This window comes from Lathyrus oleraceus, chromosome 2, assembly GCF_024323335.1.
Source record: "Lathyrus oleraceus cultivar Zhongwan6 chromosome 2, CAAS_Psat_ZW6_1.0, whole genome shotgun sequence".
NCBI classification, from domain to species: domain Eukaryota; kingdom Viridiplantae; phylum Streptophyta; class Magnoliopsida; order Fabales; family Fabaceae; genus Lathyrus; species Lathyrus oleraceus.
In genome coordinates this window covers 230,150,244-230,222,332 of record NC_066580.1, presented here as the reverse complement: position 1 = coordinate 230,222,332, position 72,089 = coordinate 230,150,244, and the positions used below count along the sequence as shown (strand labels likewise).

The 72,089-nt window shown below is 35.0% G+C and overlaps 1 protein-coding gene across 1 annotated transcript; it reads right to left on the bottom strand.

Moving 5' to 3' along the window:
• Positions 1 to 33,325: 33,325 nt before the first annotated feature.
• On the bottom strand, positions 33,326 to 61,973 carry LOC127118979 (agamous-like MADS-box protein MADS2). The gene is made up of 8 exons (XM_051049200.1): positions 61,579 to 61,973; positions 46,208 to 46,289; positions 42,109 to 42,170; positions 41,893 to 41,992; positions 34,825 to 34,866; positions 34,697 to 34,738; positions 33,729 to 33,859; positions 33,326 to 33,646 (listed from the first exon to the last, which is right to left on the bottom strand). Exons 1-8 carry the CDS (start codon positions 61,761 to 61,763, stop codon positions 33,556 to 33,558), a joined length of 735 nt encoding a protein of 244 aa, XP_050905157.1. The 5' UTR covers positions 61,764 to 61,973; the 3' UTR covers positions 33,326 to 33,555.
• Positions 61,974 to 72,089: the final 10,116 nt, after the last annotated feature.

Here is a 72,089-nt window from a genome sequence, read left to right as displayed (position 1 = left end):
GAAAGTTTCTCCCACAACTTCCGCTTCTTTACATGTACCCATTCCTCGGGCCCCTCCAAATTTTCCACAAGGTTCTACCATTAGCCCCTTGACTGAGTCAAAGTCCCCTATTATTCCTTCTTCCTCTCTCCCTCGAGTTAAACAATTTAATGCATATCTTATGTTGACTTGTGCCAAGACAGGTCACTCTAAGTCTAAGGCTATTCTTTCCTATGTTGAACCTACTTGAGTCATAAGCTCTCTCCAATCCACACTCGCTCGAGGCAATGAGACTTGACTATGAAGCTTTGCTAAAGAATCATACATGGATGCTGACCACTCTTCCGCCAATTCGAAAACATATGGGATGTAGATGGGTTTTCAAGGTTAAATTAAATTCTGATGGTTCACTGAACAAGTACAAAGCTCAATTGGTTACTAAGGGGTTTCATAAATAGTTTGGTTGTGGTTTCAATGAGACATTTTCTCCAATTGTTAAACTTGTAACAATTCGAGTTATTCTCACTTTAGCTCTTACTCATAAATGGGAGCTTTAACAAATTGATATCAAGAATACCTTTTTAAATGGATCATTGAATGAAGATATTTACATGGTTCAACCTCCCGATTTTGAACAACATGATCCTTCTCTAGTTTGTAAATTGCAAAAGGTGCTTTATGGGCTCAAACAAGCACCTTGTACCTGGTATGAGAAGCTAACTCATGGCCTAGTTCAACTTGGTTTCAATCATAACAAATTTGATCACTTTCTTTTCCTATATTTTCATCAAGGTGTTACTATGCCTTAGTATACATGGATGACATTATGATCATAATCTTTTCCTCCTTGCTCATTCACAAGCTCATCTACTCCATGCATGCTATGTTTTCTCTCAAAACATTAGGATCCCCTCAGTATTTCTTGGGCATTGAAATCAAGTGTTTAGCTTTAGGAATTCTTATACTCACTAAGTCTAAATATATTTGCGATTTTCTTGCTAAAGTCAATATGAGAAATACTAATGGGGTCCCCAATCCCATGCTTAGCACGTGCAAACTCAGCCAACACGGATCTTCTCCTCTTCCTGGTACATTCTTGTATTAGTGCACTTCAATATGTCACTCTTACCCTCCCTGATATTTCTTTCAGTATCAACAAATCCTATCAACACATGGCTTCCCCTCATGAGTCTCATTGGCTAGCTGTTAAACGCATCTAGCGCTACCTTAGTGACACTCTTGATCATGAATTTATCATTTCTATGGCTCCATCCTCGTGCAAGCTTTCACTTTTTTCGTATAATGATTCTGATTCGGTAAGTGATTTCGATGATAGGTGTTCCACATCTGGCTCGTGTATCTATCTTGGTATGAATCTTGTTTCATGGAGCTCGAAGAAGCAACATTTGATGCTCTTCACATACTATGTTTGAGTTGCTTTGCCTTGAGTCACTTCTGCAAGAACTTCATGTGCCATTTCAGTCTCCTACCATGCTTTATGATAATTCTTAGTGTGGTTTTTTTGTCACATAATTCGATTCCTCATGCTCGAACAAAACACATTGAGTTGGACATTCACTTTGTTTGTGGACCTGTTATTTCTAAGTTCTTGAAGATCCAACATGTTCCAAGCTCCCTCAAACTTGCAGGTCCACTTCCCAAGCCTTTGGGAGTCGTTGCCTTTCAAGAGCTTTGTATCAAGCCCAAAGTCGTCGCTCTCACCGTCCATGAGCTTGTGGGGGAGTATTAGGAGGCTAGCATAGGCAAGTAGTTACATAGATTTACATATGCATTGTTGTATATCAATATGAGTGGATCACCATGCACATACATGAATAAGTGTAACTAACTCTTGCACCACCTACCATGCATTATTTACTGTATACATGGTGGCTATGGTTTTGTAAATATTGAATGAATAATATGAAAAATACATTATATCACTGTCAATCCACTTGTATTTAAATAAAGGCACTTTGAATAAAACATAATAAATCTTCAAAATCTCCTTAATGACCCCAAATTACGCTCTAGATGCCATTATAGGATTCTTATAATTTGAACTATAGAAGTACACGGGTTCGACTTTAACCATAACCCCACTATTTTGCATTTTACTATCATTATATTTTGATTTTGTATAAAGGAAAACTTACTAATGTCTTATGCAATTCAAGTTAATACATTAAATTTAGGCATGTATGACATCCATTTAATTGTTTCGGATGCACTACTGTCATTAGAAATCCTTTCATTAAACAAATTTATTAAATTCTTGTTATGATCTCTAAACAACCACTTCTCACTCATTCGAGGATATTTTTTCTTGGTAAGTCTTTTGTTAGCAGATAAGTAATATTGTTGAACTTCATGAACATTATCCAATATATACAAATGTGTTTGAAGAATTATATCTGAAGTAATTGTAAGTTTAAGGAGTGCCTTAGAGGGGGGGGGGTGAACGAGGCACTTAGACGATTTTCCGGATTTTTTACGGTTTTTTGATTTTTACTTTCTTGAGATGCTTATGTGATGAAAAGTGGTAAAGTGCGAAAAGTAAAGAACACCACGATGTATAGTGGTTCCCCTCACAGATCGAGAGTACTCCACTCCCCTTTCAACACGAAAGAGAATTCACTATAATGTTAAATTCCTAGACAAGACACCTTAAGGCCTTTCTATCTAATTCGAACACACCAAGAACAATCCTCTTGGATTTACAATGTTTAAAGTCCAATCGAGACTCAAATTCTCACAAAAGGACCTCTTGCATCCACACACCGGATAGCAAGGATAAAACCTTACAAACTTATTTTTAACAATCCTAAAAATAAGTTGTAATCAAGAGATACAATTCTGAATTTTTGTAGAAGATGAAATAGTTGAAAATTTGAAGTATATCAATTTATCAATTGATCTTCTCCTTTGTAACACTTAATTCTCATAATAATTATACAAGTGTTCTTTGTATGGAATGAAACTATGATGATTAAAAAGAAGGTTTATGCAAGGTTTCACTCTTAAGAAAATTTGGAAGAACACTTAAAAAATGTTTGAAAGAATATGAGTAATTGATTTGAAATTTTTGCAAGGAGGTGAATTTGAAATTTGAATAAATGATGTATATATGTTGTCTAAACACCTCCTCAAATGGATGTAATTATTCAAAGGATGCCATGGTTCATGGTAAAGAAAATAGAAAAGTTTCCCTAAAGAGATGCACTGATTTTTGCCTCTGGTTCAGTGGCAATCAATTACCTTAACATGGGTAATCGGTTACTTGCCTTCAACGTGCAAAAATATTTGAATTTTTCACAGAGTAATCGATTACCTTAAAATGGATAATCGATTACTTCATTCCAGATTTGAAAAATAACTTAAAAAATGAAGTGTTATGATTTCTTTGATGCATAAAATTACTTCCAATGATTATGGCATGAATGAGACATGTTTTGAACACTTGTATAATCATCTAGAGGTCAAGTGTTATACTTATTCATTTGAAATACGAATCTTCATGAGTTTCATCAAGACTTGATCATTTAGTTGAAAACTTCCTTCATGAGCTTGAATCTTGATCAATCCTTTTTGTTAATCAATCTTAGACTTGTAGAGAAGTTTGTCGTCATCAAAACATTTGAGAATTCATGTTTTCACAATCTCCCCATTTTTGATGATGACAACCCAAAAATAATGAAAGTTCGATCCAAGCATGTTTCTCTAGCAAATTCTCCCCCTTAATTTATGATTTAAGGAGTCTTTTGAAATCTGCATTTTGTTAGAGAGAAATAGAAAACAAAGAAATAACACAATAACAATCTCTTCTCCCCCTTTGTCATTAACAAAAAGGGTGAAATAAGTAACAATATGCAAACAACATACACCAAGCACTACATAACACAAGAATAAAACAAAAGATAATACAAATATAATATAAACCAAACTTAGTACGGAATGGAAAGAGAGAGATATAGAGTACCAATGCTGAAGTGATTGACTTAAGCAAAAAAATCAAGAAAAAAAACACTTAAGTCCAAAAGTACTCTTTTTGACAAAAACTCACGAGTGTTAAATTTTTTTAAAAAAAACTGGAAGAAACAGTGGTAATCGATTACTCTAAAAAGGGTAATCGGTTACATAGATGAAAAACGCGTGAGGAAGGCAAAAACAGGCAGGGTAATCGATTACCCAATTTGGAGTAACCGCTTACTCTAAGAAAAAAGTGAAAAAACAGTAGCTTTGCACAACCCAAAATATGAAGGATTTTCAAAAAAATTTAAGTTTGACAAGGTAATATACAGACTAATGCAATTTTGAGTGAATTTTTTTTTATCAAAAAACTAAATTTACCTAATATAAAATCAACAAAAGGCAAAAAATTTCATATACACATTTTAAAGAGAAATTTCACAAATAAAAAAAAATTAAAAACTTGTGTACCTTGGCCTCATTATAATGTATAGTGAATAACTATGGAAGATTTATATATCACCTGTATCCAAAATGCCAAGTTCTCTTCGAATCTTATAAAATGGTTCTTTTGCGAGTGGTTTTACGAAAATGTCCGCTAGTTGATTATGAGTATCGACAAAGGTAACTTCGACATCACCTTTAAGCATATGATCACGAAGGAAATAGTGTCGAATATCTATGTGTTTGGTACTTGAGTGCATGACAAGATTCTTTGTAATATTAATCGCACTTGTGTTGTCACATCGGAGTGGTATGCATCCAAGATCGATTCCATAGTCACTTAATTGTTACTTTAGCCAAAGATTCTGTGCACAAAAACTACCCGCTGCTATGTATTCTGGTTCAGCCGTACTAAGAGCAACACACATTTGTTTCTTACATGACCATGAGACTAATGCATTACCAAGGATGTGACATGTTCCACAAGTACTTTTTCTATCTGTTTTACAACCTTCATAATCCGCGTCAGAATAACCAATTAACTTACAAACACTACCTTTAGGATACCATAAGCCAACGTTGGTTGTTCCTTTGAGATACTTCATGATTCTTTTGACCGCCGTGAGATGTGACTCCTTTGGATTTGCTTGGAAGCGAGCACATAAACACACGCTAAACATTATGTCAAGACGGCTTGCCGTCAAATATAATAAAGAACCAATCATACCTCGATACTTCGTAATATCAATTGACACACCCGATTCATCTTGATCAACATAGGTTTCGGAGCCCATTGGTGTTGACATTGCTTTACAACCATCCATTTCAAATCTCTTTAACAACATTTTTCAATACTTTGATTGGTTGATAAAGATTCCGTCTTTTATTTGCTTGATTTTCAATCCAAGGAAGTAGTTCATCTTTCCCATCATAGACATTTCAAATTCACCTTGCATTATCAATGCAAATTCTTCACATAGTTCTTTGTTGGTTAAACCGAAGATTATATCGTCTACGTAGACTTGAACAAGTAAGGTGTTCCCTTTTATCTTCTTGATAAATAAATTCTTGTCTACTTTGCCTTTTTCAAAACCTTTTTCACATAGAAAATTACTTAGACGATCATACCATGCCCTTGGTGCTTGTTTTAATCCATAGAGCGCTTTCTTCAATTTGTATACATGTGAAGGATGCTTGAAGTCTTCAAAGCCCGGGGGTTGTTTGACATAGACTTCTTCGTTGATGTAGCCATTCAACAAGGCGCTTTTGACGTCCATTTGAAATAACTGAAAATTCATTGAACATGTGTAAGCAAGTAATAAACGAATAGCTTCTAACCTTGCAACCGGAGCAAAAGTTTCGTCAAAGTTGATTCCTTCTTCTTGATTATACCCTTGAGCGACCAATCTTGCTTTGTTTCGAACAATTATTCTATTCTCATCAAGTTTGTTCTTAAACACCCATCTTGTTCCAATGATGTGCTTACCACTTGGTCTAGAAACAAGTTCCCAAACTTGATTTCTCTCAAATTGGTTTAATTCTTATTGCATAGAAACAATCCATTGATCATCTCCTAGAGCTTCATCAATTTTAGAGGGTTCTATTTGCGAAACGAACGCCATGTTTAAGCATGCATCCCTGAGATTCAATCTTGTACCAACACCTTGACTAATGTCACCAATTACTTTGTCAATAGGATGATCTTTATGAGTCCTCCATTCCTTAGGTAGATCATTTTCATTTGACTCTTGTTGAATCGGTTCTTCTTGATTCTTGTTTGAAGTATCTTCTTTAGGAATTTCTACAAAATCATCATCATCATCACAAACAACAATTTTCTCTTTTGAGGGGTTAGATTCGTCAAACTTAACATGCATGGATTCTTCTATATTTAAAGTTCATTTATTATAAATTCTATATGCTTTACTTGTAAGAGAATAACCAAGAAAAATACCTTCATCCGATTTTTCGTCGAACTTACCAAGGTTGTCTTTGTCATTGTTAAGGACAAAGCACTTGCATCCAAAGATATGAAAGAAAGCAATGTTGGGTTTCCTTCCTTTGAAGAGTTCATATGGAGTCTTCTTTAGGATAGGTCTTATGTTAACTTTATTACTTACAAAACATGTCGTGCTAACCGCATCCGCCCAAAAATACTTAGGAAGATTTGAGTCGCTAAGAATTGTTCTTGCAAGTTCCACCAATGACCTATTCTTTCTTTCAACTACTCCATTTTGTTGAGGAGTCCTTGGAGCCGAGTAGTTGTGAAATATTCCTTATTCCTCATAAAAGTCTTCAAAAGAAGTATTCTGGAATTCTCCACCATGATCGCTTCTTATGGAGGCAATTGTTAATGATTTCTCATTTTGAATTTGCTTTGCATACTTCTTGAACGCTTTGAATGCATCACTTTTTTGCACTAAAAAGAATGTCCAAGTATATCTAGAATAATCATCAACAATAACTAAAGCATATAAGTTACCTCCGAAGCTTCTTGTTCTTGATGGACCAAATAAGTCCCTATGTAACAATTGTAGTGGCCTAGAAGTGGACACCACATTCTTGGATGTGAAAGTTGATTTGGTTTGCTTCCCCTTTTGACAAACATCGCAAAGTCTATCTTTGATGAATTTTATCTTTGGCAATCCAATGACAAGGTCATGTTTTACTAACTTATTCAAGTGCTCCATGTGAATGTGAGCAAATCTCTTATGCCATAACCATGAGTCATTGTTATTTGCCACAAGACACTTAACCTTCAAAGAAACATCACCAAGGGAAATCATGGAAATATTATTAATTCGCTTACCTATAAGCATTACCTCTTGTGTGACTTCGTCTTCAATTAAACATTCATCTTTTGTGAACCTTATTTTGAATCCTTTGTCACAAAGTTGGCTTATGCTTAAGAGGTTATGCTTTAGTCCTTCGACATATAGCACATCTTCGATGGATATGAAATTTGGTGCACCTACTTTGCCTATGCCAAGAATTCTTCCTTTGTTGTTATCTCCATAAGTAACATAACCCTTGGCCTTAAGCATTAGATCTGAAAATTTGTGCACATCACCAGTAATATGCTTGGAGCACCCACTATCCAAATACCAAAGATTTGATGTGGCCTTCAAGCATACCTATAAAACAAAATTAAGTTTTGTTAGGTACCCAAATTGCTTTGGGTCCTTCATAATTAGTATCTTTCTTAACCCATACATAATGCCCCTTTGCTACACTAAAGTTTCTAACATATCAAGCATTAGGTGTATGGCCAATAATACCACAATAAAAACAAGTTGGTTCAAAATTGCTTTTATATCTAGGAACATAAGACTTTTTCTTTGTAAACCTTTTCTTTTTAGGACGTTGATGCACAACTTTTGGTGTGTTGACTCTTTCTTTTTGAGATTGATCCTTAGGCCTAAAAAAGATAGTTTTATTTGAACTTGGTTTAGAAAATTTGGAGTAACCAAGTCCAGTTTTGTCATTTGAGTACCTTTGTTGGCTAAGAACCCCTTCCAAACCAATTTGTCCTTTTTCATACCTTTCAAGGACTCTTTTAAGTTGGACAATTTGGAAATAGAGACTCACACTTTAGACATACAAAATTCTTTTTTTCACTAATCATCTTTTGTTTTTCATTTTTCAAAATCTTTTTCAAAAATTTCAATCTTTTCTTCCAAGGAAGAAATTTGTTTCTTTTGAGATGATATAGTTTTATAAAGAATTTTGTATTCATTTAACAATTCATTAATTGCACCTTGTGCATCATCATCAAAAAGAGAAAAATCATTACTAACCTCTTCTTCATCATCGGAATGATGAGAAGCCATTAGCACCAAGTTTGCACATTCCTCGCTATCCGATCCGGATGAAGAACTAATTTCATTGTCCTCCTATGCAACATATGCCTTTTTGTTCTTGAAATCCTTCTTGCTCTTGAATCCGCCTTTCTTTGAAAGTTTAGGACATTCCTGATTCATGTGGCATTGCTTTCCACATTCGTAGCATGTTATATCTTGCGTAGATGCGGTGGTCTCCTTTTTCCTGAACTGTCTATTCTTTTTAGCGTTAAAGGATTTATCATTTTTGTTAAAGAACTTACCAAGCCTTTTAACAAGGAGCATGAAATTCTCATCTTCCTCCAATGCGTCATCATCTTTATCTTCTTTTGAGTCTACCTTCAAGGCAATTCCTTTAGATTTCTTTTCTTGACTTTCATGTTTCTCAAGCCTACCAAGTTCTAACTCATGTTCTTGAACTTTGCCAAAGAGTGATGCGGGTATCATTGTTGAAAGACTTTTATTTTCGGAGATAGCCGTCACCTTCGGTTGCCATTCTCGAGTCAATGATCTTAGTACTTTAAGATTGAGGTCGTCATTTGTAAATGTTTTTCCGAGAGCAATCAAGTGGTTAGTCAAGTGAACAAATCTCTTTTGTAGCGCCACGATGGATTCTCCGGGCAGCATTCTAAACATCTCATATTCTTGACTTAATGTATTCAACCTTGATCTCTTTACTTCGGTGGTGCCTTCATGTGTCTCCCCTAAGGTGTCCCATATTTTTTTCGTCGAGTTGCATTGAGATATGCGGAAGAACTCGTCCATGCTTAAAGCACTTTGAAGAATATTTATTGCTTTCTTTTCATTTAAGATTTTTTTCTTATCATCTTCATCATATGAACTCTTTATCTTTGGAGTACCAATGTCATTGACCATACTCATAGGATTATGCAGACCATCTTCAACGGCTTCCCATATGCCTTCTCCTTGGACTTCTAGATATGCCTTCATGCGGACCTTCCAAAAATCAAAATATTCTTCAGAGAAAAGTGGTGGTTTGTTACTACTTCCACCGTCTTTGAAAATCAGATTCGTGCTTCCGGAAGCCATGCGGATCTTTTAGGAACAGGTTACCTATAACCTGCTCTGATAGCAATTGTAAGTTTAAGGAGTGCCTTAGAGCGGGGTGAATGAGGAACTTAGACGATTTTCTGGATTTTTTACGGTTTATTGATTTTACTTTCTTGAGATGCTTATGTGATGAAAATCGGTATAGTTCGGAAAGTAAAGAACACCACGATGTATAGTGGTTCCCCTCACAGATCGAGAGTACTCCGCTCCCCTTTCAACACGAAAAAGAATTCACTATAATGTTAGATTTCTAGGCAAGACACCTTAAGGCCTTTCTATCTAATTCTAACACACCAAGAACAATCCTCTTGGATTTACAATGTTTAAAGTCCAATCGAGACTCAAATTCTCACAAAAGGACTTCTTGCATCCACACACCGGATAGAAAGGATAAAACCTTACAAACTTATTTTTAACAATCCTAAAAATAAGTTGTAATCAAGAGATACAATTCTGAATTTTTGTAGAAGATGAAATAGTTGAAAATTTGAAGTATATCAATTTATCAATTAATCTTCTCCTTCGTAACACTTAATTCTCACAATAATTATACAAGTTTTCTTTGTATGGAATGAAACTATGATGCTTAAAAAGAAGGTTTATGCAAGGTTTCACTCTTAAGAAAATTTGGAAGAACACTTAAAAAATGTTTGAAAGAATATGAGTAACTGATTTGAAATTTTTGCAAGGAGGTGAATTTGAAATCTGAAAAAATGATGTATATATGTTGTCTAAACACCTCCTCAAATGGATGCAATTACCCAAAGGATGCCATGGTTCATGGTAAAGAAAATAGAAAAGTTTCCATGAAGAGATGCACTGATTTTTGCCTCTGGTTCAATGGTAATCAATTACCTTAACATGGGTAATCGGTTACTTGCCTCCAAAGTGCAAAAATATTTGAATTTTTCACAGAGTAATCGATTACCTTAAAATGGATAATCGATTACTTCATCCCAGATTTGAAAAATAGCTTAAAAACTGAAGTGTTATGATTTCTTTGATGCATAAAATTACTTCCAATGATTATGCCATGCATGAGACATGTTTTGAACACTTGTATAATCATCTAGAGGTCAAGTGTTATACCTATTCATTTGAAATACGAATCTTCATGAGTTTCATCGAGACTTGATCATTTAGTTAAAAGTTTCCTTCATGAGCTTGAATCTTGATCAATCCTTTTTGTTAATCAATCTTAGACTTGTAGAGAAGTTTGTCGTCATCAAAACATTTGAGAAGTCATGTCTTCACAGTAATTGACTAAACATTTAAAGATTGATTACCTCTATCTTCATACCTGCCATCATGACGGGACTTTGGGATTCATATTGATTGTACTAGTAACAAATATTTAGAACAAAACTCAACAACTTCGTTTGTGATGTACCTTTCAAAGATCGAACCTTTCGGATTGTGATAATTCTTTATATATCCTTTAAAGATCTTCATGTATCACTTTATTGGATACATCCACCTTAAATAATTTGGACCATAAAATCCGATTTTTCTTACTAGATGGATAATTAAGTGAACCATAATGACAAAAAATGATGGAGGGAAATACATCTCCAATTGACACAAGATTATTATAGCCTCATCTTCCAATTCATCTAATTTTTTGAAATCAAGTACTTTATTACATATAGAATTAAAGAATAAGTACAATCTAGTTATAGTTACCCTTACATTTCATTGATACAAGTTTCTTGATGTTTGACGAGTACCATTGGGGAACTTTTATACCATGCAAACACTCACAAAAACTTATTTTCATTTTTTAGATAGGGTATAACATACCGGGTGAAAATAAGTTCTTTTTACCTAATTATTTTGCCTCCAACTATTGTTGTATACCCACTGCCCCCATATATAGATGTGATATCTTAGTCTTACCTTGAATGTTTAGAAGTGTTCCAATCAAACTATTCCACACATTTTTCTCTGCATGCATCACATCAAGATAATGTCTTATGTCAAGGCTAGACAAATATGAAAGATCAAAGAACACCGACCTCTTTTTCCAAATATTTTTCTCAACGGACCCTTTTTTATTCTTTCCAAAGACAACATCAACATGTTCCTTTCGTTTATAATCTTCATCTTTGGTTAAAGGCTTAGGAATGATATCAAACCCCTGCCCTCCGTTAAAAGCCTTCTACAATCTATAAAATGGGTGAGTTTTAGAAATTTATAATGCCCAACGTAAAATATTTTTTTTCCATACTAAAGTTGGTGGAAACACATATTAGATTCACATATATTACACTTAATGTCCATTAACACTATATCCATCCAAATTACCATATGCAAGAAAGTTGTTGTTTGTGCAAAATAACATGGCGCGCATCTTAAATCTTCAATTAATTAACTTAGATAAACATCTGAGTTGTTTCCAGGTTGTTTTAGCCCCAAAATCATCATAGATAACAACATATATTTGTGCTTCATGCACAACCAAGGAGATAGGTTATAATTCATGAGAAGTACAAGCCACAAAGTATGGTTAGGACTCAAATTAAAAAATGGGTTCATTACATCATTTCCAAGTCCAAGCCTAAGGTTACTTGGTTCATGGGAAAAATCTGGAAACGATGAATCAATTTTCTTTCATTGCAAAGAATCAACTACATGACGAATTTTTCCATCACACTTTCTTTCATCTGCATGTCATCTGATAATGTTTGTGTCATTCACATTAGCAAACAAAATCTTGAACATTGGAATTCAAACCTGAAATAATGGAGTATACTTTTCATGTACTCTTTTTGAAGTTTTGTCTTTCCATTCCTTGATTCAAACTTGAAATGATGGAATATGCTTGGTGCCTTTATGAAGATTGGTCGTTGCTATCTCCTTCACTTGTTATTTTGCTAGGGAGCTTTTGTTTTATGAAGGAAATAAAATAATGTGTGTTATGTTTTAATTTTAGAGAAAACATTTTCACCACGGTTGACTAAAACTTCCGTAGTGATGTATTATACATACTACTATGGTTTCTCTTCAAAACCGTGTTGAAACTATTTAGGGATTTGTCTATAAAACTGAACAAACACGTCATTCTCCTTTTAATTAAAACTAATCATTCCCCCGTCAAATTTCATATTCCAGTCTTCGAATGTTAATACAATATATTGAGAATCTTAGTTTAAAGATTAGTGTTAAGTTTTTCTTTATCATTATTGCCAAAACTTTAAAGGTAGTAAAAATGAATGAAGATATTGCACACAAAGCATATTTGTAAAAACTGTGACTATCTATATAAACTAAACTATGTGAGATTGTGAAAACCGAAATCTTTGTAAGATTATGAAAACTAGACTCTCTAAGATTGTAAAAATGAACGTCACGTTTCATTATGGCTGGTAGGAAGGAATGTGGTGAAAAGAATTTTAATTTTAATATAATTTACAAATTAAGGTGACACGCCTTTTTTTGTAATGGAAAAATATAAGATTGTTGGTACAGAGATTCAAAGTGTGTAATCCTTAATCCATCACCACGGTTGTTAGTTTGGACTGTGGTGAAAATGTTTTAATAAGTTAAAAAACATCTAATAAGAGTTATTATTTCGGTTGATTAAATGTCTGAAGTAATAAGATGTTACTAAGTATATATTTTGTAGTAGTGGATAATGCCCAATTCATAAGGTATGGGCAACGAGCATCTCATGGAAGTTTCCAAAAATAAATTACAAATGAATGAAGTGAATTCACATCAAAATGAGATGGATCCCGATGTTACGTGGGTATGCAGTTGTATAATTAATGAATAACTTTTGTGAATTGATTTTTATTACCTATACATATGAAATTTATAATTAATCATGTTTGAATTGGATAAACTTTAGGTTGGGTGACCTTAAGGAAAGTTTTCAAAAAAGTGTGAGAGTAAGGACAAAACACTTTGAAAATATTTGTGTTGTTTTATGGATTGAGCCATGAACACTTCAAATTATATAGGATGTTACACTTTCTTCAACCAAGTGGCTCGAGAGCGTTAAAAGGCAAACAATTCTTTAAGCTTAAGCATCCCCCGCGTATATGCGAAGGCTTCAACCCAATTATCTCACTAGCTCCCCCATACACCTCTAAATTCTATCACTTAAGATAATATTTTTAAGGAAGTAGGTTTTTTTGAGGTTCAAATACATCTAACCAACCATGTGAACCCAATCCAACTCTTGGTACCTATCTGAAATTGTGATAAAGTATTGAACTGTTGAATCTAAAATTCTCAAGGAACAACACCTAGAAGGAGTACTTCAATACTAAAAGTAGTGATTAGGAACGTCCCTTAGGAGAGATCAGTAACTCACTAGCCCCCACCAATCTATCCAGCCATATGAGTTGTGAATCAAGGTCAAATGGCTCAAAGCTAGCCACCTGACGAAACTAAGTAAATTCCCTACATAAGAGTGAAAGATCAATGAGATCCATTAGATCTCTAAGAAAACTCATTTGAGCTCTGCATCTCCTAACCATTAAAGTATCTCTTCATTGCTTTGAAACATCAATGGATCTTTTTCTCCTCCTTTCCAGCATCTCATAACACTCAAGATTCTCCTTCTCATCAATCAATTTCATTTGGTAAGTTTTTCAAATTTCGTTTTCTTTTTATGTTTTTATTTGTACTTAGTTTTTAAAGTTACATTACCTGTTTTAGGCACATTAGGTAGTAGTTTAAAGGGAACAAGTAGGATAGAAGAACATGCATTGAGTTTATTTGTGTCTGGTAGGTCAAAAAAAGGGTTTCTGCCATGGGAGGAAATTGCCAGGTTTTTCCAGGGATGCATCTTCAAATTTTCTCTGAACTGTTTTCAGAGATGCATTTCCGGATTATACTCAGTCAAAAAAATTGGGTGATTTTGTGGATTTCTCTGGACATGTTGTTTATATTTGTCTCTATTTATAATGCATGTGAAATGGATGAAGACAACACTGGTAGGATTAGGGTGTATGTCCCAAACTGCATTGGTATGACATGAGAGAGCTTCAGCGAGGACCGCGAGGCCACGGGTTGCTGATAATTCGTTTGATGATGCATCTACCTTGCAACCCTAGCTGTCTAGTTTTCGTAGCCGACTCTTTCAAGCATCTTAGTTATATGATGCATAAGAACTTGAGGTTCTTAAGGCCTATGTTGACCTTGAAACCCCATTTACAGGTGATACTGGGCGATTTCGAGAGTCACCTGGTACCAAAGAAGTATCACCGAGAACCAACTCATGTACATTGAGCTTGTATTAAGGGTTACGTGACATATTTCTATATGATGTCACACCCTATAATGACGCTAGACGTTCCTAGAGGACCACCTAGACCAAATAACTAGAAGGTACTTGATGTTCGGGATCAGCAAAAAGAGAGCGTGATGGAGGTATGTTGGGGTGTTAAGGATATGGGTATAGAAGCTTTAGAGTCATGACTCTTTGAGGATGGCAGACCCCAATTGTCATTAGTGGAGCGCATGATCTCCGACTTACACAATATCGTGCGACACAAGTGGTGGAGTAGGCCGACAGTTAGACATACCAATATTTATTTTTGTATTTTCGGATGTAGTTTAGGACAAATGTTATGTATGAATTTTATTGACTTTTTTTATTAATATATGAATATCTATTTTTATTTAACTTTAATATAACATCATTTTACTTTGACTTTACGTTAATATAAGTTAATATAAGTTGGCCTCACCAAAATTGATTGTTTGAACATTGGTGTTTTTCTGATATGATTCAAAGAGGATTCTGGAGATGTATCTCTAAAATAATTCCCCTTTTGCATTTTCCATGCTTTGAACATCTTCCAAAGGATAATTCAGATATGCATCTCTGAATACACCAAGTTTCATACATAGAAGCATCTCCAGACTATATTTTTGTTCAAAACGAGGTGGATGTCTGAATAATGCATTTTGATTGTGATTTGGTGCGCCCAAAGATGCATCTTCGGAAGCATGTAGAACGGATGTAAGAAATATAAAAAAAAAAATCATCATCACTATGAGGAATGTATTTTCTGTTGAGAATAATTGACCATCTATTCGATAAGTTCGCAGGGTATGTCACATAAAAAAACTTGTTTTGCTTGAGTAGTCATGATAAATGGTTCGGTTTTATAAGTTTCCTTGCCAAAGTCAATCTATGTGAATCCCAACTCATCATTTTGTACATCATTGTTATTGGGAACCCACTTGCATTTAAATAAAGACACTTTAAAAGTAACATAATCAATCTCAAAAATCTCCTCAATGATACCATAGAACGCGGTGGTTGCCAAAATAGGATTCTTATCTTTCGAACTATATAAATACATGGATTTGTCTTCAACCATAATCCCACTATTTTGCATTGTACTTTAATCATATTTTTCTTTTGTATAAAATGAATAATTAGAAATGTCATATGCCGTCCAAGTTATCACAGTAAATTTTTGTATGTACGAAAACCATTTAATTGTCTTTGATGCACAATCATCACTAGAAATCCTCCAATTAAACCAACTTATGAATTCCTTGTTATGTCGTGTCAACAACCACTTGTCATTCATCCGGGGATATTTTTTCGTTATAACTTTTGTGTGTGTAGCTACATAAATTTTAACTATACTAAGATGATTCAATATATAAAAATGTACTTCAAGTAATACATCTCGAGTCATTGACTTAACATTTAAACTTTGAGTACTTCTACCTTCAAATATGTTAGCATGACGAGACTTTGGAATTCTAATAGACTCTGTTTTTAACAAATTGTTTGAACAAAACTCAAGAGCTTATTTTGTGATGTACCTTTCAACCATCGAAGCCTCCGGTCGGTGATGATTATTCGTATATCCTTTAAATATATTCACGTATCTCTCTATAGGATACATCCACCTTAAATAAACTGGACCGCAAGATCTAATTTCTCTGACTAGATGAACAAGTAAGTGAACCATAATGTCAAAAAATAATGGAGGAAAATACATATCCAATTGACACAATATTATTGCAACTTGTTCTTCTATTTCATCTAATTTTTTGAAATAAAAAACTTTATTACATATAACTTTGAAGAATAAGCACAATCTAGTTATAGTTACTCTTACATTTTTTGGAAGGATGACATGGGTAGTCACTAGTAGAAGTTGTTGCATCAAGAGATGACAATCATGATATTTTAAGCCAAATAACTTGAGATGTTTCATTTATACAAGTCTTTTGATATTTAAAGATTAACCTTTGGAAACTTTGATACAATGCAAACACTCGATGCCGTACCTCAAAAAATGAGAACACGGCCTCGCAGAGCGTAATAGCATGCTCGCCGGATGGACCGAACAAAGTTGCCACCGAACTTTATTTACTCCCAAAGAGGGAAAAAGAAAATATCGATAAAACCCTTGAAAGAAAGGATAAGATATGGTCATCGCAACCAATATTAGGGTTCAAGAGTCGGTTATGCAAGGAGAAGGTATTAACACCCCTCACGTCTGTTGTACTCAACGGGAACCGTCTAGTTTGTTTCAATTTGAATGTGAGCTTATGTTAGTTCTAATGTTCTACTTATTTGGGATAGAAAAAAAGAGAGAAGAGAAATGTTTTTGAATTAATGATAGAGGACCTAAAAAAGTTTTTATTATTATGGGGCAAAAAGGAACTAAACCTAATTTTTTTATTAATGGGCATGACAAGATTTCACAATCCTGCTCCTACGTATCTCCGGGTGCAATAGAGAATTCAAGGCTTACGTAATTCTCGGTAGAATTTTTTTTTTGTTGGTCGATTTTAGCGAATGATATCTTGTATTAATCGACGAGAAACATTATTTTACCCAAAATAGATGATGAATGGACATATACATCACATCGAATGGATTTACAAATCAACATTCGGAAAAACGTCACTTATCTCAACTCAATAGTTGTGGATGAAGCATTGTTTTGCATCATCTTAAGACAGGATGTCTTTCATTTATGAAAAGGTTTTGAAGATTAATCGCACGGCGGCGAGAAAATAGTTTGATTGGTTGAATGTATTTTAAATGAATGTGAATGCTAGATAAAAACGTTGATGTCATTTTGTATGGAAGATATATGATGTGTGGTATAGTATAATGAAGGTGAGAGATAGGTTGTATGTGGGTGGCTAAATGGTGATGAGAAAAGAAAGTATATGTTATGGTTTGTGACGTAGAATCATGACACCGTATGAAGAAGAAAACAAATGGTCTTCAAAATGACACCAACGTTTTTTTCTTTTTTTTACAGCTTTTCTTCTTCTTTTTATGGTTTAAAGATGAAATGAGAGAGATCTCACACGAATTGTGCGCCGCTTATGCTTCGGGTTCACTTCTCTTGTTCTGGCCATGTGGTATATATAGTGACATGTAGGGTTTCTATTATTTAAATAAAGACCACGATGCCCTTAAAGAGCTTATTAGTACAAAAATTAGTTAAAAATAAATTGAATCAAATAAAATTACATTAATCTAAATAATCAAAATTAACTCGAAACAAAAACGTAGAATATTTTAATTAATTATTAAGAACATTCTAACACAGAAATAAAAATAAAAGGACTCAAAATGAAAAAAAATTGAGCACAAAAGTGCTCGAAAAATTAAACCAAATGCACCAAAATGATCAGTGCAAAATAAAATTCTCGGAAACATACAGGTTTTGATAAATTTAGAAATAAAAAATGACCGGTTAAAAGGCTCATACTGATCAAAATACGACTGAAAAAGTAGTCAAAAAATTAAAACGAGCATGCTAGGTTAAACTACATGAATCATAATTCAATAATATTGACGTTTGCAAGCTCGATTTCGAATTTTTTTGCTCGCTAATTTTACGCATATTTGAGAATCAGTCCGTTTGGTTTGTCCGTGAATCTGAAAAATTATTTTGATTAACAATTTAGCAATTATGCAAAATGTAATGCGGGATATGTTATGAGTATGTTGTTAAAGTTATGATGAATGTGTTGATTCAATGAATCAGGGTTAAAATTATGGTATGACACTCGCAAAAACTTTTCTTTTCCTTTTTAGATAGAGTGTGACATGTCGGAGGCAAATAGGATATTTTTCCTCTATCTTTTAGAGCCAACTGTTGTCGTATACCCATCATCACCATATCTAAACGGAAATTCTTATTTTCTTTAGTCGTGCCTGGAATGTTTAGAAGTCTTCCTATCAAACTATCACTCACATTTTTCTCCATAGGCATCACATCAAGATAATATCTTACATTGAATCTCTTAACAACATCGTCTTTATTTTTCCCAAAGACAACATTAAGGTGTTCTTGTTGTTGATAAATTTCATCGCTAATTAAAAGGTTTAGGAGCATGTTCAAACTCCCTCTCTCTGTTAAAATCCTTTCGCAATCTACGATAAGGATGATTGGGTTTTAGAAATTTCGGATGCCCAAGATAAACAGTCTTTTTTCCAAACTCAAGCTGGTGAAAACAGGTATCAGGTTCACATATAGGACACATTGTATGTCCTTTGACATTATATCCATCCAAATTACCATATGCAGGAAAGTCGTTGATTGTGTGTTAGATGCCCAAAAGTGCTTATTTGAGCTATCATATGTGGGCATCTTTCACTCTTATACCTTGCTAATGTGGTCAAAACCACATTCATTCTACATGGAATGCATTACATTGATAAACAAGCTTGGTGCCTTTGATGTGTGTGTTATTGTGCAGGAAAGGCATGAATTAATTGATAAGGAAGACACAACAAAATTGGCAAAGGAACCAAAGCAAACAAGCATTCTTTCTGCCAGCTCGCTAGGCGAGGATGTGGCGAAGCAAAACCTTCGCTAGGCGAGCTCCTGGCGAAAGGCTCCAGTAAATTGGTTAATTAATTCGCTAGGCGAACTGAAGGCGAAGTGGCAGCGAATTCAGTCTGTTTTGGTGAAATGAGCAGCCAGCACTAGCTCGCTAGGCGAGGCTCTAGCGAGTCCCCAGCGAGCATTCCAGTAGCAAAACCTCTCAACCTCGCTGGGGCGAAGGTTGAAGCGAGTTCTTCGCTAGGCGAAGGTCTGTTCGCTAGGCGAGCATGACAGTTCACAGGCCCAGTTTTCTCTGAGCGCAGGGGCATTTTTGTGCCCATTTTTGGCCTTCGCTAGGCGAGCCTTTCTGCTCGCCTAGCGAACGTGACAGTTCTGCACTTGTCTATAAGTAGCAGGTGCCACCTTTTGTGCCCCAACCACTTGATACCACTTTTAGACCACTTTTTACCAACTTTTCCATTTTTTGTACTTTCTCTTAGATATTTTACAGCATTGCTTTGTGGGGGATTTTATGCCCTAACTTCATTTCTCTTCATCTAGCAACCATCTTCCACAAAAAGAAGGTGGATTCCCATCCAACTTCGATCATTCGACTTGGATGTTGATCAACCCTCTTTTCTTACTTGCCGACCAAGCTACCATGAAAATGAGTAGCTAAGTCTCCATTTGTCAAGGTTAGATGTAGGTGATTTCCAAGCTTTGTGTGTAAATGTAAGGATCCTCATATGTAAACTCTTTAACGGTGAATATATGATGAAAACTTTGTTTCTATTTAAAACTCTTTGTATTGGTATTTGATCGAGAGATGTTTACCGATTCTTGACCTAGGTTTTCATCCAAACTTGTTTGTTAGCTAGAGATAGTAACGAATGATTTTGTTCACCATAAGGTTGAACCAAAACGTTGTCTTTTTGATAGATTGTGTTCGAGAGAAACAATGGATCAAAATGACAAAACTCACAATGGGTGTTCGAGAGAAACGCATTGAGAGGACTTTGTGAAATTATTTATCATCTAAAGGAGTTTATAATATGGTTGACCGTGCAAAAACATGCAAAGCAAATGTAATCATTGAAACCTAACTTTGACAATATTTCTCATATTAATCAAAACGTAACTTTTACCGCAATTAATTACTTTGTATGCAATATAACTTGATTAAAACCCAAAACCCTAGTGTTACTTTAAGTTAAGATTAATTCAACCATTGAACGGCAGCGATATCTTACAATCTCTGTGGATACGATAACAAAACCCGACACTTAAAAACTGTCTTTCAACAAAATGGCGCCGTTGCCGGGGATTGTAAATTGATATTGCGAGCATCGCATTGGTTGTTTAAGTTTTAGCTTGTGAATTTTTGACTTGTGCTTGTAATTCGTTTGGTTTAGTGTGCAGCTTACGTTTTATGCGAGGGAAAATCCCTGTGGACGAACTTCTTTTTGATCCTGAGATCGAGAGAACCGCAAGGAGGCTCAATAGCAAAACAAGACGTAGGAGGCAACAGGCTAGGCAACGCCAAGAGCAAGGAGAAAGTTCTTCAACCACAAATCCACACCCATTCGTACCAAACATGGAGCCACAACCACCACCACCGATTTCTACTCCATGTATTAACAGTCCAAGGAACACCGCTCAGTTTGCCAACCAAACAGGAAGGCAAGCTGAGATGAAGACGGGAACTCTGAATTTATTGTATGGGAGTCCATTCACCGGAATGGACCATGAAGACCCATTTGCTTTTCTCACAAAATTCTATGAGATAGCATTGGCTGCCGGAGTGGATCAGGCTCAGGAGCTTCCGTTGTTCAGACGTTTATTTCCTCACGCTTTGCTCGGTAAAGCAAAGGATTGGTATCTCGATCAAACACCTGCCGTAATGACAGATTGGAATGTGTTAGAGGAGAAATTCATTGAAAGATTTTTCTCTCATAACCGATTCATGGAATCAAAGACGGCCATCTCGGTGTTTTCTCAAGGAACCAGTGAATCGTTGAATGAAGCGTGGGAGAGATTCAAGTCCATGCTTAGGAAATGCAAAGGGCATGGATTTGATGAATTAACTCAAATCCATATCTTCCGAAATGGACTTCAACCAAACTGTAAGACGTTGTTGGATGCCACCTCGGGTGGCTCGTTGATGTCAAAAAGTGCCGAAGAAGCCACCAACATTATCAACCGTATGGCTTTGAATGATCTTCAAAGTCAAAGTCGTGGAAATTCTTTGAAGAAGGCGGGAGTGCTTGAGTTAGGGACGAATGATGCCATACTTGCCCAAAACAAGCTCATCTCACAACAAGTGGAACTTTTAACGCAACAAATCAAAGAGTTAAGAGAACCGTCAAAAGCTAAACAAATAGCTTGTTGTGAACTTTGTAAAGGTGAACATGACACCGGATTCTGTCCACCTCCCGGCTTTGACGAAGTGAACTATATGGCCAATCAACGGGACTATCAACCAAGACAACAACAACCTTATCAACCGCACCCTCAACAACAACAACAACAACAACAATTCCAAGGGAACCAAGGGTTCCAACCTAGAAGCAACTATTATCATAACCAGGGTTATGGAGGTGGTTCTTCTAGCCGTCAAAATCCTCCCCAAAATCCGTATCAATCTCAACAACCGCCGGTAGTCAATTCTAAATTGGAAGAGACATTGACGCAATTCATGCAAATGTCAATGGCCAATCAAAAGAGTAATGACGCGGCCATAAAAAATCTTGAAACTCAAGTTGGGCAACTTGCCAAGCAACTAGCTGAACAACAAACCGGTCCTTCTTTCTCGGCCAATACGCAAACAAATCCTAAGGAGCATTGTAAGGCGATTGTGACGAGAAGTGGAAGGGAGTTGGGTAGTGAAAACGAAAAAAGAGTGGAGAGTGAAAAAAGAGAGAAAGAGAAGGAGATTGAGGAGGAGATAGTGGAAGAAAATGTTGATGGTGAAGTAGGAGTGTGGAGTGATGAGGAAGTAGTTGAAAAGAATAAAAATAATGGTGAAGTTGAAAATAAAAAAAATGTGGAGATTGAGGAGAATAAAAATGATGAGGTAATAAGGGAGGTAGTGAAGAAGCCGAGATGGAAAAGCGCTAGAATAGCGAAAGGGAAGGAGGTAGTGAGCGCTACTCCTGTCCAAAACCTTCCTTACCCTCATGCCCCGTCAAAAAGGGAGAATGAACGGCATTACGCCCGGTTCATGGATATTTTTAAGCAATTACAAATAAACATTCCGTTTGCTGAAGCTTTGGAACAAATGCCAAAGTATGCCAAGTTCATGAAGGACATACTAACCAAAAAGCGGAGGTATACGGAACCGGAGACCATCGTCCTTGATGCGAGCTGTAGTGCCATCATTCAAAGGACGCTTCCTAAGAAAGAGGTTGATCCGGGAAGAGTTACATTGCCGGTTAAAATTGGTGATGTGTATGTCGGAAAGGGACTTATTGACTTGGGGTCGAGCATAAATCTTATACCTTTGTCAATTATCAAGAGGCTTGGCAACATCGAGATTAAGTCCATCCGAATGACATTACAATTGGCGGATAAGTCGACGACCCATCCTCATGGCGTAGCCCAAGATGTGTTGGTAAAGGTCGACAAATTCTTCTTCCCGGTGGATTTCATTGTAATTGATATGGAGGAAGATGATGATGCTCCGCTCATATTGGGCCGACCATTCATGAAGACCGCAAGAATGATGATTGATGTTGATGACGGTTTAATGAAGGTGCGTGTTCAAAATGAGGAGGTCACCTTTGATCTATTCGAGGCGATGAAGCATTCCAAGGATAGACATGATAGCTTTCGAATCGATGTGATCGAAGACGCTATTATGGAAGTTTCAAAGCATATTCACGAGATATCTCCTATGGAGTTAGCTCTCGACGACTCATTGGAGGTTTTCACTGTTGAAGAGGAGCTAGCTCTTGAGGAATGCTTGAAGGAACTTGATAGCTTGGAAGACCTACAACCGTGGGAAGTAGAGGAAGAAAATTTGAAGAAGGAGGTAATTGACGAGAAAGCGTCAATTGAATTAAAAGAGTTACCTTCGACGTTGAAATATGTATTCCTTGATGATACCGAGGACAAGCCGGTTATCATAAGCAACCTTTTGACAATTGAAGAAGAAGCCCGTCTAATCATTGTGCTCAAAACCAATCAAGAAGCTATGGGTTGGACTCTTTCCGATCTTAAAGGAATTAGTCCATCCTATTGTATGCACAAGATTTTGATGGAGGAGGATTTCAAGCCGGTGGCTCAACCACAACGCCGCTTAAATCCTACGATGAAAGAGGTTGTAAGAAAGGAAGTGGTGAAGCTTTTGGATGCGGGAATGATTTACCCGATCTCGGATAGTCCGTGGGTTAGTCCCGTGCACGTGGTTCCGAAGAAGGGTGGAATGACCGTAATCCGTAATGACAAAGACGAATTGATCCCGACTAAAGTTGCCACGGGATGGAGAATGTGTATAGATTATAGACGGTTGAATACCGCGACTCGTAAGGACCATTTTCCACTCCCATTTATGGATCAAATGCTTGAAAGACTATCGGGCCAACAATACTACTGTTTTTTAGACGGCTACTCCGGGTACAACCAAATTGCGGTTGACCCGGTTGATCATGAGAAGACGGCTTTCACGTGTCCGTTTGGAGTGTTCGCATACAGAAAAATGCCTTTTGGGCTTTGCAATGCGCCGGCGACATTCCAACGATGTGTCCAAGCTATTTTTGCCGATCTAATAGAGAAAACAATGGAAGTCTTCATGGATGACTTCTCGGTGTTTGGTGGGACGTTTAGTCTATGCTTGGCAAATTTGAAGACGGTGTTGGAAAGGTGTGTGAAGACTAATTTGGTGCTAAATTGGGAAAAGTGTCACTTTATGGTGACCGAGGGGATTGTGCTAGGCCACAAAGTCTCTAAAAGGGGGCTTGAAGTGGATAGAGCTAAGGTTGATGTAATTGAAAAATTACCCCCTCCGGTCAATGTGAAGGGCATCCGTAGTTTTTTGGGGCACGCGGGGTTCTACCGGCGCTTCATCAAGGACTTCTCAAAGGTGGCTAAACCTTTGAGCAATTTACTCGCCAAAGATCAGGTATTTCTCTTCACCGACGATTGTTTGCAAGCTTTCGAGGTTTTAAAAGAAAAATTGGTTACCGCTCCAATAATAGTCGCTCCCAATTGGAATGAAAATTTTGAACTAATGTGTGACGCGAGTGACTATGCCGTTGGAGCGGTACTTGGCCAAAGAAAGGACAAAACTTTTCATGCTATACATTATGCGAGTAAGGTTCTTAACGAGGCTCAAATAAATTATGCCACTACGGAAAAAGAACTACTCGCAATAGTGTATGCGCTAGAAAAGTTTAGGTCCTATCTTATAGGGTCTAAAGTCGTGGTGTACACCGACCACGCGGCGATTAAATATTTGCTGACCAAGCCGGATTCGAAGCAAAGGCTCATCCGTTGGATCCTCTTGTTACAAGAATTCGATGTCGAAATTAAAGACAAGAAGGGGTCGGAAAACTTGGTAGCGGATCATTTATCCCGCTTGGTGAATGTCGAGGTTACCGCATCTGAAAAGGAAATCCGGGAAGAATTTCCTGATGAAAAATTGTTTAAGGTTCAAGTTAGGCCGTGGTTTGCAGACTTTGCAAACCACAAGGCTAGTGGTTGTGTGCCGGCCGATCTAACTTCGAACCAAAAGAGGAAGTTCCTTTCGGATGCGAAGTATTATGTTTGGGACGACCCATACTTGTTTAAGTTGGGTAGCGATAACCTGTTAAGGAGATGCGTAACTGGTGATGAAGCCCAGAGCATCCTTTGGCATTGTCACAACTCGCCTTATGGCGGTCATTATAATGGGGTTAGAACGGCCACTAAAATTCTTCAATCGGGATTTTATTGGCCAACTATTTTTAAAGACGCACATACCCATGCGCAAAGTTGTGACAGTTGCCAAAGAAGTGGTGGGATAGGTAAGAGAGATGAGATGCCTCTCCAAAATATCCAAGAAGTGGAAGTGTTCGATTGTTGGGGCATAGATTTTGTTGGACCTTTCCCACCCTCTTACGGGAATGAGTACATGCTTGTAGCTGTTGATTATGTCTCTAAGTGGGTTGAGGCGATTGCCTCACCTCGGGCGGATGCCAAAACGGTGATAAAATTTTTAAAGAAAAACATCTTTTCTCGTTTTGGAACACCCCGAGTGTTGATAAGTGACGGAGGGTCACACTTTTGTAATGCACCTTTGGAAACAATTCTAAAACATTATGGTGTGTCGCATAGGGTGACAACTCCGTACCACCCTCAGGCTAACGGGCAAGCGGAGGTCTCTAATCGAGAGATTAAGAGAATCCTAAAAAAAACCGTGTCCAATTCTAAAAAAGAGTGGTCCCAAAAATTGGACGAAGCATTATGGGCCTACCGTACGGCCTTTAAAGCTCCAATTGGCCTAACTCCGTTTCAATTGGTATTTGGTAAAACTTGCCATTTGCCGGTTGAATTGGAGCACAAGGCCTTGTGGGCCCTAAAATTTTTAAATTTTGAGAATGAGTCGGCCGGTAACAAAAGGAAAGTACAACTACTTGAGTTGGAGGAGATGCGCAATGCCGCATACCACTCAAGTTGGTTGTACAAGGAAAAAGCCAAGAAGTATCATGACAAAAAGATCCGAACCAAAGAATTTGTGCCCGGACAATTGGTCTTATTGTTCAACTCCCGGTTGAAGTTGTTTCCCGGGAAGTTGAAATCGAAATGGTCCGGGCCATTTCGGGTGAAAGAAGTCAAAGAGTACGGGGCCGTTATCATTGAAGATATGGACGAGAAAGACAGTTGGACCGTGAACGGCCAACGATTGAAAGTATATCTCGGCGGTCATGTGGATCGCGAGAGTTGTGCTCAGCCGCTCGATGCTCCTCTGTGAGCATCGCACCGTCGAGCTTAGCCGATGTTAAACAAGCGCTAGTTGGGAGGCACCCCAACATTGTAAGTATTTCCTGTTTTATGTTTGATCTTGTATGAGTATTGTGTGCTTAATCAGGCTGGATGACTTGCAAGTGCTGCATTTGCAAATGCACTTGCTGTCATGCTCGCTTGCAGCTCGCTAGGCGCGGCTGCAGCGAGCACGCTCGCTACCTGCTCGCTAGGCGAGGCAGCAGCGAGCGCTGCAGTACTGTTTTCTATTTAAACACTTCAGCAGAGCCAATTTGCCCTACCTTCAAAAATTTGTCTGAACGGCTCTGCTGAAGATTTCGTGCGTGGCCTCTCAAATTCTCTACTTTGCATCCCTATTTACAACATTTGTGTGTCGGTCAATTGCAAACACTTCCCACTTCTCCGTTCCAAATCCGTTTACCTCAAGGTTTGCCCTATTGCATGTTTCTTTTGTTGCATTATTTATTTCCAACTTTGAATGGTAAATAGGATAGGTGTGATAGGAACCTTGAGGTTGCATACAATTTTGGGAGTTTGCAATGTTGTGCATTTAGGTTTTTAAATTGGGGATTTACTCTTACTTAGGTTTTCCATGAAATTACGTATCCCCAATAGCATAGAACAATTCATAGTCATGAGGAATCATTGGGTTTTGCTGTGGAAACCTTGTATGTACAGGTTTTGGGGGAAACAATTTTGAAAATGCAGAAAACCCCAAAACCCGTAAGGTTCGCTAGCACTCGCTAGGCGAACCTGGGGCGAGCATTCGCTGCCACTTCGCTAGGCGAAGCAGCAGCGAGCAAACCAGTCCCTTATAAAAACTGTTTTGGTTCTAATCTGTTTGTTTCGTGTTTGTTGCTTTGTCTCTTGTTTTGCAGAATGGAGTCAAGAGCTAGTGCTGGCAAGAAAAGAAAGGGAGCGGCAACTACTTCACGAACCGTGCCAATCCAATTCGACCACGACAAGTTTGTGGGCCCGAAACAAGCGGCACGGTACATCGCTTTGGAGAAGCGAAACATTTTGCCTGAGAAGCGGTTTCTGATCAACCCACAGGGCACGTATCGGAGTTTTGCCGGGTTGATTGATACAAAGAAATGGGATAGGTTGATAAATCCCTTGGAACACTATGACATCGCTACAGTGCGGGAGTTCTACGCTAACGCATTGCCTGATGATGATGAGCCCTTCACTTGGGTCTCTAGAGTGGCCGGTCGGCCAGTTCCTTTTGACAGGGATACGATCAACCAAATCCTCGGGGAGCCGCTTCAGCTGGGTGCTGATGAAAGAGACCAGTACCATATTGACCTCCGGCTGCACAAGGATATCTCAGCAATTACAGCCGCCCTGCTTCTACCAGGGAAATCAGTTGAGCCGAACCCATCTGGGGTTCCTATGAGATATCATCGGGAGGACATGACTCCCATGGCTCAGCTGATTCTTCTTCTGGTTTTGACCAACATACAACCCAAATCCCACACGTCTACTGTGCCGATCCCAGTGGCACACTTAGTACATTCCATCCTCGCCAATGTTGAGATTGATGTGGCGAGGATCATTGCCAATGAGCTGAAGACGGTAATAGAGAGCGGACTGAAGTCGGGGGCTCGGGTGAATTGCCCCCTTGCATTCCCTTGTTTGATTATGAGCCTGTGCATTAAGGCACGAGTGCGACTTCCGTCTAGGGGTCAGGTTAGGATCCCGGCTCCTATTGATGACCGGTATGTGGCAAAATACTGCAGAGCTAAGGCCACCGGCAGCAGTGCAGCCTCAGGTAGCACTAGGGTTTCTGATGGTCCTAGTGTTTCTACTCCCAGGGTCGATCCATACCTGCGGGCTGCGTGTGAATACAATTTCCAGTGGATGGCAGCATCGCAGAGGGCTATGATTGACATGCACGACTCGATGCAGCGTTTGCAGCTGCAGGGTAGTGGTGCACATGCTTTGATGACACGGGAGCAGTTTCTGACTAATGCAAATTGGCCCGTGGACGTGCCAGTCTATTCTGAGGGGGTGGGAGCTGATGATGATGATGAGGATGATGATGAGGCGACCGGTTCTGAGGCCGGTAGTGAGGAGGAGTCTTGAGCCCTTTGTGGGTTAAGTTTTTGTTTTTTTTTATTTATTTCAGTTTTTAATTATGGCATTTTTATTTGTACTTTTGAATTTTGTATTTTGACCAATGGGTTGTACTATTGGGGTGTTTTGTCCCCCACGAACAAAATTTTATTTTTTTTCAGTTAATATTATTTATGTTTGTTGTTAATTTTGTGTGTTTAATAAAATTTTGGTTGAATGAGTGGCAAACCCTTCTAGATTGGTTGCTCCTCAAGAAGTACCCAATGAAGGTGCATCCGAGCTTGGATGGCAATGATAAGAATAACAAGTGAATGAAGCTAAGGTACATGGTTACCGTCGGTTAGAATTTTAGAATGCATTAGGAACTTTACTCTTTTTGGTAAATTGAATATTGTCTTTGTGCAACATAATTGAATGAATGTTTCATCTAGAACCTAAAACCACAAAGTGTGAGGAAACCTCCATTGTACACTTAAATGCTGGAGTCTAATAAGTTTTGTTGATTCATTTGATTCATTATTTGTCTGTTATTATTGTGAAATTGTGGAAGCAATTAGAAATGATCAAGGCACTTGTTTTCTTTCGAGCACAACTACATCCAAAAACAACTTACCTGTGAGCAGAGAGAGTATTTGTTAACCCCTTTGAGCCTGAACAGTTGAATCTCGGCTTGAAATAAAGCGAGATCTCAAAAATGTTTTTTTTTACAACCCGAAAAATCTTGATTATTGTTCTTTTACCGTAAAAAGTTAAGAGCATTCACTTAGGGTGTGGGAGAAATAAGTTGGGGAGAACGAAAAAGAATTGGTAAGTACCACAGCTTTTGAAAATGAAAAGAAAAACCGAGCAAGCATAGAAAAATATATGTATAGAAAATGTAGAAAATAAACATCTGTTTTGTATATTTGATGTGAAAGAAAAGAACAAAAATAGAAAGAATGAAAAAAAAAAAAAAAAAAAAATGAATGCTTGCTTGGAAGAAAAAAAATTTTAGTGAGAAATAAGAATTGAGTTGTGGAATATGTGTTGTGAAGGTTATAAATAAGAAACAAAGGAAACAAAGTCGAGTAGTGTGAATATTACTGTGAATGTCTCTTTTGCATCGGCACTTTCGTTTCAATGGCCTTAGAAATGACCCTTGTTTGTTAACCCGACCAAGCTTCAACCGAAAAGCCCTTAGTGATCTTTTTGCTTCCACAGTAGCATTTTTAATTGATTAGACATTGTATGAATCTGTTTGATTTCTTCATTATTTGTTAGTGAGTGAGATTAGTCCCGCGGTTGCAAACGCGCAAAATCTTCAATCCTTATTCGTAGAGGAGAGATAGGGTGATTCATTCAGAATAGTATTGTTGCAGATAGATAAATATTTTGCATTGCTACTTAAGTTTTAGTTCTTATGTATTATTTTATTCAAAACCGTTGGAAACGTGTATTTGCGGATTTCGCTTGTGTTTGAGCCGTTTATCCAACTTCGGAAAAACCGTTTTCTTAAAAGCAAATCCTCTTGTTCTTCAAAGAGGCATACTTTGCTTGAGGACAAGCAAGAATCTAGTTGGGGAGAGTTGTTAGATGCCCAAAAGTGCTTATTTGAGCTATCATATGTGGGCATCTTTCACTCTTATACCTTGCTAATGTGGTCAAAACCACATTCATTCTACATGGAATGCATTACATTGATAAACAAGCTTGGTGCCTTTGATGTGTGTGTTATTGTGCAGGAAAGGCATGAATTAATTGATAAGGAAGACACAACAAAATTGGCAAAGGAACCAAAGCAAACAAGCATTCTTTCTGCCAGCTCGCTAGGCGAGGATGTGGCGAAGCAAAACCTTCGCTAGGCGAGCTCCTGGCGAAAGGCTCCAGTAAATTGGTTAATTAATTCGCTAGGCGAACTGAAGGCGAAGTGGCAGCGAATTCAGTCTGTTTTGGTGAAATGAGCAGCCAGCACTAGCTCGCTAGGCGAGGCTCTAGCGAGTCCCCAGCGAGCATTCCAGTAGCAAAACCTCTCAACCTCGCTGGGGCGAAGGTTGAAGCGAGTTCTTCGCTAGGCGAAGGTCTGTTCGCTAGGCGAGCATGACAGTTCACAGGCCCAGTTTTCTCTGAGCGCAGGGGCATTTTTGTGCCCATTTTTGGCCTTCGCTAGGCGAGCCTTTCTGCTCGCCTAGCGAACGTGACAGTTCTGCACTTGTCTATAAGTAGCAGGTGCCACCTTTTGTGCCCCAACCACTTGATACCACTTTTAGACCACTTTTTACCAACTTTTCCATTTTTTGTACTTTCTCTTAGATATTTTACAGCATTGCTTTGTGGGGGATTTTATGCCCTAACTTCATTTCTCTTCATCTAGCAACCATCTTCCACAAAAAGAAGGTGGATTCCCATCCAACTTCGATCATTCGACTTGGATGTTGATCAACCCTCTTTTCTTACTTGCCGACCAAGCTACCATGAAAATGAGTAGCTAAGTCTCCATTTGTCAAGGTTAGATGTAGGTGATTTCCAAGCTTTGTGTGTAAATGTAAGGATCCTCATATGTAAACTCTTTAACGGTGAATATATGATGAAAACTTTGTTTCTATTTAAAACTCTTTGTATTGGTATTTGATCGAGAGATGTTTACCGATTCTTGACCTAGGTTTTCATCCAAACTTGTTTGTTAGCTAGAGATAGTAACGAATGATTTTGTTCACCATAAGGTTGAACCAAAACGTTGTCTTTTTGATAGATTGTGTTCGAGAGAAACAATGGATCAAAATGACAAAACTCACAATGGGTGTTCGAGAGAAACGCATTGAGAGGACTTTGTGAAATTATTTATCATCTAAAGGAGTTTATAATATGGTTGACCGTGCAAAAACATGCAAAGCAAATGTAATCATTGAAACCTAACTTTGACAATATTTCTCATATTAATCAAAACGTAACTTTTACCGCAATTAATTACTTTGTATGCAATATAACTTGATTAAAACCCAAAACCCTAGTGTTACTTTAAGTTAAGATTAATTCAACCATTGAACGGCAGCGATATCTTACAATCTCTGTGGATACGATAACAAAACCCGACACTTAAAAACTGTCTTTCAACATTGTGCAAAATAATATTGGACACATCTTAAACTTTTCACCGAAATATGCATCATCAACGTCAACACCTTTATCCCATAAAAGTTTTAAATCCTTAATTAATGGACTTAGATTAACATCAGATACTTGCGCTTCATGTACAACCAAGGAGATAGGTTGTAAATCGTGAGAAGTACAGGCCACGAAGAATGGTTAGTACTCAGATTACCAAAGGGGTTCATTCCATCTGTGGCAAGCCGGAGCCTAAGGTTTCTTAGCTCAAGGCCAAAATCCGAAAACAATGAATCAATTTTCTTCCATTGCAAATAATCATCAACATGGCAAATGTTTCCATCACATTTACTTTCATTCGCGTGCAATTTAATATTCTTTGCGTCATTCACATTATCAAAAAGCCTATTTAGTAGGAGAACGCTTCTTACTAACACTGTCATTGTCATCATCATTGTTGTTCTTCAACTTGTAGCGTGACTCACCACATTCTGGATATTGATCCAAATTTTCATACTCTTTCTTGTATAATATGCAATCATTAGCGATAGGATGTATTTTGACATACTCTAAACCCATTAAACACAATATCTTCTTAGTCTCATAACAACAATCCGACAAATTGTTATCTTCTAGTAACATTTGTTTTAACAAATCAAACAATTATGTGAAACCTTTATCTGACCACCCACCTTTTACCTTCAGATTAAACAATTTTAACAACACAGGAAATTAAATAAAACTGTTGCACCCCCTTATATAAAGGTGCATCTTTGTCGATACATAAAGTGTCATAAATATGGGCTTCCGTGTAAGACGATTCTCCAATATCATGGATCATATCTTCTAGTCAATAATCCATATCTTCATCATCTTCATCCAGTTGTGACGTTGCTTTTCGATTAATGCCCACCTCTTCATTCCATATCCATGTTGTATAATTTTGACATATTCCATCACAACATAGGTGATGCAATATTTCTTTCTTTGACTATTTTTTTATATTCCCGCAAACAACACATGGATAATAAAAGATACCATTATTATCGACAACATTTTTTCCCGGAAAATTCAATGAATTCAAGAACTTCATTCTCATACACCAAACGTAATCTATCAGCTTTCATCCAACTATGATCCATAACAAATTCTGAAATTTATATGAAAAGACTCATGTGAATCACACACTAATGCTACACACACAAGATTCTAATATGATTGATTATATGCACACAATCTGAATAAAACATAAACACGATCATATGAACAAAATGGTAACACCTAAAGCATATTCACAAAATTGCAACATGAACATGACAACACCTAAAGCATATCCACAAAATCTGAATAAAACATGAACGTGGCAACATGAACTATACACATGACAATGTCAATGCCGAAAGCGTTGATTCATGAAATACAACAAAAGCCAACATCATTTATCTGTTAAAAAAATAAACCAGTAACCCTAGCAAAGAACATAAACAATCAGAAGTGTCAGAGAGAGAGAATGGTAATGTACCGTAATTCAATGAGGATGGTGAAGACTTCGTTATCACTGTCATCTCGTTCGTTAGGGCACCCTTGTGTGTTATGAACAAAATGAGGTACCTGTTATGTTTTAATCTAGTGGAAAATAATTTCACAACGGTTGCAAGCTTCAACCGTAGTGAAATATAGAACATATAACCACAGTTGAATGAAACACATGTAGTTGTTATACTTTCATTTTTTAAATAACAATAAATGCGAAGAGACACACGCTTATTTTATTGAAAAAATGAAAAAATGATAATACTGGGATTTGAAACTTGTCATTCAAATTTTATGATCACGGTTATTTTTAGGAACCGTGATGAAAAATTTCTTAATAAAAAAAACATGCACATAAAAAATTTGATATGACTACCGTAGAAATAACAAAATAACGAAAAGAAAAAGTCATATTTTTTAATAGTGTGAATAACATAAATTTTAAAAAAATGTTATATAAAAATATATATAATAAACATAAATATATTAAACTATTCTTAGTTTAACTATAACAAAAATGACAATTACTTATTATATCATCTATCACAATTAACATGCTAGAATAGTAAGCATGCTATAGGATTTGAACACCGATCAGAATCAATATAAGAATACTTTGTTTAATCGTTTCCCTTATTGGTAAACTCAAATGTGTAAATAAGTACAAAGGAATCAGTTTGGGAAAAGAAATTCCAAATTCCTCAAAGAAATACACCTTATCAAGGTTTTATGCTGCATGAAATCTATTATATATTATAGCCTTTTATTTTAGGCACAACATAAGCTTTAGATTTCTTATAAAATCATTTATTAAACTAAAATTTATAAACTCAGTTCATCCATCCATTCATGAAGTCATTAGCATGCTGAGATGAGGTTCCTGCAGCTCCTCCTGATTCATTTAGCATTGAAGAATTGTAGCTGTATAGAAGAAAGATGAATCAGCTTCTTGAAAAAACAATATCTAATTAACATTTTCCACAATTAGGGAGAAGAATATTACCCAATTTGCAATGTACTATTGCAACGTGCTTTCTCATAGTATCCCTCTGATTGGTGAGGGGGGCAGCTATAGGGGCCATTTTGCTCCCTAGATTCCCATGTTGGTTGAAGGGTCACATTAATTTCCTCCAACTATGAAATTCAACAGGACATTATAGACTTCATCAAATGATGTGGCATACAAAGGAAAAAAAGATGAAATTGGACCTATAACTCTTCAACTACATAATTTCAAAAAAAAATTGAACATTCAATAATGAAAGACATACACAAATAAGAGCTCTGAAACACATACTCCTAACACAAATGCCGGGGCACAACACTGCTGACATTTTATAATGTTAAAAACATACAACACCAAAACCATCACATATACAATGGTATTTGAGTTTTATTTATTCGTTTATTATTAAAATATAATAAAAATACTCTTATCAAAATTTATATTTTTAATTCTTTATCGATTACATTGCTTCAAAATATATATATATATATATATATATATATATATATATATATATATATATATATATATATATATATATATATATATATATATATTTATAAATAAAAGGTGTGTAGCAACAAAGAAAAAAGAAATTTAAAAAACAATTGTTCAAATTGTACAACACATATTATATATATTATAGGAGTGGTATACGGATACCAATACCAATTCAATGTGTCCAAATAAAAAAATAAATTTCATATATATGTTTAAGTTTCCGGACATATGTTAGTATCAATTTCAAACAAGCGTTAGATACTGACGAGTGTCGGACACCACAACACGACTGTGTTTAGAGGCGTCATGCATTAGTTTGATTTTGATGAATAACCTTGTAAAAAAAGTAATCTGTGTCGTTTGACAAAATAAATTGAAAGAAAAATTCTACAAGGATTGAAGATGAGGTTGAAACATATCAGCATCATATCTAACAACTTTATTATATAGGTTTTGTTTTATACCTTGTTCCTGAGGATATTATTAGTCTCCAGTAGCATCTCTTCCTGTGTCCATAAAAAAGGAAGTGGGACAGCCTATAAGTACATGCTATGTATTAAAGCAAGATATAGAAAGTGTAAACAAGGTTTACCTTTCTTTGCAAATCTGTGAGTTGATCAAGCATATGCTGTGTCTGGAGACAATGCAACATAACTAATAAGTTTTTAATAAAAGTATATATCATAATCTAGTACATCATCTTATGATTATGGTGACAAGAACTTGTAGCATCTTTTGGAACATGATATATCTTATGTAATATTTCCTTATATCTTGATGTAAACGATAAGTTATTTCTAGAATAACACATAATCTTCATTCCTCATATAGACACACAAAGTTTGTCTAATTTTCTGAACTTTATTACATTCTATCTCAGTTTTTCTTTTATTAGCAAAGAAAAAATTAAATAGAAAAATGTAAATCTCCAAATTATTTTTCTGTCTATCTATCTCTTATTTTATTTTCCTAACATCCGTTGAGAATAACAAATGTGAATAATATAAAAAAAGTCTCACATTGGTTAGAAATATGAAGAGTTGAACATTTATAAGTAGAAAAATTCACACATCTATCATCTTAAGATTTTGGATGAGTATGGTATGTGTCTCTCATAAAAATGCCTTACTTTGTCTCCAAAATAAAATGTTCCCTGGTGTTGAAACCCCAACAGTGATTTCATGAGTCTTTGGTTCGAGTGAAGGAATCAATTCACTTGTATCAAAAGTATCCGATGTATATGATGAAAAAAGAGCAAGAACTTCGATTTTTGGTTGTCAATTTATTTAAAAATATATTTCTTATCATTAACATTTAATGAATACTAAAAAATTATATTAAGATTTCAGATTATAGTAGAAATTTTCAATTCATTTTAAATCGCTATAACATGGTGAAAGTTATCATTTTCGCCTATGTGACAATTTTGTTTGTATATATAAACCAAACGTGTAATATAATATCATGATGCAATCAATAGAGTTTCTCTCAAAGTTAATTAGATCTATTCTCTCTCTCTCTCTCTCTCTCTCTCTCTCTCTCTCTCTCTCTCTCTCTCTCCATCTTCATCTTCATCTTCAATCTTGTGCACCAACAATTGGTATCTAGAGCTTCGATTTTGATTCACAGGAAAACACAAGTGTACAATGAGGCGTGTGTGATTGTTTTTGTTTCTTGAATTCACAATGAATTCACAATCGGAATCGTAACAGAATCATATTTCTTCATTTTTCGGGATTGGAAAACACGAGTGTTTGGTGAGATCTGTGTGAGTTTCAGTGCACAAAATCGAAGATGAACGACAAAAACGGTAGCTTGAATACAAAGCTTCTAGTGTTTGATGGAAAGAATTGGAATCGCAGGTCGATTCAGATGCGTGTGTTATTTGGCTCTCAAGATGTTCTTGATCTCGTCCACGACGGTTACGTTTCGGTTGCGGAGGATGCGACGGAAGCACAAAGAAACACGCCAAGAGAAATGAGGAAGAAAGATCAAAAGGTGTTGTTCTATATCCATCAGTGTGTGGATGCGAACGTGTTTGAGAAAATTGTTGATTCTACAACGGCGATTACTATGTGGGACACACCGGTACGGTGCTACGACGGTGATGCATCAATGAAAAAGGTGAAAATTTTGTCTCTAAGTAAATAATATGAAAATATCAACATGAAGGACAATGAGAAGATACTTGATAACATCTCTAGAGTTACTCTGATCACCAATGAGATGAAATCTTGTGGAGAAACTTTGTCAGAACAAGTAATTATTGAGAAGGTAGTGAGATCTCTTACTCTTCAATTTGGTTACATTGTTATAGCAATTGAACATTCTAAAGACCTCAGCACCATGAGGATTGAAGAGCTACAGTGCTTCCTAGAGGCACAATAGTTGTGTCTGACTGAGAGAACCTCTAAAAGAGAGGTAGAGTAGGCTCTGAAGGCATCCTCTGGGAAGCAGAGTCAGAAGCAGCCTTAGTGAGAAGCCAAGAAGAGACATGATGGTGGTTTTCATAAGTCAAAAGTCTCCAATTCTGATGAGAAGAAACAATAGAAGGGAAAGGAAAAGTTTGACAAGAAGAAGGTTTAATGCTACTGTTGTAAGAAGTTTGGCCACTTTGCTACTGAATATTGCTCAAATAAGGAAAGGAAAACAGAAGAAGCAAACATAGTCAGAGGAGTTTTTGATGATGAAAATGTGCTATTGATGGCTTTTGAATATGATGGTGCATATTTAGTAGACTGGTGGTATATGGAGACTGGCTGCTCAAATCACCTAACTGGAAATAAACAATGGCTGATTGATTTTGACTCTAGAAAGAGGACAAAGATCAGATGTGCTAATAATAAATACCTCAACATTGAAGGTATGGGAAATGTCAAAGTCAATGTGAAGAATGGTAAAATTGTTCTAATCAAGGATGTTTGGTATGTTCCTGGCATGAATAGCAATCTGATGAGTGTGGGTCAGCTCATTGAGAAAGGTAACAATCTCTTAAAGTTGTATGATTCTGATCAAAAGTTGATTATGAAATATGAGCAGAGAAGTAACATAACATTCAAGGTGAATGTGGAGACAACTAAAACTAAATGCCTTAATGTAGAAGGCATTGAAGGTGAGAGTGAGTTGGGGCATAAGATATTGGTGCATCTTAATTTTAGAAGCTTATGGCATCTGAATTCTAAGAAGCTGGTATATGGCATTCCCAAGATTGTGAAGCCTGAGAAGTCGTGTGAGATATGCATGAGAGGCAAGCAACCTAGATTTTCATTTGCATCAGAAGTAGTCCCAAGAGCAAAACATGCTTTGGGAGTAGTACATTTTGACGCTTATGGACCATTTGAAGTACCTTCACTTGGAGGAAACAAATATTTTGTGTCGTTTGTGGATGAGTTCACAAGAATGACATGGGTAACACTCATCACGTTTAAGCATAAGGTATTTGCTGATTTTCAGAAGTTCAAGGTGAAGGCTGAAAAACAGAGTGGTCAGAAGCTGAAAGTTCTCAAAACCGATGGTGGAGGTGAGTATAACTCTATAGAGTTCAAAAAGTTCTGTGAGAAAAATGGAATTAAGCATGAGGTAATTGCTTCATACACTCCTCAACACAATGGTCTTGCTGAAAGAAGAAACAAAACTTTGCTTGATATGACAAGTAGCATGTTGAAGGAAAAGAAGCTCCCTCACACCTTGTGGGGAGAAATTGTTGCCACTACAGCATATGTGCTCAACGGGTGTTCAAAAAGAAGCTGAAGGAAATTGTTCCTTTTGAGAAGTGGATTGGTGATAAGTAAAGTGTGAGTCATTTCATGGTATATGGTTCTGTTTGTTACAAACATGTTCCAAGTGCTACTAGAAAGAAGCTGGACGATAGAAGCAAAGTAATGTTGTTGATTAGGTACCACAGTGCAGGTGCGTATAAGCTTTATTGTCCAATCACTAATAAAGTTGAAGTCAGCTGAGACGTCATTGTCAAGGAATCAGAAGTTTGAGACTGGAGTAAGTCTCAATCCAACTCTGGTGTAGTGCTAACACCTGAGTTAACTTCTAAAGATACTTCAGCATCCGAAGGTTCTGAAGATGAGTCAGAATCAGAAGATGATTCTGAAGGTGACTCTAAAGGTGAGTCTGACTATGAAGGTGAATCTGATTCTGATTCAAATTTTGATAATGATCCAGACTCTGGTGGTCAAGACTCTAGAGGAGGTCAAACTTCTGAAGGTGGTCTAACTTCTAGAGGTGGTTAAGCATATGATATTGTTCTAGCATCTGAAGAAGATTCTGAACAAGTTCAGAGGCCACAAAGAATCAGATAAATACCAATGAGGTTTGTAGAGTTTGACATGTTACAAGATACTGAAGTAGACTCTGAGGAAGAATTCATTAAGTGTGCCATGTTAGTAGACTTTGAACCAGTTAATGTTGAAGAAGCGCTCAAGAAGAAAGTGCGGAAGAAGGCCATGAAATAAGAACTTCAGGCTATAGAAAAAAACAAGACTTGGGAGTTGACCGAGCTTCCAAAGAACAAGAAAGCCATCAGCATCAGATGGGTTTTCAAGGTGAAACTGAATCTAGATGGATCAATTGGAAAACACAAAGCAAAGTCAGTAGCAAGAAGATTTCTATAGAAATAATGGTTAGATTACTTTGAAGTGTTTGCGTCTATAACTAGACATGAAACAATTAGATTGGTGATTCCTATAGCTGCAAATAGGAATTGGTCTCTAATACATCTGGATGTGAAATCTACCTTTCTGGACCATTGCAAGAAATTGTATACGTGTCACAATCTCCTGGATTTATGAAAAAGAATCAGAAAGGGATGGTGTACAAACTACATAAAGCATTGTATGGACTGAAACACGTTTCTAGAGCTTCAAATGTGAAAATTAATTCATTTTTCAAGCTCCAAGGATTCTAAAAGTCTGAGATGGAGTATGGCGTTTATGTTCAACATACTTCTGAAGGAAATATGATTCTGGTGTGTCTCTATGTTGATGAAATATTGCTGACAGGAAGTTGTACATATGAGATAATGAAGTTCAAGAAGGTGTTGATGAATGAGTTTGAGATGACTGATATGGGAAATATGGTATATTTTCTAGGGATGGAGATTTTATACTCTAAGATGGGTATCATTTTGCATCAGCTAAAGTATAAACTTAAACTTCTGAAGAGATTTGAGCTGACAAATTGCAAGACTGCAATCACACCGGTTGAAACCAATCACAAATTGAATTATGATGTTAAGGGTGATAATGTAGATGCTACAACTTTTAAACAGTTGGTTGGCTCACTGAGATATTTCTGTAACACCAGACTTGACATTTGTTATGCAGTTGGAATGATTAGCAGGCTTATGAAGAAACCAAAGTGGTCACATTACCAAACTGATGTCAGGATACCAAGGTATATTAAGGGGACTCTGAGGTATGGGGTTTTGTTCCCTTCTAGTGTTAAATTTGAATCAGAACTCATGTGCTATTCAGATTTTGATTGATATGGAGACAGAGTTCACATAAGAAGTACTTCTAGATATTTCTTCAACAATCTGGGAGGTCATTTCTCTTGGTGCTCCAAGAAGCAACCAATGGTTGCATTGTCAACCTGTGAAGTTGAGTACATTGCAGGTGCTTTGTCTGCGTGTCAAGACATTTAACTTATGAATTTGTTGCGGGATATGAAAATCAAAGTGAACAAGCATGTGAAGCTGACGATTGACAACAAATCAGCCATAAGCCTTGCTAAAAATCCGGTGTTGCATGGAAGAAGCAAGCATATTGACACGGAGTTTTATTTTTTGAGGAATCAGGTTCATAATAGAGTGCTAGAAGTTGTACATTATAATACTCAGAAGCAATCCATATTGGCACGAAGTTTCATAGAATGGTGTGCTGACTAAAGTTGTGAAGAGTGGACACTTTATCCACCCGAGGGATGTAATTTGTGTTGTACAGTTTAGTTACTTGAATATGAATTAATGGATGGTGTTAGAAGTAATCCATATTCAGAAGTTACCATTTTTGCCTACGTGGCAATTTTGTTTGTGTATATAAACCAAATATATAACATAATGAAATACTGCAATCAATAGAGTTTCTCTCAAAATTAGTTAGATCTATTTTCTCTCTCTTTTCTCTCTCTCCATCTTCGTCATCTTCATCTTCAACCTTGTGCACTAACACGGTGAAATGATATGAAGCAAAAATGTTCAGAACAACTTGAAGAAAAGATGATGAAATAAAAATCCAATCAAACTTTCCACACGATAAAAAAGGATTTGGTATAACTTTGTTTTGTTTATCTAATTTAACATGGCGATGAATTTTAGTATAAAACCTACATGATATTTGTGCACTATTTTGACCCTATCTAAAGTTTCATCAACCCGATTGAAGTGAAGCCAATGTTCAATGAAATCTAATATCCATAACTATAACTTTTATATAGATACACAGAAACCAAATTTGAAATGTGGAAGTCTGAAAAAATTATGGCACGATTTCTGCAATCCTGAGGCAATTTTCCGTCAGCTTACCACGACACATTAAATTAATGAAGCATTGCCATACAATTCTAACAAATTGTGGCATAATTATCTAACAGAAGCCCCATTTTAAACTAAATTTAATGGGAAGAAGAGATTGTGAAAATTAATCAAGGGAGGCAGTTGCAGAATTCTAGAGGACATAGATTGATGCTCTATTACCATTGAAATTCAACCATTTCTTTGTAATTCATGTATTCTTTCTCCAATTCTTGTCCTATGAATAATTGTTTCATGAGTAGCTAACTTTCATTTGATTAGGGCTTTCTAGATAAATTTATTTTGAATTGTTTGATCTATGTAATTTGATGAGTACTAATTCATGTAATTGTTGCCTATTATTATTCAATAAAGTTTGACTTTATGTTTTATATCCATTGAGAAATATTTTGATTGATCACATGTTGTGAATGATTACTATTCATAACTTTTATAATTTGAGCTAACTTTATTGTTCAACCTATAATAGTTCTAGACATAAGATATTATTTGATTTGTGATATAGGAATTATCCTCCAATAGAACCTTCTTTAATTCTGAATTCATTTAAGACATCAGAGAGTTATGATTCAAGAAGGGTGATAGTATGGATGTAATTGTAGTGATCAGACAAAAAATACTAATCAAGAACATATGAAGGATTAAAAAATGGCCGGATCATTTTTATTACTAGTTTTTCTTAAAGTTATTTTTAAAACACATTTTTGCCTAATATATATGCTATAAATACCTCGTTTACATTACATCATATTACATCAACTTTTAATTATCCAGTAGAAATTGTAACAATTCTTTGCATACGAATTTTAAGTATTATATTATGAGATTAAAGGTAGTGCACGGTCAGTGTAAATTTTTTGTACACCATCATTCAATAGAATTATAACGTTTTGCCATGTTATATCAATATTTTAAAATTAAACGTGTTATTTGGCGGGATACACGTCTCTGATTGGTTGACAGTGTAAAAATATTTTACACTATCAGTGTATAGTTTTTTTCTCTTATATTATTAGACGATAATTGATACACTTAATCAATTAACTTTCCTTTCAATCAATAATAACAACAATAAATTTTCACAAAATATAAAACAATACTATTAATTTTGCATACCTTGTTTGACCTGATTGTCTTTAAGGAAGAGTCTAACTGACGTTCTAGCTGCTCAAGCTCCCTAATATCTAACTGCTCCAATTCTTCTCCAAGAAAGTTTCTACAAGTTGAAAATATATTATTTATTTTCATTCAACCAATATAAATCATTCATAATTAGTTTTGGATAAAATAGCTTATTATAAAGAAAATCTCAAATGTGCCCAAGCATAATACCTCTGTGTTTGTTGTAGTCCCTCGACTTTTGATTTTAGCTTGAGATACTCTTGATAGCGCTTCTACTCAAGGGCATTGTGATGCATGCATGTTAGAATTTTCCAAAAGCCAATAAAGTGTTTTTATGTACTTGCAAAAATTGTATTTGTAAGAAAACAAACAAATAACATAGACACTCAAAATGAAATAACATAAGCATGTAGTGTAGTCTAATATTAAATTGTCGGTATATGAGAGATGAAATACCTTTGTTACTTCCTATATCTCATGATATTTGGTTATTATGAAAAGATTGAAGTTTAACGAGCAAACATTTAAATTTAATAAAACAATGTCAATATAATAAAACAATGAGGATTCTTCATCTTATAATTTACTCTATATAAAAGTCTATTAAAGAAGAATAAGGCTATGATAGTCATGTTAGACAGTATACAACGAATTGTTGAAATTATTCGAATATTTATAACATAAATCAAATATGTAATAATGTTATTGTTAGGTTAAATTAGTCTAATCGTTATGACATAAATCAAACATGTAATAATGTTATTGTTAATATATATTATTATATATTCTTATCAAGGTAGAGTGTAATGTTTGATGTTTGTGTTAGAGTCTATCTTTCATATGGGCTGCTCATACGTATCTTGGGTACAGGCATAAGAAAAACTTAAAGTTATGTTTTAGGAAGATGATATATACAATATAACAAAGACATGTTTTCAAATAAATTTCTTTTTTACTAAAATATTAGACCAAAATAATTTCAATTTCTTGGATGTCAAGTCAAACTTGGAAAATATTGACTAGCCAAACTAAAATCTTGCTTATGATTGTAAAAGAGAAAAGGAGAAAAGAGAACAAGTCATAAGGAGATTCTACAAATTAGGTACATAGGTGAAAAACAAATAGTCTTCCAGCATAAGGTTTTTGAATGAGTGAAAATGATATATAGAACAAAATGTAATATTTAATAAACTAAACTCTATCATTTATTAAATTTGGGGATTTTCCAAATTATTTTATTATGGACCATACTTTTATTCAAATCGTTAATTTTATATCTATTTTGATAAATTTTCTTATAATTTTTTTAGATCTTCTTCTATATGTAGTTGTTTGACTCCTCCCAATTTGAGCTACTCATCTTATCAAAAAATCTATGGGTCTTCTCTCTACATGTTCAAAGCATCTAAGTTTATTTTTTTATCATTTTTTTTTACTAATGGTGTTACTCTAACACTCTTTCTAACGTTGTCATTTTTAATTTTATTTTATCTAGTCTTACCACACATCGAACGTAACATCCTCATCTTTGTTATACATACTTTATTCTAGTATTGATTCTTAACTTCCCAACATTTTATCTCGTACAACATCCTAGATCTTATGCAGTCTGATAAAAAATTTCTTTCATATTGAGTGGTATCATTGTGTCACATAGAACTCCTGAAGCTGTCATTCATTTAGGCCATCCAACTTGAATTTGAGGGTCAACATCCCATTTTATTTTTTCATCATTTTGTATTACAGAGCAAAGATATTTAAACTGCTTTATTTGTAGGATGATATGGTCATCAACTTTCACCTAAAGGTTAGAAACGCTAAGGAGATTGAGACATTATTGATTCAAAAATCTTTTAAACGCAAATATGTGGTCAAATAAAAGTTGGATGAATGGAGAAGAAAAACTTTAATTTTGATTTATAAGAACAATATATATACAAATTTGTGCAATTCATAGGGAACTATACTTATTAGTTATTCCATAAAGTCATGAGAACATGTGATTGAGTAGAAATTAAGAAAAGAAACTCAATAAATTAAAGATGATTAATTTGATTTAATGTTTGAGAGATCAATTATGGAAGCGATCTACTTGCTATGGTGTTTGATGGAGCAATATCAAATTGATAAAAAAGATTTTTATTTTACTTTCATTGATTTGTAGAAGGCATATGATAGATACCTAAAGAGTTTGTGTGGAACTCCCTTTAGAACAAAATGTTTAGGAATACTTATATTCGAGCTTTCAAGGATGTGTCCGAGAAGAGCTTGACTAGTGTAAGGATATAAGGCATGATCACAATATTTTTTCATAACAATAGGATTACAACATTGTTAACTCTAAGTCCTTATCTTTTTACATTAGCTTAAAACCAAAAAAAAAAATTATACTTTTTATAGATAAGATAATCTTATTTAAAAAGATGATGGAGGATTAAAATGAGAGATTAGATATTTGAGGCAAAAATTAAAAATATATTGTGTTTGAATCAGGAGAAATATGTAAAGGTATATGGAATGTAAATAGGCAAGACAAATACATCTGCCTCCGTCCGGCCTCGGCCGCCTAGTCCCGAAATTAAGGGAGAAAACTATATTTAATTGAGGGAAGGTGCGGGGACGGAGAAAATTTGATTTTTATTTACGGAGGTGGGGGCGGGGATGCTAGTACCCACCCCACACCCACCTGCTCCGCCTCCGTCTATTAAATTTACTTTTATTTGCTTTAATTTTAATTTTATTATTAATTTATACTTCTTAATCTTACACTATCATGTTTATTAGAATTATTATTTTGTTATTTTTAAAATACAAATTAAATAAAAATGATCAAGCATTATGATTATTCTTAAAATAATCAATTATTTAGTTAAATTATTGATTTTTAGTGTTATTGAAAATAAATATACGTTTAAAAAAATACAATTTATGTGGGCGGGTGCGGGAAAACCCGTTCTTTGATGGGGGCAAGGGCGGGGGATCAAATATTAGCTCCAATCGAATTTGGGGACGGGGGCAGGTGTGGGTCTGGGCGGCGGGGGTGGATCCGAGTTGGGCGGCGGGGGCGGGTCTGGTTCTGTTAAACCCGCTCCGCCCCGCTTCGTTGTCATGCCTAAATACAAACTTAATAAAAGGATCATATTGTACCACAAGTCACAAGATTTAAATATGCAAACTAACAAATTTAATTTGCATGGATAAAATGGAAGATAATCTTACGACTTTGTTTGAGAATATGGAGTGGAAGAGGGAGAAATACTTAAAAAACGGGAAGGATAAAGCGGAAACAGTTGAAGCATTTTATTGGAAAGATTTTGGAGGGTTTGTTTTATCAGTAACGCAAAATTCTCATAATTTGAGAAAACTTAAAATTTGGAGGAGAATTTTGTAAGACTTACATAAAGTCCTCAAATATATTTTATGTTTTTATAATATTCTAAATATTAAAAATATAGTAACGATAAATATTCATTTATCATTCTATAAAAAACACAATTTCAAAAAATGTTAAAGATTTTTTTATTTTTTTTATAAATTTTTATTTCAAATCCGTCACTTCCCCTTCGGTCAAAATTTCCAAACAAATCCTTTCCATCCGTTCAAAATTTGGAGGGGAAGACTTTGCGAAAAAGAAAATATAAAGTGGAAAGAATTGAAGCATTTTTGTTGGGAAGATATTTGAGGGTTTATTTTTATCCATAACACCAAATTCTCTTATTTAAGAAACTCAAAATTTATATTGAATAAGAGATTTGGAGTACTTCCATAAATTCTTCAAAACATATTTTATGTTGTTGTAATATTCTGAATATAAAAATATATTAATAATAAATATTCTTTTATCATTTCATAAAAAAAAATACAATTTTTAAAAATATTAAAGATTTTTTTCTATTTTTTTACAAATCTTTTATCGAAATCCTTAGCTTTCCCTCCTGTCTAAACATTTATACAAATCCTAGGTGTTTAAGGTGATAAAAATACCACCTAAATTAAAATGAAATTTTTGTCTTAAAATTATAAGATTGATGATATTGTATAATATATGAATCAATATAAGATAGATAAGAATATTGAATTGGTAAGATAGGATGGAATATGCTTAGGATTTCCAATGCATATTATAAAAAATTACATAGAAGTGATATATGGATTGCATGTCATCAAAATTTATAGATTTTTTTCCTTCTCTTTGGATCTTAAGTTGGAAGCAATATAATCATTTTGAAAAATGTATACACTAAAAAAACATTTTATGCAGGGTCAATTATATTATACCAATGTCTATTGTAGATTTAGTTAGAATCACCTGTGTCTCAATTTCATTTTGGTGGTGTAATTCCAAGGCTCCATAGCTGCATCTTTGGTACCGTTCAAGGGTCTTAGCCATGCTAAAACCAGTAGCAAAAAATGAGTATAATTATATAAATATTTGCAAGTTCAGAAAATGGAAGGTAAAAGAAAACAATTAGAAGCATATCATAAAATACAGTCAATATAAAGCATGACTGCACCAAAATCTTTGCTCTATGTAGTCAATGTGTGAACTAATTATGGAAGCAAAGATAAAAGGCTGGAAAGCAAGAATACAAACACAGGGTTTGATTTTGACTCGATCTTATGAAAATGATTCCTAGTCCATCATTTTCCATGATGATTAGTTTTTACAGCTACCACTTCTTAGTCATAGAAATAATCATGTTGTCACGCACATAATTTGCATAAAAGTTTTATATACATGGTTGGTAGAAATTAAATATTTTTAATTGAACCAAGACAAAAGAAAAAATAAGCACATATTTCATATTAAATGAATAGTAAAATCTTGCTATGCATGTTGTTTTAACTTTAAAAAATAGATTTTTTTTAATTAATTTTTTTAAAAATGTTTTTGAAAATATTATAAATTTTTTAAATTTACTTTTTTTTTTAAATTCAAAAGTTAAATTTGACATCTTATAATATAAACATATATTAATGAAAATCCAAACATAGTCGAAATCGCAGTTTTTAAAAAAAAATATATTTCAAAAATGATTTTTATGAAAAGTTATTTGAAATACCTTCAAAATTAAATGATTTTTTAAAATTTTGATATCCAAATTATTTAATAAAATGATAAAATACCTAAATTTTGATATCCAGATGATTTTCTGAAATTTTGATATCCAAAATATTTTTTAGATGATTGTTGAAACATCAAACAATATTCAAGGTTCTTCTCTAGATATATGATAACTCTGCATGTTGCTTGATAATGAAGTTGTGTAGGCTTCTGTAGGAATTTGCTCAACTGTTGTGTGGCAAGAGTTATGTCAGGTCTGGTGTTGTTCAGATATATTAACCTTCAAATCAATCTTCTGTATGATGTGATGTCTTTGAAATGTTCACTATTATCTTGCCACAATTTTAGTGATGGATCTAAGGGTGTTGCAGCAGGTTTTGATGCAAGTAATCTTATTTCATTTAGAAGATCCAGGCAGTATTTCCTTTGAGAAATGGTGATGCCATCTTTGGAATGAGCTACCTCAAGATCAAGGAAGTACTTTAATGTTCCCAAGTCCTTGATTTTAAATTTTGCATCAAAAATTAATTTCATACGATCAAACTCCATCAATGATGTTCCTGCTAGTATTATGTCATCAACATATACTAGTAATATGGTAATGTGTTCACCCTTCTTGAAAGTGAACATGGAGTAATCAATAGATGCTTGAACATAGCCAAGTTCTAATAGAAGATAGGTGAGTTGTTCATACCACTTTTGACTAGACTGCCTCAAACCATACAAGCTCTTCACAAACTTGCACACTTGGTTTGGTTTGACACATGAAACACCTAATGGTATAGTCATTTAAACGTCCTCTTCTAAATCTCCATGCAAGAAGGCATTATTTACATCAAGTTGATGTAAGTGCCAATGGTTGATGGATGTTAAATCAAGTTGAATTTTGACAGTAGATAGTTTTACCATTGGTAAAAAAGTGTCAGATTTACATGCAAGAGCTTCTAGTTTAGAATTCATAGCTAGGTTCCAATTCTCATATTTACATGCTTCCTCATAAGTTTTAGGTTCAGAATCTTGGGTGAAAGATATGTTGAAAGACTTATGATTAGAAGATAAAGACTCAAATGAATGGAAAGAAGAAATAGGGTATGAAATACCTAAAGTTGATGATGCAGCCAAACTGTTTCATGAATTGCACACATAGTCCTCTAGGTGAGTAGGAGCTTATCTGTGTTTAATGGGTCTATTATTGTTTGTTGGTGGTTGATTCTTATTGTCTATGGTTGGTGGAGTGTTTGATTAATGTTCATAAGAAATAGGTTCATGCTGAGATGTAGGTGGTTGATCTTCAAGTTGTGTGGGACTGTCTTAAGGATCATGATGTTGATGAGTTGTGTTATCACTAGTGTGATATTGCCAATTTTGGTTTAAAATGGAACATATGTTCAAGGTGAATGACATTTCTTGAAATTGATATTTCCTTATTGTTAAGATCCAAAGAGGATTGTTCCTTTTACCTCTATCTTGTAACCCAAGAAAATGCATTTTCTTCCCTTATGGTCTACTTTGGTTTTATATGCATGAAGTTTTGAAGCATAAGTAAGTGTTCCAAATATTTTTAAAACATGTAAGTCGGGGTCCTCATTATATAAGTGATAATAGGGTGACTTATTTTTCAAGACAACACTTGGAACTCTATTTATGATGAAGGCAACATGCTTGACAACAAAAGACCAAAAGGTTTTAGGATTATTAGCTTGAAAAAGAAGGGCTCTAGAAATATTTAATATATGTTGGTGTTTCCTCTCCACCCTGCCATTCTGCTGGGGGGATTCAACACAGCTTGTTTGGTGAAAAATGCCTTTTGATGCATAAAATTCATGCATGATAAACTTTGGTCCATTATCACTTCTAAGGGTTTTTACATTGGTGTTATGTTGGATCTCAACCATTTTAATGAAATTGACCACATTTTGTCTGGTTACAGCTTTGGTTTTCATCAAAATTATCCATGTCTACCTACTAAAATCATCTACAGCAGTCAAAAAATAAGAATGTTCATTATGAGATTTGAGAGCTAATGGACCCCACACATCAAAATGAACTAATTCAAATGGTTGAGAGGCTTTATTAAAATTGGAATTAAATGTCAATTTCTTATGTTTGGTATAGTGGCATACATCACAGACAGCTTTTTGATCAACAATGATAAAACGAAAAATGAAATGTAAAGCTTGCATTCTAATTATTGAAATGTGTCCTAATCGAAAATGCCATAAGGCATTATCTGGTATAGTGCAAGTGGAGGTATGGTTTATTCTAGAGGTATCTCAATGCTTGCCTTTGAGAACAAGATTATACAACCCTTCAAATTTGTTAGCTGAACCAATCATCTTCATGGATAATAGATCCTGAATAAAACAATTAGTATTATTGAATCTAACAATGTACTTAGAATTTTGACATAACTTTGGAACTGATATAAGATTGACAGAAAAATCAGGTATATATAAGACATTAAAAATGATGAAAAAAAATTTATTATCCCAATGCCTCTAGTCATAATAAATTGACCATTTAGCAGTTTGACATTAATAGGGTTAACTTCACTAATGTGAGAGAACTAAGAACTGTTAAGAGCATATATGATCACTTGCTCCTGAATCTATGATCCAGTAATCAAGGGTTGAACATTTATAAATGAATGAATGATTATTACATATGGCATTTACAAGTGTATGACCTGTAAAACCAACTTGATTGGAAACTGCAGAAGATGAACCTTGGTTGATAGTTGAATTCTGAAGGAGATTCACTAGCTTGTCAAATTGTTCTTGGGTGATTGATGTTGAACCATTCTTGTTAGTTTGTCGTTGAGTAGAAGCACTATTGTCATCTTGATTTTAACTTGAAAGAACATTATTTGCCATGGATCCTTTACCAAAATGAGGTGGAAAACCATGCTTCCTATAGCAAACCTCGATAGTGTGATTAGTTTTTCCATAGTGAGTACACACCTTGGACTTGGATGTATTAGATTTGAAGTTGGAATTGCATGATTTTGGACCTAACCTTTTGAAGCCTACAACATTGATCAAAGCCTAAGAATCATCAGAGGGAGCAAAGTTACCTTGCCTTTCATGTTGTAACACCATAGAAAAGATCTTGTTCATGTTGGTAAATGATCCATTAAGAGAATTTGTGATTTCACTACAGCAAAGTTTTCATTCAGACCTATGAGAAAACATATAACATATAGCAAATTGTGATTATCTCATGCATTCCTCATAGTTGCACATGAAGATCTGTTTCGACAAACACATTTTAGAATTGGCATATAGATCTCTAATTCTTCCCAAAGAGTTTTGAGTTCTGAAAAAAAAACTGTAACATGTTTGGAATCTTGCTTCAAATTATAGATTTCTTGCTGAAGTTCATAAACGCGAATAAGATCACCTTGTAAAAATCTTTCCCTGAGATATTTCCATACATCAATGGTGTTTTCCATGTGAACTATTGATTGAGCAATAGATTCAAATACTGAATTGATAATCCATGAGAGGACTAACATGTTGCATCGGTTCCAAGCACACATAGTTGGATCAAAAGTGTCGTCTGGAATTGTGATGGAACTATTAATGAATTATTGTTTCATCTTGGAACCAAGTGCACACCGCGGTGATCGTTCCCAAGAATGGTAATTGGTACCATTGAGAAGAGGTGTAACCTTGAGTGAACCAGGTTCACTTGGATGCACAAAATATGGACTGGTTTGATCAAGTTATGGATCAAGAGTTGGAGCATTTTGCGATGGCGCCATTGATGAAGAAGATTGAGCATAAAATTAGAGGTTGAATGGAGCGGAAGTGTATGGTTGGATCTAAATGGCGAATGATACCATGTTAGAATATTGAGGTACTCATGGAGAGGAAGAAGAACAACAACAATTGAAGAAGAAGTTGTTATTGCATTAATTCAACTCAAGAGAAAAAAGAGATTACAACAAGTTTATATATCAATCTAGATAACCAACTAACAACTGAAAGCAGAAACTCAAACTAATTCTTACCAAAATTTTGATTAAGAGTTTTCCAAATTGACAAATGTGAATAAGCTTGATAAACATGAAGATAGCTCTTATGCAATATATTATAACACACTGTAAATATATTTTACACAAAAATATGTTACACTATAAATATTAGTTTTTTTAAAAAAAAATCTAAAACAAACAGGCCAAAATCATACATTAGTATTATTTAGTATTTGTCGAGTTTTTTATATAAATATATATTTTTTACTTTTATGTCATTCAACTGATTGCATTTAATGTATATTTACTTTAATTTTTTTTCAATTCGTTAAAACCTATTAAATATTAACAGCACATTTTTTTACTTTTGCAAGTAAAAAATTGCTAGATCATTTAAAATCAGATCGGGCATAACAAAATGGAGACTATAAATTATATTTCATTCTATTCCATCGTTAATCATCATATTTATTTTCGTTCGGATGGAATGAAGAGTTTATTTTATTCCGTCTTAAAATTTCTAAATGAAATAATAACTCCAATCCAATATATATTACTTATTTTATGATTTTCAAGTATAATCTTATTTGATTTGGTTTCCGTATATAAACCTACATCTACAAGTGAGGAATCGGGGAAACCAATAATCACATTTAAAAAAATGGTAAGGCATAGGGAACTGAATTTTGCTTAAGCAAACTATGTTTAGTTTTAAAAAAATTAAGTTGGTTTAGTTTATTACCTTTCATGTTTTATTTAAGGTTTGAGTCTAATTTTTTTTTTAAAGTTTGTTCTAGCCTTTTTAAAAATCTATTTTACATTAAGTTTTAAAAAGTACATTTGACTAGGTTTTAAAAGGATTAATAGAAAAATACATAACATCAATTTTATGTTAAGACTATTTTATTATGATATTGAGAACTTTTTCTCAATTATTATTACATATTTAGAAAACCTAAGTTTCATAAATTTAAGTAAATAATTTTTTTAAGTGTTGTAGTATGATTTATTTGTTAAACGAGACAGACCAAGACGAGTCATAGCAATCGTATGATTTCAAGTAGGAACATTCTCCATCCAAAATTTTAATCCCATATTCTTGAAAGAATAGTTAAGTCACATTCAATATTTCTTGATTTCTCAATCTCTGTATAACACAAATCACCACATGCCAAATAATAAATAAATAAATAAGGCTTTTTCTCCTCTTCTAGTCGTTTTTCCCTATTAAACTCTCAAAAATCTACATTTCAAACTTGTGTTTAAATTGCATTACATGAAAAAGATTATAAGTACTCTCTGTAATTTTTAGTGAATTGAGAAAGAAAGAATATGAAAATAAGGATTGTATTATTGAATTGAATGATGATAAAACTGAATTACAAAGTGTTTACTTATATATACCTAAGTGACTTGGCTACGAAGTAAAATAACAAATTAAGTAACAAATCCTAAATCCTAATTATCTTTGGGCTTGGGTCACATAACTCAACTAGGATTATATCTAATATCTTAACATACCCCACTTATAATCCAAGTTGTCGAAACACACTAATCATTATCGATATGAATTATTCCTAATTTCTTTCTCAACTTTAGGAACTTGTCGATCTTCAATCATTTGGTGAAAATATCGGCCAATTGTGCTTCACTTGAGCAATGTCTTACTTCAAGTTCACCTCGATTCACCTTCTCCTTTATTAAGTGAAATCTAGCTTCTATGTGCTTACTTCTTCCATGCAAAATTGGATTCTTCACAAGATTTATGGTTGACTTGTTGTCGATCTACAATACCAGAGATTTCTTCATTTCGACCTCACATTTCCAACACATATCTCATCTAAATTGCTTGAAGCACATCATAGGATCCTGCTATATATTCAGCGTCACATGATAACAATGCCACCACAGTTTGCTTTCTCCAGCACCATGAGATTGGGGCACCAAATACTTGAAAGAAATATCTAGTAATGCTTCTTTGATATTCCTTATCTCCATACCAACCAGCATCTGAATAACAAGTAACCATAGCTTCTTTACTTTCAAAGTCTCGTCGAGATAAAATTTCATAGTTTGTCGATCCATTTAAGTATCCCAAGATTCTTCTTGCAGCATTCATATGTGACACCCTTGATTCACTCATATATATTCTCACTAATTTGACTGAGAAACATATATGAAGTCGACTGTTGCACACATATCTCAGAGATCCGACAATTTATTTGAACAAAGTTGCATCGACTTTGTCTTCCTCTCCATCCTTCTCCAACTTCAAATTTGGTTCGATAGACGAAGATGCATGAGTTGAATCATCCATATTGAATCTCTTGAGTATCTCCTTGACATACTTTCTTTGATATAACACCATACCTTGCTTCGACATTTGAAATTCCATGCCTAGGAAGTATGACAACTTTCCCATATCCCACATTTCAAATTCCTTCTTCATCAGCTCTTTGAACTTTGGCAAGTTCTTCAAGCTATCTCCAATTACTAGCAAGTTATCGACATATAAGCAAATGATTCTTATATCTTGTGCCACAACCTGAACATAGACACCATACTCAAATTTGCATTTGACGAATCCTAATTCTACTAAGTATGAATCGATCTTCTTGTTCCATGCCCTAAGTGCTTGCTTGAGACCATATATTGCTTTGTGCAACTTGTATACTTTCTTTACTTCCTCCTAAATCACAAACCCAGGAGGTTGTGTGACATACACCTCTTCATCTAAAGGTCCATTAAAAATTCTGATTTCATATCTAAGTGAAATGTCGACCAACCTTGCTTACATGCCAAGGAAACCACTAGTCCAATAGTTTCCAATCTTGTGACAAGTGCAAAGACTTAAGAGTAGTCGAGTTCTGATCGCTGAAGAAATCCTTGAGCTACCAATCTCGCCTTATGTCTTGCTATCGACCCATCAACATTGTGCTTCAACTTGAACACCCACTTCATTTTGATAGCTTTTGTATGGGCTGGAAATTTGACCAACTCCCATGTGTTGTTTCTTTCGATTGCTTGTAACTCTTCGACCATATCATACTTCCACTTCATATTCTTAAAGCCTCACTTTGATAGCTTTTGTATGGGCTAGAAATTCAACTAACTTCCATGTGTTGTTTCTTTCGATTGCTTGTAACTCTTCGACCATATTATACTTCCACTTCATATTCTTTAAAGCCCCACTATAGTTGATTGGTTCAGCAACTGTAAGTAAAGCAAAATGAACTATTTCTCCATCTCCTGTGACTTCATCATCACCAACCACTTCATAGTCTTGAAGTCTTTTTGGACGAACTCTAGTTCTTTTAGGTCTCTAACTTGTGCTAGCCATAACCTCTCCGATTTCGAATGTGTTGGGTATGCCAACAAAAACTTTGACTTCAATTCGAATATCAATAATATCTTCGACTTCGACATCATTACTTGCTTCATCAAAATCACAGCTCATCAATGGCTTGCCAATTGCATTACTAGAATTCCAATCCCATGCATAATTTTTACCAATCATAATATATCGACCAATCATAATCTTCTGATTAATTGGATTGAACAGACTATATGCTCAAGTCTTATGATATCCTACCAGAATCATAGGTTCACTCTTGTCATCAAGCTTCCTTCTTCTTGCATTAGGAGCATGCTTGTAACATATAGAGCCAAACACCTTCAGATGACTCACTGATGGTCGTTTTCCACTCCACACTTCTTCAGGAACCTTTTTCTTCAGCTTCTTGGTAGGGCACTTATTCAGTATATAAACAGTAGTCGAAACAGCTTCACCCCAGAAGTATTTTGGCAAATCCTTCTGCTTCAGCATGCATTTCACCATGTCCAATATGGTCATGTTTCTTCTTTCTGCTATTCCATTATGTTGAGGAGTATAAGGAGCAGTCACCTCATGACTGACACAATGTTCTACACAAAAAACTTCAAATATCTTGGATGTGTATTCGCCACCTCCATCTGTTCGCAGCACCTTAATCTTCTTTTCACTCGGGTTTTCGACAAGCATCTTGAATCTCTTAAAGATTTTGAATACTTCGTCCTTTTTCTTGATCACATAGATCCGCATATTTCGACTAAACTCATTGACAAATGAAACAAAATACTTGTTTCTACCAATGGTATGCTCCTCAAAAGGACCACATATTGAAATGAAATACTTCATTTGCATAGTTAAAACGAAAGACTTCCTGAACTGCTTTCTGACTAGTCAAACTTCATAGAGTTTGTCGGGCATCTCGAGACTTGGTATATCAGTTACCATATATTGAGTGATCAGTTGATTAAGCGACCTAAAATTCAAATGGCCAAACCTCAGATGCCATAACCAACTATTTTTATGGACGACAACTATTTTCAGACATTGTCCCTCAGTCGAACTGATTATGGTCTTAAATGTTCTATTCTTCGACAGATGAGATCTCAGCTGAACTAATCATGGTCTTAAATATTCTATTCTTCTACAAAGGATATTTCAAGACCAAGTAATTTTGTATGTAGAAAAGTTCTAAGGCTCCACCTTTCATAACCATTGAGAACCCCTTTTCGACCAATTGTCCAACACTTAGCAGATTGCACTTCATTCCAGGGACATAGAGTACATCTTTGATCAAGGCTTTCGCTCCATTAATCCTTTGAATAACTATGTTGCCAGTACCTTCAACTTGCAACGAGTTATTATCAGCAAGTTTGACCTTGCTCTTCTTTGGCTCGTTGAAATCTACTAACCATTCTTTTCGACCAGTCATGTGATTCGAGCAGCCTGAGTCGAGGAATCAGATCTTGGATTCGACAAGGTCATCTGCAACTGCAGTCATAACCACCATATCATCTGAATCTTGACATGCAAGGTTCGCTCCTTCGTCATTGCCTTTTGTCGATCCCTTGTCTTTTCTGTACCAACAATGCTTGGCCAAGTGACCCCATTTTTCACAGTTATAGCACAGCACACATGTTTTCTCTTCTTTGTCTTTCTGATAGAAATTTCCTTCTCCTCTTTTCAAGAATTCAGAAGCTCTATCATTGACCTTATTCTTGTGAGGATTCGACCAAGACTTTTTGCCCTTAGTCTTGTGTATTTTGCCTTTGAACTTATTGGACCCACCATTCTTCTTCCATGACTGAGCATGTAGTGCTTGTATCGAGTCTTGAACTCCTTTCCTTTCGATAATCCTAATCTCGTGCGCCTCCAACAAACCAACTAAATCTTCCAGTTTTAGGGTTTCAAGATTGCTATATTCTTGAATAGCTACGATAACATGATAAAAGTGAGAGGTCAACATACGCATTACCTTCTCAATTATCATCTTATCATTTAGGGTTTCACCACAACCCTTCATGAGATGGACGAGTTTTTGGACCTTCGACACATAGCCTGCAATCTTTTCGTGTTGTCCCAACGAACACAATTCATATTGTCATCGCAAAGTTTGCAACTTGACAACCTTGACTTTCTTTCCTCCTTCATAGTACTTGACAAGAATATCCCATGCCTCCTTCGCCAATTCAGCATGAGCGATTATTTCAAAATTAGCTGCATTAATCGTCGCCTTACAACTCTTCTTCTTTGCATCCTTGTGAGTGGTCCTCTATGCATCAGTTGTATCTTCACCAACCGCAGGAACACCATTAGTAACCACTTCTAGGGTTTCATGAAAGACAAATAGAGATTGCATATGTTTTCTCCATCGAAGCCAATTCTTTCCGCCAAGAGTTGGAAGGGAGTTTGGTAAATTTTTGTTACATTTCAAATTTGCAGCGATTGATCAACAATAACCCACGATCTCGGAAACACGACCTCTGATGTGTGATTGTTGAAAACAAGATCAAGAATCTAATCGGAGCTCTACATACCAATTGGTTAGTGTTTGAGACACTTTTAGTGATTTGAGAAAGAGAGAATAAAGAAATAAGGATTGCATTATTGAATTGAATGATGATAAAACTGAATTACAAAATGTCTATTTATATATAGATAAGTGACTTTACTACTAAGTAAAATAACTAAGTAACAAACCCTAAACCCTAATTAGCTTTGGGCTTGGGCCACACAACTCAACTTGGATTATATCTAATATCTCAACAATATATTCTCTATAGTATATGTTCTCTATAAGTTTCTACAAAAACTCAAATCACTAAACATTTTTAAAACGTGTGATTCCAAACTGAATTTGTTATGTACCATTATGAAAGTACTCAAGAAAAGAAAATAAACTGAACTGGCTGAAAACATTATGCCCTTATATACTCCCCATATCGACCAATTTTTTTACCGACAATAAAGACTCCTCGAATATTAAATCCAACTCTTTGAAACGAGTCTCTTCCAAAGCAAAGAATTCCTTATGTTAGTTTCCCTTACATTTCAATTTCCTCTACTTTTCAAACTCACCGACCCCTTCAACCTTACCAATTCCCCACACTCTCCAACCCTTTTGTTCCAAGATGATGTAAAGTCTAGGGAACAAAACATACATGAATCGATCTCCTAACCAAGGGGTATTAGACGAAAATCAAGAGGTAAACTAATTCAATGTGCATGCTTCGAATTACATCAACTGCAGTTTTTTGTTATTCCAAAAAGAAGCCACTTTTCACCTCGGTTTTGTTTTCCAATAGAGGTGAAATTGTTTACTTTGATATATATATATATATATATATATATATATATATATATATATATATATATATATATATATATATATATATATATATATATATATATAGCTTCAATTCTAGCGTTCAGTTTGACTTGCCTAAAAAACACACTGAAGCAACATACAGATAACCCTAACAAAGAGCCCTAAACAATGAGATCCCTAAACTCATATCATCCTCCAACTCTTGAAAAAACAAGGAAATATGAATATGATATGTGTTTAGGACTCTTATTCGATACTTTCCAGAATGAAAGACCAAAACCATTTATTTCACTTCTTTTTCACATACCTGCTATGTTAAACATCACTACTCATATTACATTAAGGTTGTTGTTTTTGTTTGTTATTGTTGAGACCCGAAACCCTAGAGGTTTTAATCTTGTTGTTATTGTTGAGACTCGAAACCTTAGAGGTTTAATCTTATTTTTGTTGTTTAAACTAAGATTGTTGTTATCTATTGTTGTTTCTGTTGAGATAATTACGTTATAGGTTTGTAGAGTTTGATGTTATACGTTTATTGTTGATCTTGGTGTATTATTGTTGTTGTTGTTTAGTTGTTATACTTAGCAATGCTTTGAAAGTTATATATTGTTGTTTAGTTGTTGTTGTTGATTTTGAGTTTGATTTTGAGATTGTTCCGCCAAACATGTCAAGAGGACATCATAGTGATAAAATATATAGTTGGGTTTATTATATATAATGTCAATTGTTTGTTTCATTAACCTATCTTTAAACATTTAACCTATTAATTAATTTTGAAAATAATAGTATGAAAAATCATGTTTTATTTGAAAAACATCTTATACTAATCAATATTTTTAGAGCATTTTGTAACTCACCATTCATCTCACGTTTCTTAATGGTTAAAATCTCTCCAATTCTTTTAGTTTTCGTTCAACTTTCTTCCATATTTGTTCAATTTGCAAAGGATCAAATTTTATGTTTTCAAGAATAAATTAATAGAAAAGAAAGTGTTAAGTGAAGAACTTGAAATATTAAAGAGATTTTAACCATTAAATAACAGGAGATGAATAATGAGTTATAAGATGCTCGAAAATTATTAATCAGTGTAAGATGTTTTTCAAATATAATTGTTCAAATAATTATTTTGTAAACGATTTTGAAAAATTATATGTTCAATTAGGGCTAAATGATATAAGCAATCCACATTAGACATAATAAACTCAGTCTTCTTTAACCATCAGTTAAATACAAAACCGAGTGAAAAGGTGTTTTTTCCATTTAAAAACTCCAAAAGGGTTTCGTTCGGCATCGAAACCATGACCATTAGGCATTACCTATCACTGGATGTCCAACCAAGGGATAATGTGTCACACTTTTCATGACATTCTTCGTTACCTCCCCTATGAACATGAGGTAAAATCCCTTTTTAAACCGAGACAAAATGGGTTTTTCGTAATAGTAAATATTTACCCATCCCATTTCTCTAACCCATACATCTCATTGATTCTTTACCTTACACAAATCTACATGCTTGAACCAATAAAACATATTCTTTATATTAAACTTAGTAGGAAGAAAATTACTGAGTCCTAATCACCTCCATTTAAACCTCTTATCACTCAAGACAATTAAGAATTAACCAGCAGAATCCTTCCCAAAGACCCCGTATACTAATTCTCCTAAGATTAAAGTCTCCTTGTAAGGAGCCTCCATTGCATTCTCAGAATTTTTATCAAAACTAATTCAACTTCAATATGCTTCAATCTATAAGCTCTAACCACAATAAAACTAGGATAAATTTTGCAATTTGTCTGAGCATCTTTGTTCTCCCAAAAAATGGGAAACCCGATATACATTGACTCAGACTTCAATATCTTCACTCACATATCATATCACAAATCATATTTTTGTTTTTATTTGGGACATTTATGCTAAAGGAGACTTCAAGAGTTGTCAAGATAGATAATAGTTGATTGAATACTAAAGAAAAAGAATAACAATTTATCAAAGAAGAAACTATATAAGAAACTTTTCTTTTGTAGAAATCAGATTATTTATTGTTAGAATCAAATATCTCTTTTTAATTATTGTTAGAGATTTAAGATTTTTTTAAGAGAAAAGGGACGGTGCACTAACAGTACAAATTATTTTTACACTGTCAATCAACGACAATCATGTAATTCATCAAATCGACTTGTAAATTTGAAATTACTTATATAATTTGACATTACATTACCTTTAAACTCTTTTTTAAAGGCATTAGAAACTTAATACAAATTTGGATTAATTATTTGAATTTATCAGTTGGATACGTTTTGTGATATGGTTTAACCGACTCTATCAACATAGTTTATCACAATTTGTATAAATTCTTTCGAACTTATTTTTATTAATTCTTCAAAATAATTTATAAAAATAACTTATAACATATATAAAAATAATTTATTATGAAAATAGCTTATGAAATTTTATTCATAAATACTAATTTTGACGAACAGTTGTGCTAAATAAGATGTTTATTCAATCATACCATTAATTATTTATTTATTATGTGATTTAAGTAAGAATTAGGTTTTTTGTAAGACTTTCTGTTTTTTTTTAATAAATTAAATTGAATTTTGCAGTTTTCTTATATACTTTGTTTAGAATTATTACATATAACTACCTAATTCTAAAGAAGAATTTATATTTTTTTTCCAATCTTTATTGACAATATTCTAGGTCTAACTTGGTCTAACTATTGTTAATGGAGATAACATCTAGTTTATATAAACAAACAAGATCTTACCTTACAATACTAAATATTAACTATGAAACCTAATAGTATCAACAAACAGAATCTTGGAGTTATTATATGATCTTAAATCAAAATATATATAAATAACTATAAAAAATTTATTTTTTATAAAACAGTGTTTGGTCGGAATGTTCCTAAAACAAAGACTGTGTAAGCTGCAAATCAATTAACGAATTGAACAAACACACAATCAACATAGATATTTGGACAGAACAAACAAACAAAAAGCCAAAAGTAACATTTGTTTTCAATTATTAATTTTATAAATTAAAATGATCCCTTTAATTAAATGTCATATAATACTTTGTGTTGGACATTTTTTTATATTTATATAAAATGCTAACTTATCTTTCAAAAAATTTCGATAGAATAAAAGCATATCCATACAACAATGCAAAGGCAACAAAGATAAGAAACCCACGTGTATCTCTCAATCAAAAATAGACAGAACATCAAAGACATGACCTCACTTAGGAAAATTATTTTATTGCAATTCAGACAGAAAAATAATTGCATAATTTTTTTTCTTTCCAATTTTAAAGAATCAATTGTTTAAAAAAAATTTGCAGCTCCTAAAATGGAGACCATATCAGCCTCCCTCCACCAGACAGATTTTTCCCATTTCTTATTTTCCATAAAAAATACAAGAAAAAAAGTTTAATTTTAGGACAAAAATTCAACTTTGCAATAAATAAATAAATAATAATAATAAATACTATAAGAAATATTAATAATTACTAATTAAATAAAAAAGCATTCATCTTGAAAAAAAAACAAAAGTCTTTCATTTCATTTTAGATTATAAACATATAAATTTAAAGAATTTTGTTTAGGTTAATTATAAATAAATTATTGGTATTTATAAATCAATAATTTTTAATAAAAAAGTTGATTATTTTCTAAAAAAAATCACTAATTTTTTAATCAAACTGAAAAATAAGAGATAATTTGAGAAAATTCACTATGAATGACCCTTCCACAAATCTAGCAATGATTTTGAAGCAAAAGATCTACAAATTGTTTTGACTACAATCTAAGAATCCCATCATCAAATCAAACCCTAAACCCTAAGAATCACAACATAAGAGGAGAAAAAAAAATCATGATAAAAAATATATGAAAAACTCACCCAAAAAAACCAGAACCAAAGATTTCTCGGAAAAGAAAGAAACAACAGAAGAAGAAAAAATGAAGATTCATGTACCTTGTTCCACTGCAGAATTCATAGAGCTTTCCACGGTTAGAGAAAATAATAAGAGCAACCTCAGCATCACAAAGCACAGAAAGTTCATAAGCCTTCTTGAGTAACCCATTTCTTCTCTTTGCAAATGTTACTTGACGATTTATTTTATTCTCAATCCTCTTTAACTCTACCTTTCCTCTACCCATTATTTATATAATTTTTTTATGATAAAATAAACATTGTTTTTTTTTCTTTCAGAAAACCTGATGAAAGAGAATATAATATATTATATTTTAAAAACAATTTTCTGCAAAAGCTTTCTTCTATCTCTTGTGTTGTGTAAGGTTAAGATATGATATGAAATGTCCTTGAGTTTTGGTAGTTATGGTTATTACCTAAAGGTTATGCTTAGTGAAAGGAAGACATGTTGAGAATATAAAGACTTTTTTAAAGTAGTTGAAAGTAACCTCAGTAAAGATATCACGCAGTTGCTATCTATCCTAGTAGTAGTACTAGCCCTAGTACTATTACTCACCTTACATTTTATGCCACAATAATAACCTTTTTTTTTTCACTACTAGAAATTGGTTACTAGTAAAATAGTCCTATATTATCTACAATTTTTTTCCACTTAGATAATTAAGTTACATGGTGGAAATAAATGAGTTAATATGGCACAACATATAGTTCATTCATGCTTCATGTAGGAGAGTTTGAAAAACACCTCATTGAAAGTTTTTGCTATTAAAATGTGTTAAGTATAACTACTAAACTTTTAAAACTCCACAACAAAATAGGTTGTGGAAAGAAAAAGAATAGAATTTTGTAAGTGTTTGCTAAAAAATATGGTTAAAAGGAATAGATCTTTACAAGTAATCTTGAATGGATGTCGTAAGCATCATTTGTCACGTCATAAATAATATTTTCATTAGATCGATTTTAATACAGACACTTTACAAGTTATACAAAGAAAGAAAGTCGAATGCGTTAGAATAACAAGTGTGAGTTGAAAATTTTAAGAAATAAAGTGTGGGGAAGTGACACATTAATTAAAAAAGTGGAGAGTTAAGTATTTATAAATGATAGCATTCACACACCTATCACCTTAAGATTTTATGTGAGTATGTGGTGTGTCTCTCATATTGCTCGTAAAAAAAATTCAATGAATGAAAAAGTGATCCCTCGTATTGTTGGTGTAAGCCCTAGAGGCCAATACTTTTGGTACTTGTATCGAATTATTTATTAATAATAAAAGGCATTTTCTTTATTATGTTTGTTTAATAAAGTCCCTAGAATAGCTAGTCTGTTTAATGTATCAAGTATGACTTAATCATGAGATCACATTAAACATAAGGACATTATTCTTAAAGTATCCGTAGTCAAGCTTTATTGTGAAGTGGGATAACATTAAAGATGAAGACTATTATGTTTATAGACTGATGATCACATCTCATGGATCATGGATAAAGAGTTATCAAGTCTTAAACATAGGTATGAATATTAAGAGTAATATTTATACTGGATTGACCCGCTATGAGAATACTATATAGAATGTTATGCAAAGTGTCATAAGTTATTCTCATGGTGATAATGGTGTATACCACCCTTCGACCTGAAACCACTATGAATCCTAGATGTAGAGTCGAGTGCCTTATTGTTGATCAAACGATGTCCTTAATTGGATGACCATAAATACAGTTGATGGGTACTCCACGAAGTATGCTAAGGGACATGAGTGACCTAGATGGAATTTGCCCATCCTGCGTAACAGGATAAATGTGTATGGGCCCAATATTGAACTGGACAAGGATGACACAGTCTATGCCTTGTGTTCAATATAGACATAAAGGCAAAAGGGTAATTATACACATAATTATTATCACAGAAGGATTTGTCAGATCACATGACATTTTCGTGTCTTGGGTAGCAGTGATGTGCTGCTAGATACCGCTCACTGTTTATTATGTTAAATACGTGATTTAATATAATTGTCAATGCCGCGAAAACCTATAGGGTCACACACAAAGAACAAATTGATGAGAGATAGACTAATTAAGGAATACCGTAATGTACGATGCCCTTAAGTGAATTATAGAACATCGTAAGGTACGGTATACTTAAGTAGAATACGAAATATGGTAAGGTACCACGCGCTTAAGTGATTTTGACATATTATAAGATATGGGCCATATACACTTGAGTGGGCTTTTTAGCTTGCAGCCCACACAAGTGGTTCTATAAATAGAACCCTTGTGTAGAAGCATTGTCACACTTGCAATTTCGTTTCTCTCTCTCTCTCTCTCACTCAAAGCCTTCATACGTAGCAGCTATCACTGAGATTGAAGGAATCCGTTCGTGTGGACTAAGTAGAGGCATTGTCATCGTTCAACGTTCGTGATCGCCACAAGAGGTAACGATTCTATCACTGATCATGCCCATTCGTAAGGATCATTAAAGGAGAAATTTTAAATTCCGCTGCGTTTTGGATCGCCCTTCTCCTTCAGTGGTATCAGAGCCTGGTTACGAAACCATGCATATGATAGCTGTTTATTTTCTGTATTAATACGATTAAAAGACAGAATGAATCAATGAATAAACGAGTAATTAAATTGAGATCGATCAAGTTATATATAGGATATAAGTAATCCTGATGCAAAATATGGTATATATGATATACTGTTTCTGTTTCATTCATTCAAACACTTAATTGTTGTTTTCCTTTGAGCGATCAATGGTCGTTTGCTTCTTGATTCGACATTAGTATGGTGAAGCAATGACGTGTTGATCAATCATACTGAATCAACAATCGAGATGTGTTTGACGGTCTGAAATTGGTGCATTAGGGTTAATGACGGCACAAGGGTTGTGTTGTCAAAGAGTTATGCATTAGGGTTAATGACGGCACAAGGGTTGTGTTATGCATTAGGGTTAATGAAGGCACAAGGGTTGTGTTGTCAAAAAGTTATGCGATTAGGGTTAATGACGGCACAAGAGTTGTGCTTTAAAGTATCAAGTGTTGATGCGAAAAACGACGTGATTTTAAATGAATTGTTCATTAAAATTTTCGGCCAGGGGCGCTGCCCCCTTGACCCCCGTCCGCTGACCGGGCAGCGGAACACCCGTTCCCGCTGACCTGGCAGCGGACCCCCGACTAACTCTGCGTAGTGTGATCGGTAACTGAAATTTAATTTGGTTTTAATTAATTAAAAGAATTAAAATTAATAATAATAATGTTTTTGTTATTATTGTCTTGTGGTGATCAGTTATGGCCTTAGTTTTCCTTTATTTTGTTTTGGGTTTTTAAAATACGACCTGCGTGTCGTGCCTCTCTTTTAATCTCATAATGTCACTTATTTTCTCATCTCACTCCCTCGTATGTAAAATGAGTTTCTTTTATGTGAAGTAATAGAGAAGAAGTCAATATCAAAGGAGGACAACCTTGAAGATCTTGCTTGAAGAAGCTTAGATCGTTATTAGGTTATCTTAGGTTCTCTCATTGGCTTGGGAGAACAATTGCGCTAGGGGCCATAACTGTTTCATTATGTATGTATGTTGATGCATGTGAATGTATATTGATGCATGTGAGAGACGACTTATATGATAAATAAGCCGGTGAGATCAGAATAATTGCAAATTCCCTCAAATTAAATATTAAGTTTATGCTTTCCAAGTTTTAGCACTCATTAAGACTAGTATCGGATAATATAGGTTTCGCCTACGCGAGGTGCATGCTCTATATTAGTAAGGTGTGATGGGATAATTGTAATATCCAATTGTTAAAATAATGGGTCAAACTTAACTAAACAAATTATAATAAGATTATATATGTTTAGAAGCAAGAGTTGGAAATGATCCATGTGATGGATTGGAATAAGGAGTTATTCACCCAACTAAAATATTCGAGAGTTGTATTAGATACAATTGGAAGGAGTTCCTACCTAAATAACCTAGTTTTGTGTAATCCTCCTACGCGGACTTAAAACAAAGTGAAATATGGATCTCGACCCACTAGAAAATCTTCCAACGGGATTTTCTGAATCAAATGGTGAGGGTCATTGATGCGGTGTTTCGCAAGTATACGAACGCGTCAGAGTAATATAAAAGATTGTCGAATCCGCAGAGACCAAGTGTCAATCTATCGTTATCTATTGTTATGGTGTTTATCAAAGGAAATCGAAATAAGTGTTTTTAGGGTGTGCTAGGAAAAGTAAAGTGTTGAATTAAAGATTAATTAATAAAGACAGGGTCGAATGTAATTCACGTAATCAATTAATAATCCAAGTACTTGCTAATAGAATTACTTATGGGCAATGTTTCCTACTTTGAAAAGAACTAATTTAATAGGAACTGTCGCTTTCGCGTATTCAGAACCGAGTTGTACTCCCTAATCAAACCCTCTTATTGTCACTTATAAAAAGGCGCGCATTGCGTTAGAGTAGTAAACCTATTTTTAAGAAATATAGTATCTTGACTAAGTTGAAAAGTATTATAACCTGGATTTCTTAACCAAAAGAGGTTCTTATGAACCAGACTCTAAACTTATAAACGCGTCCGAAAATAGTTTTAAAATCTCTTTTCTTCTTAATGTTAAAGTCTCCTAATGAACTAAACAAAGCGCTTTCGCTGTTTTTGAAATAGTTAAAAACAATTAAGTTTAGATAGACGTTGGACGGCTTTCGATCTTACCCAATGGAATTGAAGTGCGGGAAAACTTAAGTTGAAAGTTAAAATAGCCCTTAAGTGTTTCTACGAACAATTGTACGGATTATCGGTTCAATTATGATCCTTACATTCTAACCTTATAAATTTAGCTAGACATGGTAAAGTAAAAGTGCATTAAAATAAATAAAAGTAGTGCGAGTGCGGAAAATAAATAATTTAAAGCGAGTGCGAGGAAATAAATAATTTAAAGCGAGTGCGAGGAAATAAATAATTTAAAGCGAGTGCGAGGAAATAAATAATTTAAAGCGAGTGCGAGGAAATAAATAAAAGTAAAGCGAGTGCAAGGAAATAAATAATTTAAAGCGAGTGCGAGGAAATAAATAAAAGTAAAGCGAGTGCGGGAAAATAAATAAGATAAAGACAAGTAATAAAAACCTGCTCCAATCGGAGGGTTGAATAAATTGCAAAGCGAAAATGAAAATGGCGGCAGGATTAACTTCCTTCCAAAGTGCTCCAAACTCGATTACAGACTCTATCGCAGACTCGATTACACAATTATGGTAACACTCCAATGCGAAGTGGTTACCACTTTATAATACTGAATATATGCCTAAGTGAAACAAAGTTGCTCTGAGTTTGCCTCTACTCTAAGTTTGGATGATTGTAAAAGTGATTTCGAGTTTCTATTTATAAGCAAGTAAAAAGATGGAAATGACAAGGATGTCCTTCAACTTGAAAATGGGAGGGAAAAACTTTCCTCTTGTGGCGCCCGCCACAAGGCCATGGCACCCGCCACAAGCACAAAATGAGGCGCCTTAGTGGAAGTAGTGGGGAACATGGAAGCTGAGGGAATTTGAGCTTGGACACGTCATGGCAGGGTCTATGGTGCCAACCATGGGGTAGGCCACAAGTACAAAATGCTGAATTTTAGGGTTTTTGGCTCTTTTTCGCTCCTTTTCTCGATCGGGGCTCCGATTAAAGTAAAAACCTGAAAACAAAGAAAAATATAGCAATAACACAACAAAATGATAATAAAACAACTAGAATGCATGTGAAATCGGAGTCGAAAATACGGTAAATTTTAGTGTTATCAAACTCTCCCACACTTAAACCTTTGCTTGTCCTCAAGCAAAACATTAAAAAGCTCATAAAAGAAAAACTGGTGCAAACGAGCGCTTCAGGTAAAAATTCTAAGTTCAAGTCGGGATGCAGTGATAGGTACTAACTGAGTGAACTAAGGGTATCATGATGACACTAATTCGCAAATACGGACATAAACTTCATTCCTATATTAACCAACCCATATTATCCCACAATACCTAGGCCTGCCTCTTCATCTCTTTTTGTGTCCTTTTCATTCAGGCGCAATCACATTAAGCCCGTTATCCGTACATGCTTCATAGTAGAGTGGCCTATTAGTGATTATGATCTGAGCATAGGATTTCTGGCACATAATTATGTGTAAACCCTTTTATTGGACCCAACTGTAGTTGTGGGGGATCGGATCGTAATCCGCCCTACCGAGTTCAGTGCCAGATACCTCTGAACCAACTAGCAGTGGGTAAGTTTTTCTTTTTCTTTTTCTTTTTCTTTTTGTAGCAATTTTTTTACAATTCTTTGGTTTAAATGACTTTGTGAGGGTCACCTATACCGGAGTTGCCTTTTTGCTTTCTTTTATTTTTTTGTTTTTCTGGATCATTCACTTATTTGCATCGGTCCCCTACGTAGAGGATGCGTAGGCCGGAGCTGACTGCTGAGATAAACTACTGAGGACTTATACGGAAATGATGATTAGGGCCATGGTATATGGGGTTTCGGGAGTGGTTCCTATATTTACGAAGTCTGTGGTGCTAAAATAATACTGATGTTTCGCAAAGTTCTCCCAAGTCACCGCATCCTTACTCAAAACATGTCTTTAAAACCTGAAAACTTTCGGAATAACACTATTTTCTTTTGCAATTTTTTTTTCGGTGGGGCTAAAGGTATGGGGAGGTACGATTGTACTAAAGATATACTATATTTGGTGACTCGTCAGACTCATGCATTATACTAAAAAGCAAAATAAACAACTAAAAGGAAATAACAATAAATAAACTATCTAAAAACAGCAAAGAAAAAGCGATAAAGGAAAAAACGAGAAAGGTAATAAAGAAAAGACGATAGAGTCTCCTCCCACACTTAAATCGAACATTATCCCCAATCTTTCAAAATAAGATAAGGGAAGAGTTACCTGATAACCTATTGCTGACCACTAGTGCCTTCGCCATCCTAAGGTGGACGACGGGATCGGGTATGATGACGGTCTCTCTGATCCATCCTCGCCTGCAGGGCATTCTGAGCGGTCCTCACCTCTCGAAGGTTACCTAAAATGGTACCCTGAGTGTTTTCTATGAGAGCAATATGCTGACGATGGTGGTGTTGCTGACGGGCTTGTATATCTGTGATCGTTTTCAGGGACTGTAGAACAGTGTCGTAGGACCTGTCTGTCCTCCGCTGCGACTCTTGCATGAAGCGCATGTTATCCTCCATTTGTTGTTGGATGGTAGAGAGTAGGTCGTCACGCCTTTGCTCTCTAGCCATGTGGTCACGCCACATCTCCTTTGTAATATAGAAGCCAGGAGTGGTACCTGCAGAAGAAGAAAATGGTGCGGTGTGTGGTGGTGAAGGATGATGGGGAGACACATGGGGTACGGGAGATCTCTCTCTCCGATCATATTCATCATCAGTGTCATGTCCCGCCTCATCAGGAATGTTAGGAGGAAGAGGACCTAAAACAAGTGGAGCATCTAAAGCGTAAGTCAAATTCCTTTCATCTCGTACATCTGTACGTCTAGTGCACGGTAAAACAACATATGGGATGGCTACACCATAAACCATAAGCATATAGCCTCCTTCTCTCCTCGAGCGGCACAATTTCATGTCTCTCAAAAATTTTAAGTTAATTGTGCGAGGAGGTAGGGGGGTCTAGGGTAGCCATCTCATCGTTCAGGTTAAGTGTAACACCCTTCTAAAAATACCCCAAATAATTAATAACAACAACAGATATAAATCAGAGTAATTATGAAAATCAAGGGTGTCACACAACACTTCACACCATAAAATTCAGTCATGCTCATTATTTAATTCAAAATAAACATTTCTTGCACAACACGCAGCGGATAGAAAGCAAAACCAACCATTCAAAACGTATAACATATTACATGTAAAATGGTTCAACAACCAACAATAAAACAATTAAAACATCCCGTCCCGATGTTACATCTATCAGAGCATGACCCACTAAGGAGACTACACTAGACTCCAAGCATTAGCTTCTACTCAACTCATTGCTCGTTACCTGAAAAATAGTTGTAAGGGTGAGTTCCTCAATCGATATAATAAGCATTATAATTTATCATGTAATGCTAATTAAATTCACACGTTAATCACCTTAATCATATCATGCATTCAGTAACGGCACATCAACTCAATTATCATACTCAATAACAACATAAAATGCAACTCAATGAGACTCGACTCGTCATGCATGTGGTACCAATCGGAGTAAACTCCCAACTTAAAATCATTGCCATTTTATTGGGCATCAAGGCATAAGCCTTCAACTTTCAACTTAAAATTTTGCCAATCCAGGCCAACGTGGTGTGAGCAAAGCTCCGACTTAATGCATATGAATGTACATGGCATACACGACTTTAAAATTTCGACAACATAATAATAATAGCAACACAACAATGTTTTCAACAACATCAACTTATAATCAACTTTGGCTCACCAAGCCTACAACTCAGAATTTTCAACAACTTTCCGTAAACGGAACAACTCAGCAACATACTTGTATCAACACTTCATAACATAAACCCAACAAAATTACTCATCACAATTAACTATAATAGGCCAATCACCAATTATGTTCACAACATCAAAATATCAAATTTTCACTTTTCCAACAGTGTTAACCGGTTAACACCCTGGGTTAACCGGTTAACGCAGGACAAAACACACTTCCTGGCAAAACGCAGCAGTGTTAACCGGTTAACGCCCTGGGTTAACCGGTTAACGCAGGCAAAACAGCACATTTCCACAAAATATAACAGTGTTAACCGGTTAACGCCCTGGGTTAACCGGTTAACGCAGACAAAACAGCAGTTCCTGCGCTAACACAAGGCAGAATGCAGAGTTCTCCGCATTTTCCGCCGTTGGAGGACTTCCGGACCTCCGATTCAATTTCCGTAAAAAGCTATACGTTCGGGGGAACACGACTCACACAATTACGGACTCAATTACAGCTTTAATACAACTTATTCATCACAATATTTCAGCATTCAACATCCCAATTAGGGTCACTTCAACGATTTATCACTACCCACTACATGTTAACCTATAATACCCATTAAACGACGATAAACCCCCCTTACCTGAGAAAATCCGGCAATCTCTAAGCTTCAAGCTTTTCCGTTCTTCAACCTTTGCTCTCTAGCTCTTCCTCTTTGCCCTTTCTCCACTTTTCACCTTTCAGCCGCTTCTCTGTTTCACGTGAAAACTCTTTACCAACCCAAAAACCCTTTTTCCATATTCCAACTTATATATTTTCCACTAATTATTATTCCAAATAATAAAATAATAATAATCCAATAATTCAATTTATTTAATTAAATTAATAAATATATTATTAACTTAATTTAAATAATTCTCTTATTTTATTCGGGGTGTTACAACTCTCCCCTACTAAAAGAGTTTTCGTCCTCGAAAACATACCTCAAGCAAATAACTCTGGATAAGACTCTTTCATCTGACTCTCCAGTTCCCAAGTCACATTGCCACCTGCTGGTCCTCCCCAAGCTACCTTCACTAAGGCAATCTCTTTACCCCGCAACTGCTTCAACTCTCGATCCTCAATCCTCATAGGCGATATTTCAACAGTCAGGTTATCTCTCACCTGTACATCATCTACTTGGATCACATGCGACGGATCATGAATGTACCTCCTCAACTGAGACACATGAAAAACCTCATGCAAATTCGCAAGTGACGGCGGTAAAGCGATACGATAGGCTACCTCTCCTATCCTCTCCAAAATCTGATAAGGACCAATAAATCGAGGTGTCAACTTCTTTGACTTCAAAGCTCGACCAACCCCAGTTATCGGAGTAACACGAAGAAACACATGATCTCCCTCTTGGAACTCAAGTGACTTCCTCCTCTTGTCATGATAACTCTTCTGACGACTTTGAGCAATTCTCATCTTCTCCTGAATCATCTTAATCTTTTCTGTAGTCTGTTGAACAATCTCCGGTCCAACCACAGCACTCTCACCGGACTCATACCAACATAACGGTGTCCGACATCTCCTACCATACACAGCTTCAAACGGCGCCATACCAATGCTCGAATGAAAACTATTGTTGTAGGTAAACTCAATCAAAGGTAAATAACAATCCCAAGCACCTCCCTTTTCCAAAACACAAGCTCTCAAAAGATCCTCTAATGACTGAATCGTCCTCTCAGTCTGACCATCAGTCTGCGGGTGATATGCAGAGCTCAATCTCAGTTTAGTTCCCAAAGCCTTCTGCAAACCTTCTCAGAATTTCGATGTAAATCTAGGATCTCTGTCCGAAACAATACTCGACGGAATACCATGCAAACTTACAATTTTCTCAATATACAACTCAGCTAATTTCTCTAACGGATAGTCCATTCTGATCGGAATGAAATGAGCCGACTTTGTCAATCTGTCAACAATCACCCAAATAGCTTCAAAATTCTTACTCGTCCTCGGTAAACCCGAAACAAAATCCATACTGATACTATCCCACTTCCACTCTGGAATAGCCAACGGTTGCATTAGCCCAGACGGCTTCTGATGCTCAACC

Coding starts and splice junctions, on each gene's coding strand:
- LOC127118979 (XM_051049200.1), bottom strand. CDS start 61,763: ATGGGTAGAGGAAAGGTAGAGTTAAAGAGGATTGAGAATAAAATAAAT. Junction 34,739..34,824: donor TCACAGATTTGCAAAGAAAG/GTAAACCTTGTT, acceptor TTATGGACACAG/GAAGAGATGCTACTGGAGAC. Junction 33,860..34,696: donor ATAATATCCTCAGGAACAAG/GTATAAAACAAA, acceptor TGAATTTCATAG/TTGGAGGAAATTAATGTGAC.